Raw genomic sequence first — 72,089 nt, 5'->3', positions numbered from 1 at the left:
ATGATGCACTGTTCAATATCATACCAATTTGCTATGGCGCTCGCTTACCAATGTGACCAATGAGCATGGCGGCACGACGATAACATGACGCCGACGCAGGGACAATCAGATGACGAAGAGGAATGATAGCATTGCGAAGAGAAAAGCTGTTTAACAACGACGGTATGAAGATAATGACCTGTCCATACTTAAATTATGACGATGGTGGAACGACAAGTGTGAAAATAGAGACATGTAGACAATGAGACAATGATGACGACGTGACGACGAGTTCGGGACGGCGCGAACATTGCGAACTTGGGCTGGATTTTGTGGCAACGCCCATGCCCATGGAGTCACACAACGCAAGGAGTCACATCCGAGCATAAAGATTCAAAGGCGTTTCAATGGCAAGCGGCTAATTGCGGCATCTTGCGTCGGCCGCAGAATCTGCGGAGCGCATGTCTTTCAATTCCGAAACCTAATGGGTATGGAGTTACGATAAACTTTTGACGCGAACAAAGCACTGACGTTTCCAAAGTCATGTTCTAGATTTCCAGTTCCGGAACGTTAAGGGTTTAATGTTCTTATAAACTTTTGACGACAAACATGCATTGAGTTTTGTAAAGCTGCACATCGGCCATACAATAAGGCAAGCCAAATCAGCCCACTATCAGGGAAATTCACAAAGCAGGCAGCTAGGTCCGATGAGACGAAGCATTGTGACAATTAATTTGTACTGTCATGTCAACGAAAAGAATATAAAGATTTTCTTTCGCCTGAGCCAAAGCGTCCAGGTCCAAACACTAAAGCCAGCAAACCTAACTACGATCTTATGTATTTTTTCTACTTTGACTTTCATTCGCAAGGACACATTGAGCCTCTTCGATTTTCTCGTTCTCTATGCTGGCAGGCTGCCAGAGCCAGCCAGAGCGCATGCGTGTTTTTCTTGTTGCTTAGACGACCGCGCGGCGCACTTTGGTGCGTGTTCGTTTTTCGCTGGTTGTACGGATTTCGCCCGGGAAGCGTTTTAGACGCTTTCCGGCTAGCAGACGAGAAAAATAGACAATGGTCGAACGCCACCATCACTGTGGGGACTCGAGAAATTGCAACGCATTTGCTGAGGGCACCACTTTCACTTAGATGTTATCGCAACCTATCCGGAAACACTTTTGTCTCCACAGTGTAGGACACCGAGCAGTATGCGTATGATTCTTTGTGGGATAAGCGTCTCACTTGTTGTTCGACATTCCTTCTGTAGCCAGATTAGGCGCCCAAGGTAGGCTTTCGGTTTTGGCCAACAAGCTTTCCTTTGCGTTTTCTTTTTGTTTTCGTTCCTCTGCCCAACAAAAGAGAAAAAAAGAAACATTGTTTCACCGCAGCGAATTGCCGGATGGTGAAAGTTTGAGATTTTTATTTTATTTTTGCGGGAAGTAATGCGCCACGGGAATCTTCAAATGTCGGATACTCTTACTATAATATTTTGTTAGCAATTATATGGACAATCTAGGCCCATTCATGCCATTGCCGTCACCGTCATGTTCCGTTTAAAGTCGAAGGCCAATAAACGCGCCGTATGCTGTATTTGCGAGTGAAAACGTATGGGGGGGGGGGGGGGAAGCTGACGATGGCGCCTCAATATTGTGTGCGCAAGGGAGCAAAACAGGGAGGAAATGCGCCGCCTTCCTTCGCGTGCGAGGCACCGGGGGAAGTGGGAGGAGAAAGAGGGGGCGGGCTGCGTATGGCACGGCCGCCGCGCGGGCCCTATGCCATGGAGACACAGGAGACACAGTGCGTATTGTGCTGTTCTCCTTGCTGTCCGTTTTGTTCTCCTTGAAGCAAGTGGCAGCACGAAGATAGCTGCTGCTACCGTTCTTGCTCACGTCAGCGTTTTCACAGCGAGTGTCCGAGGTCACCGACTGACGTGTGTTTGTGTTTGTGCGTGCGTGACTCCGTGCTCGTTGATTAAGTTTTCCAGTGCGTTGCTATTGCATTCATTGCTTCGCTCTTTCAGGGACTCTGCGATTTATTTTCTGAACATGCCCCACAACTCTTCAAGCCACATCATGGCCACTAAGTCATTTATTCAAAAGGTAGGCCCGTTATGGTTAAGGGCAAGATTTCGAAATAAAGAAATAAGGTAGGCAAATATTATCAGGCAGCTGCTTGGTTATAATACAAAAATTACTGACAGTTTCACAAATCGAATTTATAGTCATCACTGACTGAAAATTTTCGGTCATGTATCTTAGTGTTCGAATAACCGGCGTTTTAAAAAGCAACATGGTTTGCGATAGAGTACATACACATTTTGTAAATCTTGCACTAAGTTTGAGTAATACGTTTATTGTACGAAAGATTTGTGAAACTCACCACGGAAACAATTACTTGCCTACGGCGACAGACCAGCCCTGAAGGTGATACTGGGCAGGAAGATATCACGCAAGTCGGGCTCCTTCAAGGGGATGAGGAACCTACTCCTGGTACTTTACCAACTCTGTTCTCGATAGCGTTCTTAATTCTTAGATGGTGAAGCTCCCTAATGAGGTAGCACACCTGTGTACACCACTACTGACTGAATAGTGCAAAAGGTAAGACCAGGCCAATTAATTACGTTCTGTTGTTAAGTATCTCTCGGGTAGGGTAGAGACAAAGATGCACCGCGATAAGAGCGCTGCTACATTTACAGAGACGGCAATATGAACCTTGGCAACGTAGTAAATCAGCCGCCTTAGTTTTGTCACTCATTACACATATTCCCACAATAAAATATCACGGAAAATCTCACGCTACCTGTGTTGCCGGCACTCAGGCGTAACAACATTACAGTAAAACTAAACGCGGGTGGTTTCCGCCAGTTTGTTTCCAGTCATGTCACGAAACTACGGACCAGCGCCTAACGTTACGAGTATGTAGGACGGGCCTTGCTCATGGAGGCAAAAGCACTTTCACATGGTATACTGCTGCTATTCACGCCGTTTCGAGACTAACGAAACAAAACAACACAGATGGCTTCTTGGACGGCTGGCAGCATAGCTTTTCCGCCGACCATAGAAACCCCCTTGGTTCAAGGAAAACAGCGACCACTCACAGCCGCTGCCTAATATTTCCCCTTCCGATTCGATAATTTTTACCACACACTTCTGCCTTTGATCCCCCCGCTACCCCTTGGGTGCCCTGGAGATCCTGCGCCGCCTGCTTTCATATAACCCCAGGTGCTATCCTAAGGCCTCCGTTTGCCGGCCACATGTGCCCTCCTGGAGCAGTGCTGGTAAAAAAAAATATAATTTATCGTTGCGACGAAAAAAAACGACCCGCGACTTATACAACACCAGTCAGAACCTTGCCCCTTCAGACACAGCGATCACAAAATGGGGCGTCCGTGCCCACTGCCTCACCGTGTGAGCAGCCAGCGGCGGAGCGTAAACAAACTCGACCACACTCCGTAATGCCGCCATGTCTTGGGCCCAAACGCATACAAGACGCGCTAAGAAACGTCCTACTTAGTGCCTAGGCAGAGTCAGATATTCGAGGAGCAAAAGCCCCCAGATTTTCTCTCTCGCGCCCGCTCTTACTCGCGCCAGCGCAGAAACGGCGGGAGGAGGAGGAGGAAATCAACTTTATTCAGGTCCTGCAGGCCACGAGAGCTTTGGGCTCTCATGGAGTGGGCGTCTCCCACGACGGAACCGGGAGGTTGAGTTTCCTGGCGGCGTCGTGGACCTGCTGGACGGCCCAGAGTTGGGGAGCGAGTTCTTCGCTCCGGATTGCCTCTTCAAACTTGCGCTTGTCCTGTTCGTAGTTTACGTGAGCTTGCGAGCACGGCCAGAGTAAATGATAAACGTTAAGAGATGTATTGCAATTGGTGCAATAAGACTTGTCGTAGAGCTCAGGCATGTAATGGTGTAATCTGTTTTGAGTGGGGTATGTGTCTGTTTGTAGCATTCTGAGTGTAACCGCTTGAGCTCGAGTGAGCGTGCGGTGTGGCGTGCTATATTGTCTGCGTTGTAGGTAGTAGTGTTTAGTGACTTCGTTGTATGTAGTGGGCGCGTCCTTATTCTCCGAGTGGTCGGGTGAAGCCGCGCGGTCTGTAAGCGCGCGCGCAGCCTCGTGTGCCGCCTCGTTAAGGTTGGGGACGTCGCCGAGCTTTGGTCCTAAGTGTGCCGGGAACCAGTATATGAAGTGTTTCTTAATCTCTTTCTTTGAAACAATTTTGAGAGCCTGTGCGCAGACCGTGCCCTTCTGGAAAGCTCTGATAGCGGCTATGGAGTCGCTGTAGATATGGGAAAGATTGTCGTCGGTGAGCGCAACAGCGATCGCAACCTGTTCGGCCTGTTCAGGCTTCCTTGCAATTACCGTGGCTGCATATCTTGTGGATCCGCGGCCGTCCACAACCGCCACTGCGAAAGCTTTGTTTCCCGTGTATGCCGCCGCGTCCACAAAAGCTGAGCGTTCACGGTTCGCCAAGGCTTGTTTAAGAAGGAATTGTCCTCTCGCTTGTCGTCTGCCCCTGTTGTTTTCGGGGTGTACGTTTCTGGGTATAGGGCGGACCGTGATCCTGGCGCGTATGTCCCGTGGGAGGTCCGCAAAGTCTTTTTCTATGTGTCCTTGTGCAAAGCCTAGCTTCTCTAGGATCGTGCGCCCCGGAGGCGTCGTCGAAAGCCTAGCAAGCTGTGCGCGCTGCTGGGCTTCAGCAATTTCTTCCAGGGTGTTGTGCATGCCCAGGTGCCCCAGCTTCTCGTTGCTGGTGCTGGTTGGAATGCCGAGGGCTTGCTTGGTGACCTTTCTGATTTGGGCATTCAGTCTGTCTCTTTCGGATCGTGTCCAATTGAGCATTGCCGCAACGTATGCGAAGTGACAGGTGACGAACGCGTGTATGAGTTTGATGAGATTATGTTCCTTGAGGCCCCTGTGTCTATTGGCAATTCTTCTGATGAGCCCAATAGCGTTGTTGGTTTTGGTGATGAGCTTCTGAACCGTAGAGGCATTGACGTCTTTAGTCTCTACGATCATACCCAGGACTCTGATTTTGTCGACGCACGGTATGGCGTGTCCCGAAGTGGTTCGTACGATAATTTCTTGATTATAGTCGAAGTCTGACGAGTATGGCCTGCGGCCTTTCTGCGTGGGTCTGCGTACGAGCAGCTCCGACTTGGTAGGCGAGCATCTGAGTCCTGTGGGAATGAGAAATTCTTCTATGGCGTTCACTGCTTCTTGCAAGATGTCCTGCACCATGCCCGGGGTTCCTTTGGACACCCACATGGTGATGTCATCTGCGTATATGGTATGCTCGAGCCCGTGGATCTGCCCTAGTTTCTCAGCAAGTCCCGCCATGGCAAGGTTGAAAAGCATAGGGGAGATGACCGAGCCTTGGGGGGTGCCCCTGCTCCCCAGCGAGAGTGTCTCCGTGGAGAGGTCGGCAAATCGGAGCGTAGCCGTCCTGTTATACAAGAATGACTTGACGTACGAGTGGAACCTAGCTCCGAGGTTGAGTTCGGAAATGGTGTCCACAATGTATTGGTGAGAGAGGTTATCGAACGCTTTCTCTAGATCCAACCCAAGAATGGCCTTGGCGTTTCTAATGGGGTCATCAATGATTTGGTGCTTGATTAAAATCATGGTGTCTTGAGTTGATAGACCGGGTCTAAATCCGATGAGGGTGTGTGGTAACAGTCCCTTGGTTTCGAGGAATCTGGAGATTCTGTTTTGAATGGCGTGTTCCGCCGCCTTACCCACGCACGACGTCAGTGATATGGGTCTGAGGTTCTCGACGCCCGAGGGCTTGTTGGGCTTTGGAATGAGAACCGTGGTGGCGTTCTTCGATTCCGGTGGGACCCTGCCGGAAGCCCAGACCTGATTGATTTGATCCGCTAGGAACTGGACGGAGTCTTCGTCCAAGTTACGAAGGGCCTTGTTACTAATACCGTCCGGACCTGGGGCCGATGTGCCATTCAAGTTTTGAAGGACGGTCCTGATTTCTTCCAGGGCGATCCCTCAGATGAACGTGTCGTGGGAAACGGCGGGCGCGAGGCGAGCAAAATCGCGACCACGCCTTTTAACTCCTTCGGAGTGAGCGAACGCTTGTGCATGGCTTGAGCCTTACGCCGCATCTACTTCTTCATGCATGTAAAATCGCGCTTTAAAGGTCTCGTATGATGAACCTACAGTGGCCCAATCGGTTAGCGTGGTGGTCTCGCCAAGCGGAGGTCGGTGGTTTCAATCCGCAGCCTCGCAAGCAAATGTTATTATTGCGCGCCTTGGGCTTTTTTCGTATGGTAACAGTAACACTGACGCCGAAACAAGTGAGGCAATACATGTTTCACTTGAAAAAGAGAAAAAATATTACGGCTTATTACTGAGGCACTTACATTCTGCGGGCTACAAGGACGGGCTCTTAGCTATACTGACAGTGGTCATATTGATTTAAGCAAGGCCCCCGCTGAACGTACTGGTATTTTCTGAGCGTGTCTTCGCATGCGAGTTTATTGTGAAGATACAGATCGGAAGAACCACAGTTTTCCCACGAAAGTATTATATTTAAGCCCAGATGTACAAAAGCAAATTGTACACACTTATTGGTGAAATTATCAAAAAGAAACGTACTCGCAAAAGTGAACTGTGCAGGCTCCTTCTCCCTACTCGCTGACGAAATGACGGATAATGCTAGAATCGAGCAGCTGACGGTTTCTACAAGGTATCATACAACGATGCCAACGACATCGAAAAAGTGTTTTTAGGTTTTGTGCCAATGCACGACCGAAGCGGCAGGCCTTCACCGACGCCATTATGAAGTTTCTGCAAGACCTTCGAATTAACATGCGTCATCTTGGTGGCCAAGGTTATGACGGTGCCAAATCGATCGCTGTTAAAACGAATGGTGAGCAAGCTGCCGTTCGCGAGAAATATTAAACCTCACTATACACACCCCAACGCGCGAGCCATTCCCTCAATCTAGTTCTCTGCGTGGCGTGCTCCATTAAAGATACACGAAACTGTTTTTAAGTGCTAAACACAACGACGAACTTTTTCCGGAAATATCCTAACCGTTCACATGTTTTGTGAGAAATAGTTTTGATGCGTCCTGAGTTCTCTAGACAGAGACCTTTTAGATTATGCGAAACGGAGTGGGTGGAAACGCAGAATACGGTTCGTTCATTTCTGAATCTGTTTGAACCGGTGACTGCGGCACTAGAGGAGATAAAATTAAACGGCAATGGCAAAAGTACAGTTGCTGCAAATAGTCTAACCGCCGTGGTTGCTCAGTGGCTATGGTGTACGGCTGCTGAGCACGAGGTCGCGGGATCGAATACCGGCCACGGCGGCCGCATTTCGATGGTGGCGAAATGTGAAAACACCCGTGTACTTAGGTATAGGTGCACGTTAAAGAACCTCAGGTGGTCGAAATTTCCGGAGCCTCCACTACGGCGTGCCTCATAATCAGAAAGTGGTTTTGGCACGTAAAACCCCATAATTCCATTCATATAGTCTAGAGTTGGCACTTTTGTCACCAGCATTCCTTGTGAGCCTGCATGTGGCGGAGAATGTGTTAGCGGTGACTCTGCCTTTATGAAAGAATCTGCAGATCAGGAACAATACATAAGCACTGCCATTGACGACACAGACGTGGTACAGCAGGCGATCAAAAAGGACCGCAGGAATAAAAACGGCTTCATTCTCAAAAATATTTGCACAATTACAGGAACTGGCGAAAAAGAAACTGGATTTGGAAATCACCAGCCTACGAGCCGGCGTCCGACAACAGGATCATAGCAGCGTTGCATCAGAAAATTCTGACAAATGTTTCCGGAGAACTGTGTTCATTACATTCATGAACCACGTATTAGCAGGGCTACACTGACGGTTGGCAAAGCACAGGACAATCTTAAAGGACTTCTCTGTAATTGTACCATCCGAAATACCACCTAGGCAACTTGATAGTGCGAAAGGAAAAGAAAATTCCCAGGCCATTTTTGCGCAGGACCTGGATGCGAGGGTTTCTCTGGGAAAACTGCGACTATGATGAACAAGGTGGGCGAACAAAGCAGCATACCAGTGTCTCAGCACAGGAACAGATGCCCTTTCCTTTTGCGACTGCAGGATCTATCCAATTGTGCACAAACTGCTGCAGATGCTAGTCACCCTTCCAGTGACCACTGCCAGCACAGAGATAACATTTTCAAGCATTAGATTACTAAAAACCTAATGCGCTCTACAATGTCTCAAGAGCGCATGGTTGCGCTGGCGCTTCTATACACCCACAGAGACGTAGACATCAAAGTGTCCGACGTCACAGAGCAATTCGCTAAACTTCCCTGCCAAGAGAAGTTTGTCCTTGTGACATCGAAGCAGCTTGAATCAACGCAAATAAGAAGCTTTGTCCCTTCAGGTACATAAACATGTAAATATGAAAACGTAAGACTGTTCATGAGCTTTTAAAACTGCAGATATTTTTGCCGTTTATTGTAACAGTTAGCAACATGATCAAAATTAGCATGCGAATACAACAATTACCACGATATCAATAACCAATTTTGACCGACCTTGTTTGTTGAACACCCGGCCCATGCGGCGTTTCGCCACCAAACTCACTCGGATATTGGGTACTTCAACGTGGCGCATCATCTGCGGCTTTCATTTTCGTTTTCTTTCCTTTTTAGCTTCATTTTACTTCTTTCTTGAACGAAAGCAATATGCTTCTTTAACTGTGGGTGCAGAATAATTGTTGTCGCAGTGCAGACCTATTAAAATACAAATTTTAGTTTTCATTTCTGTATTCTTCCTCTAATATTATACCCTTATGGTGCTGTCGGGACCGCAGCATAGCCCACGTATATATCACAATTTCTGCGATCATATGTTCGCGCTTGGATCACCTGTGTTTCTATGCCTAAAGTTTACTATCTGTGATTGCAGAACATATTTATTCGTGTTATTTGACGCATTATATAGAGTGACTTTTGCTTAGATACGTAGATTTGTTGGAGACGTATACTTATATTTAAATATGTAGTTGAGATATTTTTGTATACCTGTAGTGAACTTTGTTTCCAGTGACACTTTTTGCCCTTCATCCAGGTGTTTCTTCGCACTCGTATATTCCACTGTATCTTCGCATTTCTTATCTATATTTTGCAGATCTTGTGCTTTTTATGTGTGCTCTCTGTTGCAACTATAATTTCGGTGCAATTACAATACACAATTGGTGGCACGATTGCGCTCCTGCGCAAGCATTGGAACGAAGGACAGCTTCATTTAGATTCTTCCCTGTCTGTTGCATGGAGCTTTGCTATCCAGAGCTCAGAACTTTCGCACCAAACTTGGGCTGTCTAGAGAGCCCACGATGCGGCGGTTAGGCTCGGCCTACCAGTCCACACGTGGGGGCGGTCCGTAGCTCAGCCCTAAGGCAAAGCTTTTCAGGACCTTGTAAGGATATCTGTATTTTTTAATGCTTCCAGGCTTATTGGCTCTCATTTCTATTTATTCACCCCGTGTTATAGGCATAACTGAATAATAGCTGCATAGTACCCGCTATGGTTGCTTAGAGGATATGGTGATGGGCTGCTAAGCACAAGGTGGCATGATCGTATCTCGGCCACGACTGCCACATTTCGATGGGGCGAAATGCGAAAACACCCATGTACTCAGACTTAAGTGCATGATGAAGAACCCCTGCTGGCTTAAATTATTTTGAAGTCTCACACTATGGCCATCTTAATAATCAAATCGTGGTTTCTGCAACCGAAGCCCCACATTGTAATTTTATTTTAATGGCTACATAGTAACATTCGTAATTCCCAGTTTACTCCACCCGTTTGCGTTGCCTAGCGCGAAGACAGGATTTATGGCACTGACGGTGGCATCGCATTGGTTATCCATTCGGATTCTGTTTCCGCAATTTTGTCTTCGCCCTCGAAGACAGAATCCCTGTGGTGTTAAATTAGTTCGCAAGAGGTCGTGAAGACTTGCATGACAAAGAGGGTATGGCGAGGCCGCTAAGTAGCTGAGTACTGTAGAATCATTTCAGATTTACTGCTGCGATGGCACAAATGTCTGAACCCGCTTGCGGACTATGTGGAAATATAGTGTAAGGTACACGTATTTGTATTTAGATGTGTGTACCGGCTGTATTATATGTATGTATTAATCTTTTCTCGAAATTGGTATTATCCTGTAAAGTCATTTCGAATACATACGTCTTGAAAGGCCACTAGCTGCAGTTACTAAATTGCAACATCTGCTGTAAAGTAATTATTGAAGTAGTTATTTAGAGAATTTTCATTAATTAGTTGAATTAGAATAAGACTATATAAATAAACGAGCGATCCAATACCCCTCGGCAAATTTCACAAGGCACTAAATTAACTTAATCTTAAGTTGCAGACGGCCAAATATTTTATTTTACGTTCACCTAACCCACGTAAAGTTTAGTATATTGTTTAACCTCATGGTGCTTCACCCAGTTAATTCGAAATTGATATGGACATTATCAGGGATCCGCATATCAGATGCTTTTAAGAAGTATTTTCCGTCCTTGCTTGTTCCTCATAACAACTTTATACCTTCCGCCTCAATATAATGTGTTCTGAAGTAAACAGTGACATTGAAAATAACAATGAAGTTATGTTTATCCTTATAATAAATTTGGATATCAAGAAATGTCCTGCTGGTGGGGCGGGATGCACACTGCATTTTTGGATGACTATTCCTTGAGGTCCTTATGTCGGGTTTATCAGATCTGATGTCATTGTCTTGTCTATTTGACCCTGGTTGTTTTTCGGCCTCGGTGGGTTCTAATCACGATAGGCTACGGTCAAAGTCAAGAAGGGTTCATAATGTGCCACTTTTCCGCAGTCATGCGAGTTAGCTAAAGTGCTCCCTGTTCAAAAAAGTGATCTCCTAGCCCCGCTGTGACGGTGGCTGGACAGCCAAGCTGTGAACGACAGCTAGAACAAGTACCCATTGCGACGTAGGTTGAAATTGTTCACGTGGCCACATTCACGGGTACTTCACCTAATTATTACCCCAATAGCTTTTGACAGCCTGCGATTTACTTGCGCCGCTCCTTTGGGCACCTACAAAGAGTGGGCTTGAGAGAAGGGAAATTCGGGGCGTCTCTCAAGTATGCACGCTGCCCTACAGGTGTCCTAATTATACGTGGCCTTCCCATAGCACTGCCGCAACAGAAACACAACACAGCACATTTGCTAGGCGGGTTCATCTCCTTACGCACGAAAGTGTAGTTACGTAACTCCATGCTTCCTATGCTGCAGTCAAGCCGTCATCGCCGCGGCTGCTTGCGCAGCAGTAATCTTTGCTGGGAAACGTATGTGGGGGCACTACGTGGTTGAAATTGCACGAAGGCGCAGGAGGGCCTCATCATCTGTTATGTGACTCGGGTGCTTGTTCAGAGCTTTTTTTTTTATTGAAACGTAGGCTGTTTTGTGTGTTGTACGCATAATTGTAAATATTGTATGCACTGTTCGCTTCCATTTGCTGAATGCTTGTAGCCTCTGTGCTATGGGGGTGTGAGTCATCGCATCGGGGAGAATGAGCTATGGATGATGATGGTTTTCTGTCGACGTTACATCACCAAGAAATTCAGGGATTCTAACCAAACACAGCTTCGCTGCAAAACTCCGGTGATAAAAAGACGTTGTCGAACGACACAGCTATTTTGTTCATATCACAGTCATGAAAAAATATTAGTCATATCATAGGAAGCCAAGAAACACTCACCCCAAGGACAACATAAGAGAAATTACTTGTGCTTAGTAAATGGAATAAAGAAACGATAAATTAATGAAAATGAAAGTGAATGAAAAACCAAATTTCCGCAGCTGGGGAACGATCCCACAATCTTCGCATTTCGCGTGGGATGCTCTACGAATTGAGCTACCGCGGCGCCGTTTCCCCATCCACGGCAGTATTGGTGACTAGCTGAATGTATATACGAGAGATGATCACGCTGTGGTGTACATGCAACCATGGAAATAAATGTTTTGTAAGTTGCTATGTGTTCAAGAACACATCAAAGGAGGTATATAAGCGCGCATGAGCCAATGAGCCCAATGACTACAGATGCCTCTCATGTGTAATCTGGCTGTAGCATACATTACCATGCGCACTAATCCCATCTTAAAATATGACCTGGTAAAGTTGCACGTACCTGCCTATTTTGCTGCAGCAGCAGCTGGTGGAAGTTGGCGGCCTCCAAGTTAGCAGCCTCAGCCAGCTTTCCCTGCCACGCATACTCATCGGCTGCCCTGCAGGCCGCATCTTCCAGTGGCTGTTGCCGAGGTGGCCTGCGGGGCTGCTGCCGAGTCGATGGTCCTTAGAAATAAAATCAGTACACAGTATAAAAAGTTTTGCTTAGTCCTGCGTGACATTTTACTGGTTCATTATCAGGTGGAACCCCAGAAAAGTAATTCCAGCAGCAAATCGTTCACAAAAGGAACAGTAAATTTGCATAAACAAAAAGGCACTACAGCATCATAAAATGCTACACTGATAGTAATTTCAGCTTGTACGTTGCAGAAGCTGCGTTACAAATGGTGTTAATTGTCGAACAGAATATTGTTCCATTTTTCAGTGACATTTAGGCAGGCACTTTTGTTTGCCAAGTAAATAATAGAAATACATCATATCTGTTCAAGACATCTTAACAGACATTGCTTTGTTGCCTTGAGTGATGTGTTCGTATTGCAATAGTTGCTGAAGTGCATTAGGTGCAGTGCCACTTGTGCCCGGCTCGGTGCCAATCGACACGTTGGCATCTGCTGGTGGGGCAGGGCGCACGGGATCAGCGGGAGGACGCTCTTCGTCACTGGATCTGTCCTGCTGGAGCAATAAGGTACAGTAGACATAATGTGACTAAATTCCATCAACTATTTACCATGTCTATTTCACTTACAGTTTTTCAATTTCAACAGAAAATTCTTAATGCGGCATGGGACACACTAGTGACTTAGAGCTTTGACAACTCGTTACTAATGCTTTACGGATTAACGAGCCATGGAATCCATCACAAGGTGTTTCTTAACATCGTTGCTTTACCAGCAGTAGGGCAACATTTACATTTCTGCAAAGTACGGATATCAGGCGCTGGCATGTATGGTGAATTGTAAGAAAACACAATTCCGCGGGCTCACCTCTTCTCGGTGCCTACCTGCGCCGCGATCCTCCGGCAGTCATAACACAGGCGCGCCCAATACAGGCGCCAGCACCGGGCTGTTTTGACTGCTGGACCTATCGCGTTGAGCACCGCAGCGATTTCCTCGCAGATTGCTTTTTTCCGAGCAGCACTCATACTTGGCGAGAGGCTTGTGGCACCTCTAGATAAGTATGGGTGCTGCTCAATAAACTCAATGAGCATGGTGGCCGGCGCCGCCAAAACTCGCGTGCTTTTCGGTGCAGCCGCCATTTTTTCTTCTTGCTCTGGATTTTCGCCGGACCGCAACGAATTAATACCAGCAAATCGTGCCGTTTCAGATATCACTATGTCGTTAACACAAACCGGTTACATTTATTTAATGTGTTGTTATTTTATCACGACATAAGTGTTACGTTAAACTTAACACAATTGAGTAACCAAAAAAAAAAGCTTTTCTCGTGCAAGTTACATCCAGCAGAAGTATCTGTACCGCCCGCAGGGTGAATCTATCAATGCGCAGCAATGTGTGGCAGAAAAAAAGCGAGCCTCTGTTACATACCACCTTCGATTTAAACCAGGACCTACATTCGGAGATAGTTACGATCGTTGACACAAAACGCTTACTTACCAGCTATCTGTTGAGATGTACTGCCTTGCGACCTTCATCGATTCTTCCGTACCCTATGTGAATAAAAGCAAAAGTGAACACCATGCGATCACCGCAGATGTTCAGATGCTACTGCTTAGTCATTAAGCACAAGATAGAAGCATGTGTTTACTCACCGAGCACTAGGCTTTCACAGTCTCCATGAAGTTCACAGCTTCCAAAAATCTTCTCGGGCGAAAGTACATCTCGCATGCCGAGATTTCATCAAATCAGGCAGCGTTACGGGCCTGATTCTTGTTTGCGCCTTTTTGCTTAAAAAATGGCGCTCAGCAGCTACCGGGAAATGGGTGTGGTTTTGTTGCGCTCAGGTAGTGTTGTGGTTCTGTGGTTTGGACAAGTTGCGTAAACTGTCGTGATTTCTGTTTCCATCATGCAACACCCCCTAGCCGACCTGCCCAATGTGGCCGCAGCGTGGCATATGAGACATTTAAACTTTAATATTCCTTATGCGATCTTGACATTTGGTGTTGTAAAACATTATTCAGAACGCAAAAGGGAGGCAGTAGCTGTCATAAATGCTTCTTATTTTTCATGCTCAATGAGTCATTTTAAAGGCTCGGGTCTCAGTTTATTGAACTCTGGCGCGAAAACTTATTCGACAGTTTTGTCAAAAGCGAAATGACACACTGGCATTTATGAGCTTTAGGCAATAGCCTACTTTTCTTTATCTACATTTTGAGTGCTGCTATTTGGGGCGCATGTCTGCTGTGAAATAAGCGGGGCACATGTGGCGTCTTCTTAGCGACGGCATTGTTAGTTGACGTCGTGGATGCTTCATTGGTTAATTTTCACCCAACCGCCTGATTCCAGGGCCCATTCCCTATTTTGCGCAAGTGCGATCTATGCACCTTAATCATTACTGTCATGTGTGGTTCCCTGAGCCGTCGACGCTGTTTTCAGAAGCAACACAATCGGGAATTGCAGATAGCCTACAACCATCTTATCAAAATGAATTTCTCTATGCCGAAATTGGCATTCTCAACGAGAACACTATTGCTTATTTAAGACACCGAAATGCATGCAGCGACGTCACCTGTCTGAAAGTTTTTTGTGGAACACAAAGCGCCACCGTTATTAACCCGGCTTGTGGTTTGTTTAGTGCAGCTTATTAGGCTTTGTTCGCCTGCAATAAAATAAAGAAGTAGAATTCGGCGTCAGTGCTCAGCGCGCCGAACTCAGAAATGCACACTAAGTTACTAGCATGGTTTAATGAAATGAGCACTGACATGGGTTCAAAGCCCAGTTGTGGTGGTTAGGGACAAACGAGGTTTCTTTTCCCCATTTGAACTCGTGAAACTTGAGTTTTCGAGGTGCCCTAGCGAAAAAAATGGTCATTAAGCACGGCCAGGGACGACAATGGCGCCATCAGCGCAACGGAGCGGTCGTTCCCACAGCCTGATAACTTAAGGTAGGCTGCTGCTGTCGCACTAAAATGCTGATTACATCCTTGATTCCTGTAATTCAGACGGGTGGGAGATTGGCATATTCGCTGTTCCATAATGTAGTATGAATGCATAGAGAAAATCAATAGAAGCAGGGGGACATAGGGCAGGTACGTGCAATTCGATTTATTGCATATTACTTTGCATCATAAAACGTTCCCAAATAAACTCAGGAGTGCTCATTTTTCTTTTCACGGATGGCAACGTGAGCTGTATATACTGTATTTTCTTTTGCCACAGCGGCTTTCATACGCTTTTTGACACTGGGGCACGATGAGTTTAGTATGATCCTCCCAGATGTGCATCTCACACTCCACTTTTCCTAAAAAAGAAACAAACAAGACATAGTTCTCTATAAACCCACACACATAACGGCGCTCAAAAGCCTCAGGATGCAGGAGCCGACATCGGCATGACGTTTACAGCATGGACTTCTGACAACGACGAGCAACAACCAAAGCCCTCCAAGCAAAAGACCGACAAACTGATTCCGTCAAAAAAATTAATGTGTGATGTGAAACTACATCTTGAACGGTCGTGGTAGCCCGACTGCAGATTAAACACAGCTTGAGAAACGGGCGTAGGTTTTGTCGTACTCATTGCAGTTTTTTTTTTTTTTTGCAGAGCCGTGGAAACGCCTCTTTAAAAGCAGGCTAATATAGCGACAAAAGCAGCACCACATTGTGAAATGGAAATTACGTAATCCTGAACTTACGTAACTCCTGTAATCAATGCGCCATTGCAGCTCTGTACAATAAATTTGATAGTGAGCGTGAAAGCTCATGTCTTCAATTCTACCCCTACACATCGAATACAGAAGGACGAAAGTGGGCACTCTAGCAATACCTCGCCACTTGTGTCTCATTGTTATCTTTATACTGTATACTCCCACAGGAAGTTACTATAGAAAGCATGAATGCTACTATACAAGATATACTATAGAAACTAGTGTAAAATTGCACCCATTTCGTGGGTAAATTATAGTGCAGCTCTCCACCGCTCACGTCCTGTCTCATTGATAACTTCTCGATGAAGCCGTGTTTTGTTTTTTTCGAACTTACCTAGTGTGTTTGAGTATTCTGCAACTCCTTGTTCTTCACAACATCTTAAAATAAATTGTGGGGTTATGCGTGTCGGGACCGCGATCTCACAATGAGGCACGCCATAAGGAGGGGGGGGGGGCGGTATTCCAGAATGAGTTTGAGCTCCAGGAATATCTTAGCGTGCACCTGTTCTTAAGTAAACAAAAATTCTTGCATTTTGCCTCGCATCCAAATGCGGCTGCCGTGGCAGGGGCTCAACCTGCCATTTAGAGCTCAGCAGGACATGGCCGCAGCTATTTCGATTGTTTCTTTGCGGCTTGTTTTGTTCTTCTAAAACAATCTGCCTAGGCATGGTCAAACTGGACCGTCACGACACCGACTTCGGTTGACGGGCTTTCCATGACTGTAGTCTCCATAGCGGTCGCATTCCGGCCAAATTGCGCCAATGGCAACAGTCGGCAAACAGTGCGTCGACAGCCCTATTGGTGGTGAATCGCTGAGGGCAGACTCGTCGGCAGTCAGACGAACTTGTTTTCGCACTGCAATTCCACGATGGCGCTATGAGCGCGCTTAATAGTAAGCTGTGATTTTTTTCGCTATGTTCTACAGCTGTTTCTCGCTGCACATTCGCTGCACAAAATTATGAAACACAAGTTTTCAAGCTTTAATACCAAACTACACGTAAGGCGAATTTGTTTCCTCTCAAACGTATGGAAACCACGCAGCAGCGACAAAAATTATTGTGTGATATTTGCATATTATACGATGTAAGACGTATGGCTAGAGTCACATTCCACCTACACCAGCCTAATTGACGTCTGGGTTCCTCGGCAAATGGCGACGGGAACACCGTAGCGCAACAGGTATGTTACCGATAAGTTGCATAGTTCTTTCTCATCTTTAATGAATCCCAGCGCTTTAAAGAGCTCCCGGTGGTCGAAATTTCCGGAGTCCTGTACTACGGCGTGCGTCATCATTAGTCATGAATTTGGCACGTCAGACTACGTAACTGATTTCTCTATGAAACATGTTTCTGCTGTTTAACAAGCCACGGGTTTGTTCACGCTGCAATATCGAAGAAGGCGCCATTTATTGGCATTTCGGCATACTAGGTAAGCATCACATGTCTAGATTTATGTAACTGGTCGCCAAAAAGCTATACACAGATACAGCACTCTACGTAGTCGCGTTTCGTTTGTGAAAATGCCAACGAGTGCAAACCACAGTCTGCAATCTAGAATAGGGGCCCTATAACGTAAAAATATTCCAATATGTTTCTATTCCAATTTCCTGATGTCAAATTTGCGTAACCACCGACGCAAGCACCGGGCGGTCACCCGCATTTTTGTCTGAACAGACCAATCAAACACTCTCCTCGTTCATAGGAGGTGACTTTTGTTTGCTTGAAAAACAAATAACATTGCCTAGACTGAGCGGCTTGCCGTATCTAATTGGCTGACAAGAGGCGAGGAGCACGGTCAAGTGGAGAGGGATTCACTGGGGCAGAGCCAGTGCACTGAAAATCGATAACCGGATGAAGAGGGTGGTGCCGGCGTCTGCGATTGGTTGGCTTTCCCTCACTTAGCTTGCGGTGGCTGGTCGAAAATCACGGCGGCATGCAACGGAAGCTTAAGAATGACGCTAAAACTGACCCTCAGGAAAGAAGAGTTGGCCGAATGGGGTGGTAAACATGCCGAAAGTGCTCGAAAACCTTACACGGCCACGCAAGAAGTTTTATTCGCAAATACACCCATGCTCTCCGGCAGGTGTGAGTAACCAGCGTCTCAGCGATGGGCGGCAGCCATCTTTTATTCCTTTCGGAACGGGGCAACCTGCGGCTATTCCGAAGAAAATTCAGTTTTGTTCGGCATATTAATGCATCTTTATCGCGTACAGTCACTTTGACGCGGTGAGTTTGTGCGGTTTTGTGACGTCGCGTGACAGGCAGGTGAAGTGGGTGCAGCCCGAAAACTTTTTACCGATAGCCGAGGGCTAATGGCGAAAAGGGGTCGAATAAGAAATAACTCCTTTTCTTTTTTCTGTCAAATCATGCATATCAGTGTGTACACATCATATCAGATGGGGAACTATCGCGGTTTTCGTGACGTCGCGTGACAGACAGGTGAAGTGGGGGTGGTCGAAAAAAGTTTTTCACCAATCGTGGAGGGCTGATAGCAGAATTGGAATAGAAAAGTTTGGAATAGTTTTACATTAAAGCGCCATAGGCCCGTACCTGTGTTGGCACTGCATTGTATCGTCGATGCTTGTACGAAATAAGAGTGTTTCTGTTTTTTGCATCGCTCCTGAACAAAACTGAAGTACAGAAGCAGTTTCATCGTTGCTGAATGCATATCTTTGTTTACGTTCAAAGAGAAGTGGGCGCGCCATCTCTTCGGCTTTACCACGCCTAACCCCCGTTAAACAGATTGGCGATGGTTTGAGCACTGCGTAGAAAGCTGGCGATGAAGAAAGATGGTGCATTTCTGCTTCGGAGCGCCTTTCAATTAACTTTCAGAGCGAATAATTTACACATACTAGTTTCATGGCTGCGTTGATCACGTTGCCGCAGTCATGTTCTGGCTACGCGGAAAATTACAGGAAAGCCGCCCGGGGGGAACACAGGTCATCGGACTTGTTTTGTTGGTCCGTCGGCTCAAGTGCCGGTCACAGTACAACGTCTATGAGATAATTCGTCAGAGAAACTCTTGAGTGCCACTTGTAGGGAAAAAAAAAATATTACGTTTTGACTCTTCTTTTCATGTTTCGTAGAAATCAGTTGTTTTGCTCGAACAAAGTTTGCTTCAATAGTTGCGCATGGACCCCATAATTTAAACGTCTCGTATTTCAATTATTCTATGTTCTTGTGTGACTGCTGCTGCCAAGGGTGGCGAGGCCCAGTCAGGCACGTTCAGTGCCTTTTGTCGCGTCCCCCAAGGCATTTCTGTAAGGAATGTCTTGAATAAATGAATAAATAAGAGAAAGAAAGAAGAATATCCGGACATCCAATTTGCGTAATCAATGACGCAAGCATCGGGTGGTGACGGGCAGCCGAAGCTTGAAAAACACAAATGCTCTCCTCACTTATAGGAGGTCACTTTTATTTGCTTTAAAAAGCAAATGGAACTGTCTACTTTGACAGATTCTTATCAATTGCCTCCAAACACGTTAGGCATGCGCAGAACTGAAGTGGGTTTCGATAAGGCCGAGCTATCGCACTGAAAACAGATAACCGGTTTAGGATAGTGGTGGCACGATCAGTGATTAGTCCGCTTCCCCTTGCTTTGCTCGTAATGGCTGCTGGAAAGTCACAGAAACGTGCTACGGAAGGCTAAAAACACTAATAAGATCTATCGTCAGCGGAAAAGAGTTGCCATAAATAAGTTGCACACGTCCTGGAAGTACTCGTCAAAGTTATACTGCCACGTAAAAATCGTGACTTTACGCAACTAAATTCGATTTCTCTGGCAGCTACAAGTAGCCAGTGACAGAGCGATCGGCGGGCTACAATCTTGAACTAGGTAAAGACAGCGCGCAGAAGACCAGGACTTAGGCAGAAGAACACAAACGAGAAGACGGGCGCCACTCACAACTAAGTTTATTTTCGCAACAAGCCTGCCTTATGTAGGTCATTCACGCCGAGTCACGCACAAAATTTTAGAAGTAAAAAACAGCAATCTATGGACCATTCAGGAATGTTATCTGCACAGCTATCGAAAGAGCAAACAAGAACCACACGTGGATCAGCACAGGCGGCAACTTATCTAGTACAGCCTTTTTCCAAGCCAACGGAGACAAAAAAAACAGACATAAAAAGTACCGTCTACACTTCACTACCAACCAATCTATCCACAACATAACACACTTCAAACGCCTAAGGCCCAGTCAGTGATAAAACCCGCACGACTATGGGAATAATGACCAACGAATAACACGGGAATAACATGAAAAATGCGTCTAAGTACAGTGTCTGCGTCAAAACTAAAATCACTCACCAAAAATTGATAAAACGTGTAACCGCGCGAAATAAGAACCACGCGACAAACAATGAAATGGACAGAACTGATGAACGATAAAGGTCTAAGAACAGCGTCTGCGTCAAAAAAAAAATCAACAAAAGCCTAAGAGCCACTAGAAAATCGTCAGCAAAATAAAAACTAGTTAAATAAGAGGAAGACAGACGGTAAAACAAATGAAATCACTCTAACAAGAGGCCTAAATGAAACCTTCTAAAAAAGTCGTCTCCTTGTCACTAAGCATAATGGACGGCCTGCTGACGCATGCGTTCCCCTCTTTATTTGATGAAAAAGGCTTCCACAATTTCCCGCTCATACCTGTATTTTCCATACTTCAAAAATTTAGTTTTGTCAAACAGAGGGCGGCAATTAGAGCAGTCTCTGCAATGCTCTGCAAGGAAGCTTCCTTCCTTGTTGCGCAGATTGCGACAATGTTCCATTGCACGCTCATTGAAACATCGACATGTTTGTCCGATATAGCTGCGACCACAGCTTAGGGGTATTTGGTAGACTACACGTGTCCTGCATTCAGTGAACTTCTTCTGATGCTGGATTGGACAAGCCGGGCGTTTCTCTCCGTTCATGGCACAAAGCTTAGACAGCTTGCAAGGCGCCGAGAAAACAACCTGAACGTTATGCCTACTTGCCACTTTCTTAATGTTGTGCGATACCTTATGAAAGTACGGAACTACCGCAACAGAACTGCATGAAATTGGCTCCCTGATAAGAGGCGGGTGCTTTAGTTTTTGGAGCATCGTTTCGCAGACAGCTGAAATCAGACATGGCGGGAAGCCTGCCTGTTGTAGTCGTTGCACTTGAGTGCTAAAGCTACTTGACACCAAATGGATGCAAGACTTAGTTAAAGCCGTTTGCAGAGAATTTGAAGCAATTGCACGCTTTACAATCTTGGAATGGGCGCTCTCAAACGGAAGCAGGCCTTTCAAAGAACGCGGATTGTACATCCAACAAAGGCCTTCCTTTGGAAACACTAGCCTGATATCCAAGAACTGGAGTTGACCGCAGCTCGGAACTTCCTTGGTAAACCTGAGACCCTGACTGTGGTTCGAGAAGATATTCATGGTTCTCTCAACGGTAGAAACTAATTCGTGCTCAGGGACGTCCTTCAAAATGACCAAGAAATCATCAACATATCTGTAAATAGACACTACATGAGGATCACAAAGATTATTACTGATGTCAGTTCCTACAACAGATAGGAAGATATCGCAAAGGACAGGAGCTACAGAAGAACCGATGCATATCCCTTTCTTCTGCACATAAAACTTGCCTTCAAACAAAATGGCGGTTCAGTTCAGGTAGAACTCTAATAAGGAAAGGAAATTGTCCACGCTTACACCTGCCGCATTCTGGAAGCGGACTTCACCATTTGATTGGATCTTGTCCCTGACCGCCGCTAAGAGACCTTGGTGAGGGACCGAATAGAAGAGATCTTCAATGTCTATGGAGAACGCATTGTATTGACGAGGCGGCAAGTTGTCCAGATCCTTCAGCACCTCCAGAGAACTACGCACCAGGAAAGGGTCGTCGCTCACCACGTTTCCCAGATGTGTCTGAAGGTACCGGCTAACCAGGCGTTGCCATGTTCCCCTTTCTGAAACAATGGTGCGCAGCGGACATTCAGGCTTGTGTGTCTTCACAGTGAAGAAGATCTCAAGAAACCTCCCTTTTTCCTCCTTTGCCATCTTGTGCAGGTTTTCCAAATTCATTTCTCCCAAAAGTTGAAGAGCCTGACCTTTTTGCTTCCGAACCTTGAACGCCACTTGTTTGAAGTTCTTCTTTATAGCAACCAAGGCCTTCTCACGAAAAACACCAGTCGGCATAACAGCAAAGCCACCCTCCTTATCGGCCTGTAGCACAACAAGGTCGTTGTCCTTCAGAACCTGCGAAATCCTCTGGAGGTGAGGCTTTCTCGGCAGAATGGATCCACCACTCGCCATCAGGCAGGAAACACCGTCACTTACAATTCTTTCTTTTTCTTCTTGGTTCTTTCCGTGGCTAGCCACTCTTCTCACCATGGCAAGCACTTCTTGGCGCTGGGATCCTTGTGCGAGGCTGAACTTCGGTCCTTTTTTTCAAAAAGCGCTCTACTTGTCTAGGCAGAGCTACGTCTCCTAGCACGGTGACCTGGCCGGTGCTTGCATCGTGAGACTTTTTTGACCGGGATATTAGGCTCACGAACGCCCGATGCCAAAGAAACTCAGTGGACGTTGCTGCCAGACGCTTCATCTGCTGCAACCGCCTGTTTTCGCTTTCTGGTTCTTTCCCGAGAGCACCAAGCACACGCAGCCAATCTTGAAACAATATAACTTGCCTCCAATACTCGGACTTGAGTATTTTGCATACGCGCCTGACGTGCCCAGAAGACGGTTCCGAGACGCCGAAGATAGACTGTACTTCCAAAGGCACCAGCTTTTTTCTCAAGCAATACGACACCACTCGAGACTGGCAAGCTGGAACGGCGATCAAGTTGACGCACAATATGGCAGGATCGGTGCGAAAGCTTTGATGAAAGAAAGGTCCCACTGTAGAAGAAATATGCTCAAGTAAAACTCTTGCTTGGGCTAGTTGGTTCATGCTTGAAGTAGGCAAAGGCAAGGCGCAGAAGACCAGGACTTAGGAAGAAGAACACAAACGACAAGACGGGCGCCACTCACAACTAAGTTTATTTTCGCAACAAGCCTGGCTTTTGTAGGTCATTCACGCCGGCGTGACTAATTTTGGAGGGCCAGTGGCCGAAATGAAATAGAAGCAAATTAGAACAGCTTTACATTATAGTGTCCCAAGTATACACTCTGCAGCCCTAAAAGTTTATTGCCAGCTTTAGTTATTGTTTACATAATATAACAAGAAGTGCGCTTACGTTTGGAAAACTCGTTCTATTTATGTCACCCTGTGCGTTGCATGAAAAGTATGATTTACCAACGTTATGAGTCAACTTACCCGGCGATAACTCGTTATTTTCGTATTCAAATACATGTAAACACAGAAGTGCTTTTGCGAGAAAACCGCTGCACCAACCTAAATGATTTTTTTCTTTGCACTTGAGGGCAAAGGCAAAACTCTAGTGACTGCAAAATTCCCCCATTCAGGCGGAATTTCGATTTAGTGTTCGGAATTTAAAAAAAAAATTGCTACGAAAAAGAATTAGGACGCCGTTTACAAGTGTGTAAACCAAACCAAAAAACTATTATCGCAGTTAAGTGACGCGTACTTTTGGAGGTGTTAAAGTGGGCAAATTTAATGCATAAAGTTCTATCTTCCTTAAAACTATTACATGTTCTGAATGGTTTTGCAAACGTTTATTGACCGACTAGTGTTTGAATTTAAAGCAGTTCGTGGAGAACCAGTTTTTCTTATGTTAGATGCATTATCAGATAAGTTCACAGAATTGTGGTATCGATTTTTGATGCTTATTACAGAGATTGAAACTTGATATTTTTCTTATTTTGCAATTTTACATTTTTTGTTGAAGGAATATATGGTCTAAGAAATATACCTAATATACAACTTGATTTTGATACTTTCGTTTCAATGCAGAAAAGTTCATCAAATTACGTGCATTGGTTGCCGTCAGAAATGATGCCTCTTTTGCCATGTATTTAGATAAATGCCGTCAGCTAAAGCTTCCTCTTAAAACAACTTCTATGCAACAATGCTGCATACGTGAGATGGCGCTTTGCCGCGTTGCCTTTCTTGACTGACGAATGCTTACAAATAAGCGACTGCAATTATTTATTACAATTGCACATTTCTTAAAGACAACTATGTCGATATCTTTTGCTTATTGAAAGATACACCAGGAAAATAATCTCACCTGCTAATATGAGAAGCAAAACGGCGCATCGCTCTCGAGGCGTCCAGTGATAGAGGATGTAGTCAGACGTTCCTTTTGCTAAAAAAAAAAAGAAAGAGTACAAGATCTTTCGAAACAATTCACCCAGCATTTCTTTCCACTTAGGCAACCTAATTAGGCTGTGACAATGATTTTCTTACCCATGGGCACCGTTTTGCTTGTAACAGCGACTTACACTGAGCTTTACGCTCGCTCATGTCAACTTGCCTAAAGATTCGCGTCTGTAAAATATCTAGAGATTCGCGAAAACACGATAAGTGCAGGAAGAAAGAGAATTCGCAAGAACGTGAACCACTACATCGCGCGCAATCACAAGAATTCGCCGAGGGTATGCTCAATGGGGCCACAAAATTAGACGATGTAGGGTCCCCGTACACGGTCAGCAATAACTGACCGTGTACGACGCTCAGCAATAACTGACCTTCTCCCAGTGGTCAATAGCGTAGCCGCAGGACTGAACAGTTTTCTTGGTGATTGTCTAATTGGCGGGCTGCTCTGAAAAAAAAAAAAAGAAAGACGCGCACGCGCATGCATTTTCTAGCACTACTTGTCCGTGTCGCCGATGAAGTTGTGAAAAACATTATGCCCTAGTTATCATTGCAACATACCGCCTAGTTTTGAGCTTTTCGAGTTCATTTCACAATCATAAGTTCAAAAGTGTGCGTTACGCGCGAATGAAGGACACGCATATTCTCCATCGCAACTCGCATATAGAAAAAAAAAAAAGCTTTTGAACCACGTCCATACGTTTCTACCACCGGGGTAAGTCTGGCTTCGCGCATGAGGAGTGACATTAACGCATAGCTTTAGATCAATATGCGCTCCCTCTGGAAGCCCATACAGGGAGACTAGCACGACCAGCAGCAAACAAAGAAGATTCAACGGCGTACATATACTATCGGAGTCCTGCTATTGCAAATATCTCAAAACGCACTAATTGAACAAGGCAGGAGCATGCGCGCCCTCGAGCCAAATTTTGGGCACGAACCGTGAACAGAGGTTTTTTTTTAAGCATGACATTAATTTAGATACCGTTTTCGGCGACCTTCAAGTGGCCTTTAGCCAAAAGCCAGAGCGGTGTTTCGGGTACTCAAACGAGAACATACGGGCAAGTTGCGAGCACGAGACGAGATCATCCGGGCTACCAGTCGAAGCTTAAGAAAATGTAGTCTCTGGCTCCCAACTCTTTGTACAGGACCGCATTACATGCGCTAGTTACTGCCTAAACGAGTTACAAAAAATACAGGTTCTGAGTTCTTCCTAATGTGACTCAAGCTTCAACTTCTAGTAAGTTGAAATTTTATTTGCCATTTCCAATAGGGGGCCACGTTCGAAAGACGGATACAGAGCACCATATAATTTATCGTGATCTTTTGACGCTAAGACAGATTTGCCTGTGCTCTTCTGAACGCCAATGGTCTCTTAGTTCCGCGGCAAAGGTCTTGCGTCGCCTCGAGTGATGGCGCCATGTGGTGTGGCGCGCCTTCACGCAGTTCTCATCTTCTAATTGGACAGTCTGCTCTGATTCCCTGGCATCTTTCGCTGCTTGTGGTGCTGCTGTGTTTTCTTCTAGCTGGGCAGCCTCCATATGGACCAGCGCACAGTAGGGTGTGGTGCGGTGGGCTGCCGTGTGGCGCAGTGGCGTGTGCCGTTGTGAAAATGCACTACACCCATGTTAAGATTACCAATCTGCTTTGTCGGTTGCCATTTCATGTTTACACCGACTCTCGATTACGGGAGAGCCAGCATTATTCTTTTTCTTCCACGCAGCATGGTAAGGGGCTCCATGTCGGAGAGCTCACGTGCGCTTGTTCGACCGATGTAATGTATTGCAACAATTTGGCATCGCCGCCGCTTTGCCAGAAGAAATTGTGATTTGACGAGCACATATTCTATGGCACAAAATGTTTCTCCCAACTGTGCATCGGTGGCACCACGGGCGAGGTGGACTTGATCTCGCCATTGTAAATATTTGCGGCTGCAGTTTTATGGAAAAGTAATGGTGTTGTAATGCTCGATATTTTGAATACAAACATGATTGCCCTTGCTATTCACTTCGCATTCGATTCGAGAATTCAATACTGAAGATTGTCGAATATTTCTTTTCTCTTCGAATGGTAGGAATAACGACACGTCTTGAAGTGTCCGGGGAGAAAGACTGTTGCAACGTGTAACTGTTCCGAATGATACTGCGGCCACAAGAGGGCCGCTAATGAAGCCGAGTGGCACCCTTTGCTTTTCTGGCAACGCATGGTTCAACTAGTTTGTTCTCAATTACTCACCTTTTTCAAGCTTTTTCATCTGGCACCGTTCATTTTTGCGCCTTTGGTGTTGCCCGATTCAATTAAAACTGTCTTCTCCAACAATAGGATTATCCATGCCTAATGTACAGACAACTACAAAAGTTTATGGAAGACATAATTTCATGAATCGCTGAACTTCAAAACGGCCTTAAACGCAGCCAGCAAAACCGTAAATTACAACATTGTTCGCCCATACGAGTACGGAGAATGGAAATGCGAAAACCACGTTATGTGGCGGGGCTGACAAAATATGCAGCTCTTCTGCAGATCTCGTGGTATGTCAACGTCTGCGCTCAACTGCACACATCCCTCAGGGCAAGATAGGCGCAAAATTTTTGTTTACAATATATATTTTTGCAATAGAAAAAAGATGAACTATGCCTCTTTATTTATATTGGCGATATTGAATTGAATGAATTATTAACAGGCTCCTGCGGTTAATTAACAATAACTGTTATTTCATGTGTGACGTCAGAGTTAAGGGCCGACCTTGCGATTACACGCACGATGAAGAAGAAGGGCACATACATGATGATGATGACAATACACAGAAGATGAAGAAGTGCACAATAAATGCCCACACTAACTATTCCCTCAGGGATCAGTACTCTCACCAGTATTATCTAATATTTTACTGAACAGAATCCCCGTTCACCCAGGTGTCAGTACCTACATTTATGCTGATGACAATGCCTCTTTTTTCTATGGCTAGTGACATATACTCTCTTTACGAAATTTCGCAGTCGTATTTAAGGGAACTGGAACGCTGCCTGGATAGCTTACACTTAAACCTAAATGCTAATAAGTGTGCTATAGTTGTTTTTTCCGTTAAAGACACAGTATACGTATCGCTTAACTATCATCTCGAAGATATCCCACAATTAGAGTCACTAAAGTACGTTGGAGTTATTTACAACGGAAATCTTGACTGGCGGCCGCATATTGAATATATTGCGACAAAACGAGCTCGTACAATGGGCATTTTGCGCAAGTAAAGCAATCGAAGAACACGTATGCGAAGAAAATCCCTCTTAATGGTATATAAAATGTACGTTCGTCCGGTGTTAGAATTTGGGTGTGTTTTATTCTCAGGTGTTCCATCATACAAGCTTCGGCCGCTAGTTTTGTTAGAACGAGAGGCACTACGTCTGTACTTAGGCCTTCCAAAATACGTTGCAAATGCCGTATTATACCTGGAAGCTAGAATCCCACCCATATTATGCCGATTTCACCTTCTGAGCGTTCAGACCTTCTTAAGGTTATATGAATCACCATTAAACCGTCCTCAAATTATTTTTATCTCCGATCCAGAATTATTTTTTCCTGTTCATTGGCCCAGGTTTCATAGACCACAGATTACATTTGAGCAAACATTACTTGAACCACTAAATGTGCAAATACGCGATGTGCTTCCTAATATTACGCATTCAAATTATCCAGAGATCAGGTTCGATGACATTTTCCCCAACCACGCGAAACTACCGTCTTGCGGCATCTTAAACGCCATGTTGCAAGACCACCTAAGCACCCTAGAAACAAACATTATCATTGCAACCGATGCCTCACAGTGAGAGGAAAAAGCTGGCATTGGAATATATTGTCCTGCACTCGACTGGACTTTTTCTTTAAGATTGCCTGATTTTGTGCCTATTTTCCTGGCTGAGTTGTTACCAGTTATTCTAGCTTTACGTAAATTAGACCAAATGATTACAACGGCTGCTATTCTTACTGACTCCATTTCTGTATGCTCTTGCCTTACCGCTACTAATGAGTCACCCATGCTAAAACTCTTCCACTTACTAGTTCCTGCCCATGTGCAATGTGTTCATTTGATTTGCGTGCCTAGTCATAAAGGTTTGTTTTTTAATGAAACTGCCGATTCAATGGCAAATGCAACACTATCCGGCCCTGTTCTTCCTATTCTACCAGTGACAGCACAGATTACGGCGGCAAGATTTCGGATGCGATCAATTAGATTAGCCTTATCAAACCCACATTTGACTGCTTCTCCAGAGTATAAGCACCTGGCAGTTCCCTGGCATAGCGAATCCTGTTACAGAAAGATGCTTGAGGTCTGTCTCACCAAATTACCCAGCCGCATTCCCTCCCTAAATTTCTATTTACACAGGTCGGCTTTGGTTCCCTCCCCCCTTTGTTCTTTTTGTGATGAGGTGGTGACGATACAGCACTTTCTTCTATCTTGTCGCCACTTTACTACGTTAAGAAAAAGATTGTTGAAGATACCTTTTCGAATAATTGGCCTGGACTTGACAGAACCTGCAATTCTTTCCTTCGGGGCGTCCACTTTGGGATTCCGCTACAGGGATGCGCGCTTCACTGTCCAAACATTCCTTACAGAATCTAAACGAATGCCCTGCTAAATTCTTTTTTCTTGTTTTTACTTTTCAATTAATTATTGCTCATTCAACATGACCTTCCTGATTTTATTTTAACAGGTAATTCTACACTATTCAATGCTATTCCCATAGATATTAGGAAATTTATGCTCCACAATAATTTGGAATAATTCACCCATTTCTTGGTCAATCCCCCATCGTGGGTAGGAGCCACACATGTCACAGGCTACAACAACCACAACAACAACAACTTCCCCGCACGAGAGTGGCAATCCTAGCCGCAGCCTCAAGCTACGGGGAAAGCCGCGTCAAGGGCTTCATACGAGAAACGTGAACCACTTCGGTAGAGCGGCAACGGTGGTCAGTTGAGGGAACCACAGGGGGCACACGATAATTAACGGGAGAAGTCATTTCCAGGCAAAAAAGAGGTGAGACGTGCAGACAGGACACAAGAGTAGAGAAGTGGTAGGAAGTGTTGTCCACTTCTCTACTCTTGTGTCCTGTCTGCATGCCTCACCTCTTTTTTGCATAATGAATCCTTACCAACTAACTCAGCTTTCTGTCGTTCTAAGCTTCATTTCCAGGACAGTGTATGGGCCAATAAAGCGCGATTAAAACTTCTCACACAACCCAGGAATGTGAATTGGTGTTCAGAGCAGGACTTCATCGCCGCACTGGTAGAAAACTACGCAATGAGATGCGTCGTAATCATCCTTGCGGTCCTGTTTCCGGCTTCGGTGTTGAAGCGGGCACGCTGGCGACAATGGTGAAGGCGGGAAACATATTCTTCGCAGGAAGATGGAGATGGACTAACAGGGGCAGAGAAGAAAGAGACGTTTGAGAAAGGAACTGGGCGAACGGCCATAAACAAGGTAGAATGGCGAGTAAGCGATTGTGCGTGGAACGGTGGTGTTATATGCGCAGGTGACGAAGGGCAAAACTGCGTCCCAATTTCTGTGATCTGGTTGAATATAGGCGGCTATCATGTCACAGAGCGTACGATGAAACCGCTCAGTCAGGCTATTGGTCTGAGGATGGTAACCTGAAGTAGTCTTGTGAGTTGTGCCAAGAGGCTCTGAGCACTTTGCCTACCAGTTCTGAACGAAATGTCTTTCCGCGGTCGCTCAGAAGGACACGAGGGACGCCATGACGCAGGATTATGGCTTGAAGAATGAAGATAGCAACTTTGGAAGCAGATGCAGAACTCACACAAGCTGCTTCGGCATAGCGTGTGAGGTGGTCGACGGCTGTAACTATCCATCGAGTACCGGCGGGAGTCATGGGAAGTGGCTCATAGCGATCAATGCCAACAACCTCGAACTGTTCCGCAGGACACGAGACCGGCAGTAGCTGCCCGGCAGGAGCAGATTTTGACCGCTTTCGATTCTGACAAATGACGCGCCACACTGGTAGACAAGCCAGGCCAGTAGAAGCGGCTTCTTATACGGTCATAAGTTTTCTTGATGCCAAGGTGGCCAGCGGTCAAATCGTCATGAAAGGCCTGAAGGACACGAGCACGAAGGCAGAGAGGCAGTAGGGCACCCAGCGTTGTCCGTCAGGATGATGGATATGGCGGTAAAGCACGGAATTTTGTAGCTTGAATTGTGTCAGCTGTCGACGGAGCCTGGCGTAAGGCAGGCGCGAAGCTCCAAGAAGGCGGTCTATAATACGTCGACAGTACGAATCGGCGAGTTGTTGGGACGAAAATGATTCATGGTCGTCCGAAGTGAGATGGTCAAGAGTGCCGAAGGAGAAAATCGCCGTAAGAGACGTCAGAGATTGCGTCCCTGGAGGTGGTTGCGGAGTCATTGATAAGTGCGGCTGTAGGAAGCGGGCAGGGAGAAAGGGCGTCTTCGCCTTGGCGCTTTTTACCAGACTTGTAGGTGATCTCAAAGTCATTTTATTGTAGAAGAAGAATCAAGCGACCAAGACGTCCTGACAAGTTCTTGAGTGTTGAGAGCCAACATAAGGCGTGATGGTCCGTAACGGTGGGAAATAGGCGGCCGTGGAGATAAGGGCAAATATTCTGGACGAACCAAACGAAACCTAGGCATTCCTGCTCAGTGATGGTATAGTTTTTCTCTGCAGGTTTGAGTATGCGGCTTGCATATGCAACGACTCTTTCACGCAAAGAGGTGTCTCGCTGGAGGAGAACAGCACCAATTCCATGGCCGCTAGCGTCCGTGTGCAAGATTGTGGGTGCAGTCTCACCAAAGTCACACAGGACAGGTACAGATGTGAGGGCGCCCTTCAGCTGGTCAAAGGCAGATTCACATTCCGGTGACCGCACGAAGGGAGCACGAGAACGAATTAGGTTCTGTAAAGGAGCAGCTATAGAGGCGTATTCTTGTATAAATAGGCGAAAATAGGAAGCAATATCAAGGAAACTGAGTAGTTCTTTTGTCTTTTCTCGTCTAGGAAAGCAAACCACCGCCGAAATATTGTCGGGATGAGGTCTAATACCATCCTTGCTTACAATGTGACCTAACGTCTTGATCGCCTTGCTTGCAAAACGGCACTTTTTGGTGTTTAGCTGAAGACAAGCGTTAGCAACGTTTGTGAGAACCTCGTCCAGACGTTGCAGGTGCTGGGCAAATGTCGATGAGAAAATAATGATATCGTCCAGATAGCACAAGCATGTTTTCCTCTTCAGGCTGCGCAGAATAGCGTCAATCATGTGCTCAAAAGTTGAAGGAGCATGGCAGAGGCCCAAGGGCATAATGTTGACTCATAAAGGCCATCTGGGGTTGCAAACGCTGTCTTTTCTTTAACGTCTTCGTGCATCGGAATTTGCCAGTAACCTGAACGCACATCAAGACTGGAGACGTACTCGGCCCCTTGCAGAAAATCGAGGGCATCGTCAATGAAAGCCATAGGGTATACATCCTTGCGCCTATTCTTGTTGAGCGCTCGGTAATTGACACAAAATCGCACGGAGCCATCTTTTTTGTTCCTAAAACGTTGGGAGATGACCAAGAGCCAGCAGAGGGCCGGATGATCTCACGTTGCAGCATGTCGGCGACGTTTTCCTCAATAATCTGGCGCTCGGCTAGAGACACAGATACGGCCGGCGGTGACTAGCCGGAGCAGTGACGAGGAGCTGCGGAAGGGCGAAGGTGAGCGGCGTCTCCATTCGGTGCCTCTGTTGTTGTGGGCGGAGATGTGGAACGGCGCGGAGGGGACGCGTAATGCCGGTTTTGAGAAGGTACCCCAGCAGAATACGCATCACGTTGACTGATGTCGTACCCGCGACGCTCATCTTCGTGAAATGTGGCCGCGAAAAAGCGTGAAATGTGGCCGCGATAACCACAGTAATAGCATATAGGACGAGAACGTCGCCAAGGCGGGTAGTAGAGGCCGCTCGATACGCTTGGATATAGTGCGCTCTGATGGGGCGATGAAGGCTCAACTGGTATTGAGAGGACATTAGCCGGAGGAGCGGCACCAACCTGCGCGTGTGTGGGTAGAGACAACGTTGAGCGGATGCCGGTTGGAGGCGCGGTAGCAACCTGGGCGTATGTTGGCTGGGGGCGAGGAGCAGCAGGGTCAACATGCGCAGAGCAAATGATGGACGCGAGCTCCTCCTTGATGACATCGCGCAACGCTACACCTGAAGGCTGAGGAGCAAAAAACCAATGGAGATGAAAAGCCAAGGAGTTGAAGTTCCTGGCGGATAATCGCCCGAATCATTACACGCAGGTCAGAGTCAGCCGTAGAACGGTGTTCGCAGTCCGGCTGCAAGCTTACGGACGCTCCTCGAGAAAACCGTGCCAAGGGACGTCGCCGCGTTGACCCTCTTGAAAAATCACGCAACTTTTCATTGCACGGCTCGATCAGCCTCTCAGATTTGCCATCTGCTCTCTCAACCTACGTTATATGGCTCCACAGAGGCTTGACGTCATGCAGCACTACGTATTAATGCGAGTGTCTCCACTCTACTTCTCCGAGACTTGCGGTCGTCGACGTGGCATCACTGGCAACGCGGGTCTGTCGTGTCAGCGAGTGGAACTGCTCACTGGGCATCGGGTTTGGCAATATATGAATGAGGAATTGAGCGTGTACCATTCAAACTCGTAGGAGCACCCGCCGTAGACTTTTCCGACGTGTGTGCAGTGCGTAGCTCCGAGGGTATTGTGGTTGCCTCTGTGTATGTATCGCCAAGTGCTCAAGGTGCGAAGATTGCGGACTCCTTGGCACATACCTTCGTTCCTCAGCTCGGTATGCCTGTAACTTTTAGGAGTGATTTCAACGTAAACACGAAGGATCCGCACAAGGCCTCGTTCGCAAGTGCGTACGACAAGACCTCAACATGGAATTTGTGTCAAATACACAATGCAGCTCTTCGCGCACAGATACTTGTTTGCACTTTTTATTTGCAACCATTAAAGTGCCCGAATTGTCCCACTGCATCTCCATATCAACCTAGTTTTCCGAACATAAGTGGCAACTGAGTTTTTTTCAAGAAATGTTTGCAAATTAAAACACACCTTATAATACACATGCGCGCAGTTACCGTCTTGAATCAGCTTACAGTGGCCTCCAACTGAAGCTGTGACTGTGCTGTGCGTGCCGCGCAGGCCTGTGGCTTTCTTATGCTCCCCACGAGAATTTTAGATTCTGTTTAGACGTGAATGCCGGTTCGCTACATTACTCTATTTTATTAAAATAAGAAGTTATCTTCCTTTTATATAACAATAAAGATGGAGTCACTCGATTATGACTCGCACTCGGAGGCGTTTGCGACGCTTTCTATGAGCCGCAACATTACTGCAACTTATTTCGATAGTTTTGGACACCCTCACCGCGCCCTGATTTGTGACGCAGTAAGCAAAAAGCGACTCTGTCTTGGTTAAAGTTCGGCGTGTGCTGATACTTACTGAGACAAGCTTGTGATGCTGTTTAAGGCCCCGCAACTTCTTTCGGTGCTCACGCTTGTCAAAAACGCGACGAGCGATTGCCACAAGTGATAACACCGCGGTGTGTCGCTTGCGCCGACCAAGCGCGCAAAAGATAACGCCGAGCAAGCTGAAAAACCAAGCACTCAAAAATTATCTCTTCTGAACGAATGAAAACAGGCTTCGCGCACGCGCATTCGTCTTAAGCGCGACTATAAGGCATTCTGCGAACGTCTAGCATGATTTGGCTGTGAGCCTGTGATTTGGCCATCTCTGTATATGTAGCGTACTCTCGCGCCTGCTGAGACGAAGTTCCTTTAGAAACACGCTTCCGCCCGTGTATTTGTGCCTTTGAAGCGCGCGAATTAATGCCCGGGAATGGGAGGCCGCTTGCAAATCACATGCTTTCTTCATATTTTATGGTATTGTTTGATTTGAGTCGGGTATTTTCTGCGACATGTATGTAAAAGCGAATTGCTTTTGTTTGTAATGCCACCCATTCAGCACTTTCGCATGTACACGCATCATTATATAAGGTGCCAACACCAAAATGGCACGTGCTTGTAATTTACTTTTCTTTCAGCTGGTGCCGTCCGGTGGAGCTTCGTACTGGAACTAGTGCTGCTTATCCGGTGCCACAGCGTTGGATGGATGCACAAAATGCCCGGAGCGAGCATTTATAAAGACCGAAATAAACATTTCCTCATTTACAAAGTGTTTGCTGTCTACGAACCTGCACGCGACACAGATTCGATGCAGGCTTGTAAAGATCGTTCGCAATCATTTTACTAAATAAATCGAGTCGGCAGTGAGATCGGGCACGGTTGAGCAGCCGCAGGAAAAAAAGAAGAAAAAAACCAATGCCGCGCCGCTTACCGCAGCCGGCGTAACGCGTTCCGGCTAGCGTTCAAAACACGCGCGACGAAAACCGATACCGAACTGTGATAACCCCATCCGCTTGGTGCGCTACAGTCAATTCGACCGCTGCGCTTTATGAGATTGTCAGCTCTCTCTGGATGTCTTTCTGTATGGTGCAACCGTAACGTAGGTGTAACGGCGCAGGATGCACCTGGTCATGTTCAAGGCAAAACAACAACAACAAAGAACCAGCAGATTTGACAGTCGTTGACAGCCGCCTCAAGCCACGTCACAGATCGCATTGCCGGTTACTGCCTTCTTGTAGACACGAGATCGGAAGTCAGTCGACATGTCGCAATTCAGGCGACACATTTCTCCGCTCCAAGTCGTCAATAATTCTTCGATGCCCAAACGCGACCAGCCCTCTACTTTGGTCTACGCCACAACTTTGACTGGCTTTTCTTAATTGCTGTCATAAAAGAAGCAATCAACCATGTTCACTTTATTTCCTATAAAAATGTGCCATATGGACGTTAATGTGGCGCTTATTGATATTACCAGGCACATTTAACTTGTATTTAATATCCTCGAACGGTAGCCCATGGCGACGTGTGCCAGCGGCATCTGCCTCATGTAGATGCGAGCGTCTGCGTAATTTCAATGCGACCGTGCCGCTGCTGTTGCTGCTATAAACTCAATGGGGCGCTCTCTTCTATCGCATCAAAAGAAATTAGGGAATATTGTAGGATTTGCAGGCTTGATTATATCCTCAAGAATTTCCTCCAATTACAAGGCCCTGCACTAGGGAATCGCGGTAACGCACATCATAACCCCATGACATTGTTATCACCGGTCCTCCTGTTTCTTCATGTCCTTGACATTTAACAACAGGACACCGCGCCATCGCTCGTCGCGAACTCAAATACATGCTCACATTAGGTGATTATTGTACGCCTTTATTCGAGTAACTTCGCCTCACCTCTTGATATCTTCCCAATGAAGTGTCCTGGTGACTGCAGGTACTGGAGCAACTCTCGAGTATTGAATGCTAAGAACCTCCCTGATCAATTATCCTTATCCGCATAAGAAACACTCTACATCCAATTTCTCCGATTGGGCCATGTTGTTTTTTTCAAATAGAGACATCGCAAATGCTCAATACGACAGTCCTGTAGATCTTGCTAATATGCCGAACACGTCCATTCCAGCACCGGTCCGCCTATTCGAGTATGTTAGGATGCCTTTCGTCTTGAGACAAGCCGACATGACTCAGTGGAGAATTAGTGAGGTTGCCAGATGTTTGGACTTTGTTTTCGCTTACCCTGTGGAGCTTGTTGCCAACGCATGTCCAAAGTAACCTTGCAGAGAACTTGCGCGCTCTATTCGTTTGCCTTGGTGAATCATCACTAATCCCAGAACGCCATCTATCCACAAACGTGTATTTCAGGCTTCTCAAGTGTTGACTTTCCGTGCCACCTTGCCACACCACAGGCAATCAAACCCCTTCACACAAAAGTATTTCCGCGGCGCTTCTTTCTTTAAAGGGCCCCTCATCAGGTCTAGCCATCTTGAGCTGACAAGCACAGAGCGTGGATTGAGCGATAACGATCGGGTGTGCAAAGTATTGCATCGCTACGCGCCGCGGAAGAATGTGAAAATTCAAACCGAACGCCGTTTTTCCTTCTCCTCGCGGCCGCCGCGCTCCAGGCCCGAGGATGACGTACTCGTTTCCCTGCGCCTACGTACTCGAGTCCGCAGTGTGAAGTCGCTCGTGGTGACACGTCATTTCAAGAATTATTCAAGACAGCATCTGTTATCTGTGCGATCTGTTGCTTTAATTGACGAACTGAAGTTGAGAGAAATAATAAAACACACAAACAGTATGTCTGCGTGTTTTTTTCTTTTACTTCGCACCGAAGCAAGAGAGATGTACTTCCGCTTTGCCTGCTTGTTCCCACGGTCGAGCGGTAACATGCATAAGTTCCGAAACTATGCCATTTTCTACCTTGCTCCCTCGCGGGATCATGCTCTGCAATCCGCTTGTTGTGCCTCAGTATTCGTGTAGCAATGAAATATACCGCTAGTCATGTTTCCTTGTGCACAGCGCGCAAAATCGTGCGGTGCGCGAACGAGACAACAGATCGCGTGTGGTGCCGTTAGCGGAAGTGCGTAGCGCCGAAAAAAAAAGCGAGGTGAAAAAAGAATTAAAAAAGGTTGCGTGACGTATGCGTCACACAACCTCGAGGTCTAGTACGGGAGAACGCAAGGAATTTCGCTTGCGAAGGCTAGACGGGGAGAGTGGAGAGAGCGTCTTGTTTGGCAGTGGAGCCTGCCTGCTGAAATCATGGGTTCGCGGCACTGAAATATTTTTATCTCGGCTATTAATGAGCCGATTTGAAACATTTTTTGCGGCAGAACGCTCCCTAGAGGACACGTAACAACTTCCGGCTTATTACCAACATTTGCTATGGGGCCTGGTGAGGGGCCCTTTAATGATTCTTTGATTGTTACCATGCGCATAGAAAAGTATGAATGCGAATAAACAGAGGCAGAAACAATCAGGCGGATCGCTCCAAGGTGCGTCAGCAGGGCGTCAATCGACTTGCTTGATAAAGCGACGACCTTTTTGGAAAAAGGAGTACGAGGTTTTTACGAGCAGAGGCGATGTTGTCGATGATGTATAAATGCTTGAAATTTCCACACAAAGTGCATTTAATGCATCGATGCGTCCAGCTCTCGCTTTCGTCCTTGTCCGCCGGCGCTGTAATTTTTTGCTAGCTAACTCGGGAGCAGCATCGTCAAACTCTATTGTACTGCGAAAGGTTTGCGTAGAAGCGCTTCACGTTGGGTCTACATACTCTGAACATAAACGGCATTCCTCGCATGACGAAAGCGTGTAAATTACTGCTTTTTGTTAGAAACAAAACGAGTAAATTAGGTTAGTTCTTTGTTCTAGCTCCTGTTTCATCGTATTTAAGAACTTGTACATTATTCCCAATACGAACCCGGTCGCTCTATCAAAATCATTTTTTTTTACTATAACGGTGCAAGCTTCTGCATGAATAAGCGGCCTGACGCTCTACCTGTCAGCCATAAACGTTACGTGTGGTATATGAGATTTTAATCAGTGCAGTGTCAAAACAAAAATTGAGACATTGTTTCTCACACGCTTGGTTTGAGTCAAGCGGTTTCAGCAACTCTGTCAACCGTGTCTTTCTGACCGCTGCTGCTGGGTCCGTAATGAAATTCGGCAGGATACGTTCCAACTAGTCCAGATGTGCGTGGGTTGCCCATATAAAGGTATACTTTAGCAAGTGCAGGATGTCTTTCAATAAAAAAAAAACGGGTTTTGCAGTTTCACTTCTCTTTGCTCTTCTCGTGTCATGCCACTATGAACTAGAGTCAAGACGGAGCATCCCAGAGAGAAAAAATGTGGAATTCGTAGTGCCGTTCAGCGTTATCGGTACGTACAGGATAACGGCTTATGTAAGTGCGCTGCTGGGTTTTATAAAGGCTGACAGAGTCGGAGCAAGGTAGGCAAAGTAATCCTGAAATATTATTCCTTGCGAACTAGGTCTTCCCTATCGTGAAGGCTGCAGTACGTATGCACGCGCGTGGCCGTAAAGCGTGATAATATCCTTATTCGAATTGAAATGAAAGCTATAAGGACTGCTGCCAGTCAACGAACCCACCACCGGACGGTGTTTTCAAGTTAAAACAGCATGACAGTCATAGGCCGTGAATCATGTTGCAGTTCACTGTTGCGCACCTTTCTGCCATTATTCGTCCTGCCATGGACCAACTGAACATCTTTCAAGAAATACAACTGTAACTTATTAACTATTAGTACGCGCTGCGTTGGCAGGAACAGCTGCAGGCGGTGGCTTTGTTTATCCATTCATGCTCGGCGCGCACTTTATTATAAACCCAGCTTTTTTTATCACCACCAGATATTAAAAAACTCGATAGTAGAACAGCTTCCGATTTCAATATTCAATGGAGCCTTTGTGGTGGGAGAGCGAGCTCCAATAAGACACGTTTTGATTTCCGCCCGGCTCAGCAGCGGAACGCCTTCCACATTTCGCTACCGCGGCATGAGTTTGATCTCCTAAAAAGAAAGAATGCAAAACCTCGCCCGAAACGACTATACCTTTCGTGGTTTTCTGAAATGGGTTAAACCTGTGCGGTGCCAAATTCAGTAACATAAGCCCATGGCGTATCGAGAAAGTGGGTATGACTTGTTGCAGTCACTAACTCTGCCCAAGATTATTTGTTTGCGTAGGGCCCCTAACAAAATCTGGCCTGCGTACTAAAAGGGCGCTCGCCGTCAAGAGAAGGGAACAATACATATGCGCAAATACGAATCTATGAAGCCTAGCCGCGGTGCGGAGACAGGGAATGCAATAACCACTCGGAGGCACCGATTTACTGGTAGCGAATACTGGTGTATAATTACTAAGGCCATAACTATTCCTATCTGACCTTGTTTACTTGACAGTAAACGCGCTTTACCTACTTGAGGGTAAACCGCGCGCATCAACATATTCTCGTTAGGGCCCCTTATTGCTCGAAAAACCAGTTCTGCAACCCGTCAAAACCTTTGGCAGTACGGATGATATTAGACGTAAGGCTTGAATCGGATATTGTTGGCAATGTAGCATCCTTGAAAGAAACAGTCTAAAACACGTCACATTAAAAACGGGTCACCTGTTTTTACGAAAATAAATTGTGGGGCAGCGTTCGATGTGCCTCTTAACAACTCGCCGTGTCCCGCATTTTCCTTCGGTTTGTTCAAATATATTCTTGGATGAGTAAAGGCAAGCTCAAAAGACCAGGACTGAAGAAGGACACAAACGACAGAACCAGCGCAAGCTTGAAGCATGAATCAACTAGCCCAAGCAAGAGTTTTACTTCAGCATATTGTTGGAATTCTTCGTTATGAAAAACCGTCGATAAGGATAAGTCATTCGCTGGTTGCTGTTCGTTGAAGGGACTTTTTGAGGGCCCTTTTGTGAAATGTAACAAATGTCCCAAAGCAAAGCATGGTCTGTGAGGCCCCAAAGTAAAGAATCTGGGGTTCTTTACCGTTCATCTAAATATACATGTGCGAGAGTTGCATTTCCCCGCCTTGAAATGCAGGCCTGGTTAGCTAAGCACCAGCAAGGGTTAAACACTGATCCATAACGGCGGTGTAAGCGCGTTTCAGAATGAACAAACAACAAATAGATCCCATGAAGAGGGAGAGAGGAAACGGCATGGTGCAGGACGATGTTTTTTAAGAATTCCAGTGGTTCGTGCGCATTGTCGAAGCTCTATGAATTCAATAATCAACGCTTACCGTCTCTCATAAAGCGCGGTTTTGTTGTAGCTTACCGAGATCCGGGCCAACTCGCATTACGGGACCACGTTTTGAAACAAATATCTTGGCGTAACTTCGTTGGCTCCTCCTGAGAGAAAAAAAAAATTTCAGACGGCTTCAGCAATTTCTCAGGCTCACAACCTATTAATACGACCGCTGCAACCACCCAAAGGGAAGAAAAACATTTTATTTTAGCTTTCATGTTTTATTTTTCTTTAATAAATCAGATCATGCACCAGGAAAGACAAGTTAAGCCAGTAGTTAGAGGCCACCAGGTAGGGGGAGGGGCAGTCGTAGGAAAATATCGTAACTTCAATTTAAAGTTTGAAAAGATTTATTGAAGTTTATACAACTTTATTTCTGATGGCGCTCTTTGGCCATAACTGGCCCTGTCGCCGACAAACGGCACACATCATCAACTTCATTTCTGTATGGCATAGTAATTCATTTTGTGAGTTGCAAACGGACATGGAGAGAGTTTAGGACTCTCAGGTGCCCCTGTGTAAGTAGGCTATATTATTCATGCAAAATCTCCAATGTACTATTGTGCGAAAAAGCCAGCTTTTGTAGCAGGGAAGCGGCACCTGAATTCCGATCAGTTGTGACGCCATGTCGCGTGTCCACCTCGAAGGAGCAGAGAACGCGAAGAGGAACACCTGCTATCGTGATTGCACGCCATATGTTGCGTGAGGGGAGAAGAAATCGCCGTGAGGTCAAGTCACCCTCGCTCTCGCAAGCGTGTGTTATCCGCGCGTTTCTTGGCTGCACAAGCTCCAGCCTGCTTTCCAACTTCGCCTCGGTAATCGTTATAAAGAAATTACTCTACAGAACAGAATAGTTTGGAGAGAAAACACGCTGCGGCAGTGCGTTTTCTACCTTGAAACTATGTTAAAACAGTGTGAGCAGCGTATACAGTGCCTGTTTTAAAAGATACGCTAAATATATATTCCAAGGTACGACAAACTTTCCACTCATTAATTCAACAAGCAATACTGTGTTTCGATCTTTGTTCTTTATTTGGCAAATATCTCGATGGAGCGACTGTCATATTTCTTACTCGGTAAATTTCCTTGGTGCGGTCACTATCTGATTATTTCTGGCTAATCGCCCGCAGGCGTGCTCAGTTCCGATCGGTTTGTTATTGCTGTGCGTAAGGCTTAAAACGTAGCCGTTTAGTAGATTGTAATACATTGTAGCAAAGATGTATTATCGCTAGTAACCCGCTTACTCTTGTGGACCATCAAGGAATATTTAGCTTTGACCATTCGTGCTCTATCGGTGTAGTCCATAATTTCTAGTGCGTATATGGTGCACATATATTCAAGTGCGATCCCATTCACTTATTCACACGTTGGCTATAGATTGGGCGTAAGATTCCATGCCAGTAAGGGTATACGTGTGTAGATATTACGCGCGAAACGTACTATCACAGGAAGCGGCGCTGATCCCTTTGTCAATGTGTAACGAGCGGCACTCACTCTTGCCGACGTTCCGGGGCTGAATCACTTTCTTTGAAGGTTGGCGTTACAACACTGGCGGATAAGCGAATTTCCGTATCCTTGAAAAAAGCCGTACATCTCTAAGTACCGGTAACAGGTACGGATAGTTGTAGCAAGGTTCCGCAAACTTGGCCTTACATATTCATTCCATGTCAGTCACTACACAATAATATGCCAGTCACTATTTTTGCAACCAACTACTGCACACGTCTTCAATCCACATGATTCAATGACGCATGATTGGAGCACAGTGCGTTAGCAAAAGCTCAGTTGCGTTGCCGACAACTGATCGCCCACAAGCAAGGTATAGTAGCGGCAACGGTTTCCTATTCGCGCGCTCTCGCTGAGGTGACGTGCGGCGCGGCGCCGAAAGAGCCGTCTCGTTTCTCTAGAACAAACTGCTCCGCGAAAGGGGTCAATGTTCGAATCGATCGAGCATAATTACTTGCCCACTTGACCGCACTCAAGTTCAATTATTATAGTGGTGTTTTTCATTGCTAATTTCATGGAAGAAAACAACGATTCGCGCATACCTCAATTGTTGAGGTAATGTTGCCGAAATAATGGTTGATATGCATGCACCTATTAGAATCACAGTGCGCAAACAATATGTGATTGTCAGTGGATGCAAATATAGTCGATTGCAATCTTCACGTGCACCCCCCTCCCCAATGGAGCAGCTTAAATGAAAATTCCTTACCAAATCTCATCAGTCTCGTAGTGGAGGTCAAATATGTAGTACGCGCGTTTTGTTAAACGCGCTTCAAAATATATGCACTTGTGTTTATCACCATGGCCTTCTGGATGATAGCTTCTTGTAATAGTCCAAATTCTCTGATGCGTATCCAGCGCCTACGGATGGGTAAAACATGTAGTCTTGTTATTATCGAATAGTCAGAAACGTTTACGGCGGAATATGATACGCGCATTTATTTCTGAAAGGCGCAAAGGCTACGCGCAATTGCACACACATACATGCCCTCTAAACTCTTCGTTCCGTCTCGCTATGCGTATATCCTCAAATAAGCTTGCAGTACCTTCGCAGAGCGCATGGCGCACGCAAGTCTTTTCTATGGGCCCAGAATGTGACGCCAGCACTTCTAATGCGAAGTTCAGCGATTTTTTTTCTGTCAAGTAAAGAAAAAAAATCTGTCCCATAAAGCATGTTTCAAACCTTTAGGATCTTTACACTCGAAGAAATAGAACCTAAGGAGTTCAGTAAATTTTTAACTTAAGGCGTCTACGCTGGGGTTCAGTTACATGTGGCGAATGAAATGCTTTCCTTGTCTATTGACGCTTTGCCGCACGTCCAGTTCGAAAAAAAGAAAAGTGTTAATGCGTCTGCAGTGAACACTCACTTCGCACCACCCAGAGTGCTGCGAACAACAAACTGTGGCGGATAGCGCACTCACCACGTCTACTGGAAAAATTCTGTCGCGCTGCCGTGTGACTCCAGAAGAGGTGATCGGTGTTGTATATTACTTTGCGTGCATTTGCGTAATAGAGTAATTTCGCCGCGATTCGGACAGTAGCCTGCTCTAATAAGTGACGGCGTAGTAAGCTCTACTTTGACGTTGGGCCGAAACAGCGCCTATTCTGTAACCAGTTGCGTCAGTGCGGCCTTCGGTTTGGGCTGATCGATGTGGAAGGCGTTCTTAGGAGCATGGTTGACTCTAAAAAAAGCAGAGGAATATGTAGTACCCCAGGCAAAAGGGGCGTCTTGTTTCAGAATATCTGAGGGGTGTCACAATCACTGCAAAGTTCATCACAAGCTGACAAATTTAGGTGTAGAGTCCCGCAAAGCTGCAAATGTGTTTGGCAGATTTGCGCACAGGGAAGTCTTTCAAGGCACAAATTTTCTGTGGGTATGGGTTTGCGCCGGCAGCGTCCAAAATATGGCCAAGGATCGCAATGCGGTGACAGCCAAAACGGCACTTCGATGAATTCAGCTGAATGGCGGCACGGTGGAACACGTCAGGAATAGCTGAGACGCAATCGCAGTGCGCATAAAACGTAGGCTAAAACAGAATTACCTGTCTTAATAACACAATCACGTATACCACTTGAATACATGAAGTAGAGAGTTTATCATTCACTCGAACATGGCTGGGGCATTATTCGCTGGGACCGTGGCTGGCCCTGCGAATCCAGTTTCTTGGAAGTAGGCATTGGAAAGGAAAAGGAACGAAAAGCGGAATTTGTTCTTCTTTGCCAGCTGGCTGGAGAGATGGTAGCTCACCTTGCGCTCCAGCGACTTTCAGGGCCAAAAAAAAAAATGCCTCTGTGAAGCGCAACGAAGCGTAGTTGTGCCGTACTTGCACCCTGATAGCGGATGAAAACGGGTGCGCGAGTTACCACTATCATGTGGCACAACATTAGGATGATGATGATGAAGATGATGCTGGCAGCATATGAAAGCCCAGTAGATGCATGCGGTTGCTGGTGCATGTGTCTGATCATCTCACCTTGCATTTACAAAGGCCACCACGAATGGACATATACATTGGCAATTCACAAGCGTGAAACGTGTTTACTTAGTTCGGTCTAAGCTCTGGGCCTGCTGTTCACAGTCCGGCCGCGGCGTCCGGCACGTGGTGGCGCGACGCTCGTGTTCGCCTGAAGGCTCCGACATCCGGTGGCCTGGGATACAGGTCTCAGAACTCTACTTACCGGTGGCGGCGTCTCGCTGGTCCGCCTTGGCTCAGGATCCCATCGGTCGTTGGATTCACAACTCAAATATTTTTGTTTTGTTGTTCCTTCCTTGTTTTCTTGCTCTTTTAAGCTGTTTTTCTTTGTTTCGTTTTTTTTCTTTATTTTCTCCTCTTGCGTGAGCTGAGTGCGGGTGAAACGGGGGAAGGCTGAAGTTGCTGATATTGGTGCGCGCTCACATTAACTGAACCTGTAATTAGTTTTCTTTTTCTTCTCTTGCTGCCACGACTGCCAATCCCACTCCATTTTTACCTGTGTCTGTTTACTTTGTTCCATTTGGGATCTTTTAGCATATGCCAAATTGTTCAATTCCTATCTTGGTAGGAATTTCTACTCAGGCAATGACCGTCTCATTGGTACAGAAATTGCAATCTGGCAGCCATTGTCAAGTGTTATGTAATCCATGATGGAAGTTGTTTCGGACGTCTTTTCTGGAAGTGGCACCATCGGAAGGCGGGATGACTCGGATCCAAGGACTGTACTACTACCGCCTTCATAACAGCGACACTTGGATCCTGGCACATCACTGCACTTTTCATACACATTCAACTTCATTAAACGCTCTACGAGAGGACCTGTAAGCGAGGAGACTAGGAGTTACTGTGACCCCATATTATTTTTCTAATTCGTTGGTATCTGAAAATAAGCGCTTCGGGTTAATTTTAACAACTCCTTATTCATTTAATATCAGTTGGCTCTAAACCCATTATTACATACCAGTTCGAACGGGTTTCCCCACTTTTATTTAATTTATTCTACAGCAACTGGGCACCATAGACAAAATAGGCGCATTGCCCTTTCCGAAACGCATGGCCTTGAACTGGTAAACCCAATAAGGAGCTACAAAAGCTGTTATCGCTCGGGCCATGGGGTCCAAAACAATCTGCTAATTTCCATTTTGAAGCTCCATAGAAGAGAAGTAAGCGGCAGCATACAGATAATCAAGGGCGTCATCAATGCATCATCAACAGAACCTAGAGCTATGCGGGTAAATATGAACAAAATATGCTTACATCCTTAAGATCATGAAGAGTTGCTCCATTAATGACGATAGGTAGGCAATATATGAACGCTATCCTTACGGTGTCCATTACCTATCGAGAAGTGCTGCTGTATATGAACTGCTAACGTTATAGGCTTGCTTGCCGTGTAGGTATTTGCAGATATATTCTGGATACTTCTCTATGCCTTAACTTTGCATAGCGTACTATTGTGAATTGTGAGATTGAGTCAGTGACACGGCAAATGGTTCACACGCACAGCTCCGGATTCAAACGTGGGTGTGACGCACACTGTCTGACATTTTTCTGTTTAACAATAGCTCAGTGAGAAAGGTATTGTAGGCATTTTTTTTCTTTTTCGCGCGCCGCGTGGCATCTCCGATGAAAAGCTGCAGGAGCTCACAAACGATTAGAAACACATCTTGCAATGCGGTTGCTACAATACAAGCAGGTGTTCAACGGCCAGTGGCTGCTTTTTCTGAAAAAAAAAACCGTCTTTGAATTTTTCTACGAAGTGTAACCGCTGGACGCTCACGCAAAATGACCAATCAGTGTCGTTTTCGTCGTGTCATCGTTACACCTATCACAAGAATGATTCCAAGAGGGCTCAGACTCAGCAGCAGTTCCCCAGATGTTTTCATAAATTCAAAATAAGAACCCTCACCGGCATGAAAAATTAAGAACTAGGTTTTGGCAAGCTGTGCCAAATAATAGGCGCTACCAGATCATGAAAGAAAGAGGTGCAAACTGCTCGTTCATTCCGTGCTCTGCCGGAGTGGAGGTTGACGTTCGTGAATTTACCCAAATAAAATTTTGCAGGTACAACATCCACTGCACAACTCCCTGTAAAATGCAAATGTGTTGTATACTATTTAGTGCTCTGGTGTTGGGCATCCAATGTATCCGGTTATTTCTAGTAACTGACGGTTATGTCAGTCAGCGGCAATGCACAAGAGCATGAATTTCCAAATATGTAAAACAGACTGTGACTGTGCATTTCGGGAGGGACGTGTGCTGGGTGTTCGAGGTAATATGTACCAAGTCACAAGGGAAGGACGACATATTTTCCCAGAACAAAGCTACGCGCACATTATTAAGGGTATTATAATGAAACCGCCACAAACTATTACTCTTTATGATTCAATCACCGTGAAGAAACGAAACCGAGGGCCCTATCTCTATTATAATCGCGGTCAAATTTTGTTGGCTATGAAGCGAAAGCTACGGGTGTGGAGCTTCTGCGCATGAGCGTATTTGTACGCAATGTAGTCCGAGCGCGCTCGGCATCGGTTTCGGTTTCGCCAATCTCGCACAGCCTCTTTAGTGAAGGCAGATACAATTAACTCGACGTGAATCAATGAAAAATGTGTATTCACATCCGATATGTACCAAGTTATGTACAGCGAGCCTTGAAGCCTGCGTCGGAGCTCCGAAGCAGCCGTATGGCGTCGGTTATGTCTTGGACGCGCAACCGACGCTGGCGTCCGAAGAGCCGGCGCTGCAGTCAGCTCACTGGCTCACTTGTTTGTACCTGCCGAAGGTTGCGATGTCCACATGGGTTCGTTTGGTTTCCGCGCAGACGCTGCAAACACTTGTTTGTGTGTGAATCAACAGCCTCTTGCTGGTCAAGGTGGTCGACGGCCTATCAAGGGCCGTCGACCACCTTGGCCGGACAGCAAGCTTGCTGTCCCGACCACATTAGCCGGACAGCAAGCGATGAACACTCACCAGTATAGTGTACTAGAATAATGTCCTAGTGGCGCGAGCAAGATGGAGAGGCAATGGGCCGGTTGAAGCAAACGCCAGTAGCCGCCGCCGGTGGCGCTGCTGCGCCTTTTTATAGCTGCCGGTGCGCGGTCGGGCTGGCTTAGACGCGCTCTGCGGCTGTTTGCTCCGTGTGTTTTCCGAGCTGTGTTACGTTCAGCGTGACCATTCTGGTGAAAAACAGTGGATGTTTTGAAGAAGAAGGCGTCTCTCTGCATGTACTGCACCACAGGAGGCACGATGCTAAAAAGAAAGACAGACTCCCATTGCTACGCTACGGGTTGCCACAGTGGTTATCCGGGCGCTCCGAAAGCGTCATTGTTCTCCGCACCAACGGAAGAAGAACTTCTGAAGAAGTGGGGCGCAATCTGCGAAGATCAGACAAGCCTCTCACTGAATCTTCAGTTGTATGTGAGCACCACTTTGAGCCTCGATATATTTTAAGGGATTACGTCCACATTAGGAATGGCACCGAAGTGCGACTTCCACGTGGGAAGCCGTCGCTGGCGCCTGGTGCGGTGCCTAGCTTTTTCGCGACTGTTCGTCCTACCTTTCTGTCGCACCTGTCAAAGAGAGGCCGGAAAGGAAGAAAGAAGCCAGCCGCAACAAGTGCACCGGCGGTAAGCACCAAGCGACGCAAGAGTGCACGGACTGCACAAAATGAAGAACGAGCGGTAGACGGTCAGCTCCGCCAACCACTTCACGAGATCCAGGCCGAGAGTGCACAAGACGAAAACGAACATTTCACGGAGAATGAAACGTTCGCAATTAGGTCGCTCCAAGCAGTGAAATCCTCGGAGCTCTGGTGCCATTTTAACTGCGGCAGTGACTCAAGCGTAGTTTTCGCGACAACGTCGCTACGAAAGCAAGTAAGGCTCGAGATTTTGCACGAAAAAGTTCTGCATTTCAGTGGGCATGGACACGAAGTGTCTGCTCAAGTGTACTTTAGAGGTGTGCTGTGCAAAGACATAGTTGTACGCTCCCTTGACGCTGCGAACCATTTGCTACAAGACTCTGACAGCAGCATGATCTGCCAAGGAATAATGCCTTAAAGTGACTTTCATGACCTGTCACATATTTTGACCCCGAGGTTGCAGTCTGCTGCTGTGGTATTTGGGGGCGCTGCCTCCAGCACTAAGTGCCTAGGAAATGTTTCTTCACAAGGTAATTTATCTCCTTTAACATGTATTGCTTTGCACATTGGTGTACCATAATTTCAAATGTTATTCTCAAGTGTGCAATGCTTTTTTTCTCTATTTCCAGGTGCTGTTGGTGCGGAATGCAAGGCAACACGAAAGCTGCTTCTGACGAGGAAGTCGCGTGCTTCACGTAGTGCGGTACAGCTATGAGTCAAGCCCTAGCTCAACGATTAAAGCTAATAAAGCAAAAGGCAGTGCGTCTCAGCAACCGCACCGCAAGCTTAAAACCAAAATTTCTGCTATGGTGGCCAAGAATGCAAGTACTCGTAAAAATGAGTTTATAGCGAAAATAGCAGACCTTCCACGAAAACAGCATCAGGCAGTTCATCACATGTTTAAAGCATCTTCACGTCAGAGCGCTAAGGGGATGAAATACTCGAATGAGTAGGTGCTAGAATGCTTGATGATGAAGATGAAGAGCCCAAAGCTTTATGAGCACCTCCACAAGGAATCCATACTTATGATACCATGCAAAACTTCACTGCGAAAATACCTGAAGTCTTATAAGACGGGCTATGGTTTCAGCACAAAAGTTATCGATGTGCTCAGTGAAGACAAAATCAATGAACTTATTCCAATGCCATGGAGGTCTTATTGTTGATGAGATGAAGTTGTCCAAGTACCTTTCCGTCACGCCCCCTGGCCACACAGAAGGCTTTGTTGACCTTGGTCCGTTTACAGCAGAAGGTGACAAGCACACTGTCTGTGATCACGGCATGGTCATAATGCTCGTCCCATTTGTTGACAAGTGGACGCAAGTAGTTGCAGTATTTGCCAAAAAAGGAAACATTAAAGGAAGTCTCTTAACGAAGATTATGCTGGAAGCAGTGATCTTGGTGGAAAAGGCCGGCCTGAAGGTTGTCTTTATCACGTCTGATGGAGCACCGTGGAATCGAAGAATGTGGACAATACTTGGTGTAGGGGCATCTGCGACTAGCACACAGTGCAGTGCGCGACATCCCGTAGATCTTGAGCGGCAACTTTATTTTTTACCCAGTTTCCCCCATTTGATAAAGTTCTTCAGCAAAGGACTACTTGAATCTGGCTACCTGCTGCCAGATGGTCGCGCAAGTCTTTCATGTGGACATAATCGCAACCATTGCAACCCTATTCATAGTACACTTGGTAAACATGGTAACACTACTTATTTTTTATTGCTGCAGGTGACACTTCAACCAGTACGCACAGGTATTGCCAGGGATGGCAACAACGTGGCATTGCAGGCCCTGCACGGCATCATCACGTCAAGCCACACTAACCCGAATAGTTTTGAAGTTCGGAGAGTGTCGCTAGCCTTCCAGCTGTTCAGCGACAAAGTGACTCAAGGACTGCGGCTGCACAGGGCGGCAATGAGGATACCTGTGGCGTCATTTCTGCGACACTGCATTTCTTTGAGTGAGTAGCAGAACTTCTTTCTTAGCGTGCGTGTTACAAACATGGTATGACTTTGACAACAGCCTGGATATGGGTTTTGTGCGACATGTGCTCAAGAACTCTTTCCTGTTTCAGGACAATTCGCGGCCTCATCGAAGTGATATGACTACTCGCTTTGCTGCCAAAGCTCTGCGCCCAAGATCGACATCCGTCAACAAGCTGCATTTTTTTTGGAACTACTGACAAGTTGGGAGCTCCATACCAAATGAAAGCAGGGCTTCTTAAGTCAATCAACAAGTACAGGGCTGCGGGTGACTTTTTCAAGTGTGCTGTCATTTTTGGACTACCTAAAAGAAAGTGTTGGCTTTAAGTACCTCATGACGAGTTGACTAAGCCAGGATCCCGTTGAGCACCTGTTTGGGATCGTGCGTCAGTCCTCTGGCTGCAATTCTCATCCCACACCTCAGCAGTTCGTCGTTACTATAAACGGCCTTTCTTTCAGTAACCTCGCCCACTCTTTCTCCAAGGGAAATTGTGAACCCAGTGTCCTTAGTTCCTTGTTAGATGCAGATGCCAGCCGGCAAGCCTCTCTAAGTGGAAGGCAGGAAATCGTGAACAAGTTCTTGGATGCTGGCAACATTCATGCAGCAGAAGCAGTGATTCTGAAAACACTGCCAGACCACTCTCCTTGCACGATAGCATCCAGTGACAGCCGCCAAATTTTCAATGTCGCTGGTTATGTGGCGAGAAAGTGCATTTTAAAGACAGGCTGCGAAGCCTGCCTGAACATGCTACTGATCACCAAGGAGGCAGCAGGAAATTTGAGGCTTGCAGAGTTTACCCATATGAAAGACAACGATGGTTTGTTAGATTCTGCCTCCCCTCTGTACCAGCTTGTGGTGAACTTGCAGAAAGACTTCACAACTTGTTTTAGTCTTCTGAGTTACACGCAGACAGTGTTTTAGATGCTTCAGATGTTGTTAAAGCAAGGCGGCAACATCAACTTGGCTGCCCTGATCACTTCGAATCTATGACAGCAGAACTCACTGCCTTTTACATAACAACCAGGCTACATTTCTTCACGAAGAGCGTGAATAAGTAATGAAAAGGCGCCAGGCATCGAAATATATTAAGCTCAATCGATGTACCTAGAACTCCATGCTACAAGGTGTTTTTGGTTGTGTTTTCACAGTAATAGTTACTTATACTCTGATTAGATGCTCTGTGTCTAGGGAAGGTGCACTTTAGGGTTCCTTTATAGCTGTGTCATATTCATTGTGATTAAAAAAAAGCACTAACCTGGCTTTCTTCAAGAGTCGCTCTGACAGTATGTGCTTATGATTCGGCGGAGGGCACATCTCCAGCTCAAATTTCGGGGAACATTTTGAGTTTGTATGTGCGCAATTGTAAGTCAAAAATAAATTCCTAGGTTTAATGCCCAAATCAATCTACAATCTAATTATTACCCATGCAGTAAAGGGGGAGGGGCACTTGAATAATTCTGACCACGTGGGGTTTTATAACCGGCAACAACACGGATATCTTTGCATTTTGTCACCATGAAAATGCAGCCAATGAGACCGGTATTTAATTCAACGCCCTCGTGCTTAGCAGCGCAATGCTGAAGTCGCTACGCACATTCTTGTCATTCGTGATGAGCATGCGACTTAAATGGAGTTAGTACAGCTGCATAGAAGGAAAGCAGGCTCAGATATACTTGCTTTCAAGTAGTAGATGAGCAAAAATAAGCTCGGTGAATTGCCAGCTGGCACAGGCGATTCCACGAGCGTAATCGAAGCGCCGGACTTCGCTAGCAGATGAAGTTGTCAATGCTACAGTATCGATGTGGCCTTCAAAAACTTCCTATGCACAATACTTTGTTAAATACAATCCTTGTCTCCCATAATGAAAGAATCATGTCCATAAGAAACGCTTTGAAACACGGACCGCCTCAACAGTTGCGATTATGAGAGCAACCGGTTTGCTAGAAAAGATCGCAGTGGCGACACCTGGTGGCGTTAACGGAAAGCGGCACGCGCGCTCCTTCTCGGTCGCGTCAATAGGACATTATTCTAGCACACTATGCTCACCAGACGACACGGGCGCCATGTAGCGCTTCATGAATGAGGAAAACGTGGGATGGTTTCAGGTGTGCGAAAACTTGACAGAGGAAACTAAAAATAAATAAAATACCAATAGCTGACTGGCGAATCGTACGTATCGTATCAAATGAGGTGCTATAAAAAAAACAGAAGAATCTTGTTTTCTATTTCCCACGTAAGAAAACGTGAACAAGACTGCGGGAGTGCTTCCACCAGCGGCGAGATGCGCGCTTAGTTTTTGTAGCCTTCGCTTCATAGCGAATAAAAGTTGTCCACGAATATAGTCATACCATAAGAAGTCAACAAACAGAGAGACCAAGGACAGCATAGGGGAAATACATGTACCTAATAATTGAATTAAGGAACTTAAAGCAATAATGTAAATGAAAGTGAATAAGGAATCAACTGGCCGCAGGGGGGAAACGATCCCACGTCTCCGAATTATGCGTGCGATGCTCTCCCAATTGAGCTACCAGGGCGCCGTACTCCCTTACTTTATTCTCATCACGCGTATCCATGGTACTGGAGGCCTGCAGAAAAAGCTGTTATAATGTAGGCTTGACAAGGCCGCAGTCCCCCGCACAGGCAACTTCAGAAAATCATGGAAATTTTAAGATAGAAATCCAATAACGTAAACATATGTGCATATAAAAGAAAAAGAATACATTCCACTTTGAGGGCATCGAGTTTCACTGTCCAGGGGTGGTATTCTATAGGAGTCCACCTAGAAAACTGTATTTCAGCCGCTGCTGACTGGCTGGGGCCGCTCGTCTCCTCCTGCTCTTGTACAGCTGCACCCAATCAGCGGCGGCCGAAATGGTGGACTCTTACAGAATACCACCCCAGTAGTGCGAACCGCAAACAATGAAATTTCACGACATAATACTTCAAAGAAAGATTTTTAATTCCCAAGAAACGAACAGTAGTTACTGCATACAACAAAGTTTGAATCCGCCATCACTTAAACAAACAGAAGTTTCTACATTAACAAGGATAAATCCACACAAATGCTTAGCTCAAAACAGAGAGCGTAACTCGGACAATAGATTGTCCCCGCAAATATGAAGAATAAGAACAGCAGTGAAACTAAAGCAAATGGAAGAATAGCGAAGCGATTGCTTGTGTTTTTTTTTCTAGTTAAGTGGTCGCCAAGTTTTTTGAAAGTAATGGTCTCAGTTGGAATCGTTTTCTTATGCAATGTCTTTAACAATCTTGGTAGCCGATTTTGTAGCATCTGTAAACCATTTGTCGTCCTACATATGTCAATTTCCCGTATCTGAAAAGTTTGTGTGTTATTTGTGGCAGAGTGTTTTTCTTTACGTTTGCAAGTGGCGCGAGAAACAAGTATTATTCTTTATCTCTTTTTTATATTCTTTGCACAGACGATAATCATAAGTCTTTGTAGCAGGCAATACATTATACGTGAGAAATAAAGTTGAAGAGGGATAGTCCACGGGGACATTTGCCACAGCACGAAGAAACCTTTTTTTTGTCGAACATGAATATTTATGCAGATTGCTTTGTGTCGCAGAAGCCCCAACTAACTAGCAATAATTAGGCCTAGAACAAAGTAAGGAGCCCTGTGCCCACAAAACCAGGCTATGTGCCTACAAAAACAGGCTATGCTCAAAGACTGGCGACAGCAGCGAAAACAGTCGGCGATCGTCGAAATATGATGAGCGGGTCAAACGCGTCAGCTTTTATACATGAACCATCGAACGTTCCAGAGTATTCGCTGGTGCCCGCGTGTCTTCCACAAAGTTGTACGCCATTCACGTCGCGCATACATGCAATCAGGTTACACAAGGTTCGGCGTGAGTGTCAATTCCCCCCTCTGAAAACGCATCGTCCCGATGCTACAAATATAACAGGAGAGTGAAACACAAAAGAGCACTTATTAAACAAAGGAATAAAACAACAAAGTCGAAGGTGACACAGTGCAAAAAATGTCCAAGTACAGCTACGCGAAGTGCCCAAAGTTCATTAGCGCTGGTGGAACGGCTGAAGTCGCGCAACATGAACTACTTCAAGTCGTGAGCGGCGCTCCTGTGATAGCGAAATGCCGTCTGGCACGACCTCATAGTAGAGTGCGCCAATGCATCAGATGATCTTGTAGGGTCAGAAATAGCGGCGTAAAGGCTTCTCGATAAGACTTCGTTGGCATATAGGGGTGCAAACCCAAACACGGTCGCCGGGCTGGTACTCGACGTAGCGTCGTCGAGGGTTGTGTCGGCCATCGGTCCTCTGCTGGTCCTTGATCCGCAGGTGGGCGAGCTGTCAGGCTTCGTCGGCGCGCTGGAGATAGGTGGCGACGTCAAGATTCTCTTCGTCGCAGACGTGCGGCAGTAGGGCGTCGAGAGTAGTCGTCGGATTCCTGCCGTAAACCAGTTTGAACGGCGTGATCGGTGTTGTTTCTTGCATCGCTGTGTTGTAAGCGAAGGTTACGTACGGCAGCAAGGCATCGCAGGCCTTGTGTTCGACGTCGACGTACATTGCTAGCATGTCGGCGAGGGTTTTATTCAGGCGCTCCGTGAGACCATTCGTCAGCGGGTGGTAGGCAGTTGTCCTCCTGTGGTATATACTGCAGAATGGCTCTACTGCAGAATGACTATACTGCAGAATGGCTTGGATTAGCTCTGCTGTAAAGGCCGTTCCTCTGACGGTGATGAGGACTGCTGGGGCACCACGTCGCAGCAGGATGTTCTCGACGAAAAATTTCGCCACTTTGACTGCGCTGCCTTTCGGCATATCTTTAGTTTCAACGAAGCGGGTGAGTTAGTCGGTCGCCACGACGATTCACTTATCCATCCGATCTGCTGAAGTCCATCCCGATCTGCTGAAAAGGTCGACAAGGAGGCTTCATCGGCTGTAGAATTCACGCTGGTCTTGTCGGTCGTGTCTTGCGTCGCTGACAGTCTCGGCATATCTTGTCGTAACGGGCTATGTTGGCGGTCAGACGTGGCTAGTAATACTTTCCCTGTATCATCGATAGGGTCTGTGAGAATCCGAGTGCTTGGATCGTCATGTAAGGCGTGCAAAATTTCGGGACGCAGAGCCGACGAAACAACAAGAAGGTAGTTGGCGCGGACTAGTGAGAATTTCTTCTTCACGAGTAGTTTGTTTTTAATCGTGAACGAGGATAATCCGCGCCTAAATGACCTAGGAACAACGTCGGTATTCCCTTCTAAAGACTCTACGAGGCCTTTTAGCTCCGGCTCTGCTAGTTGTTCAGCCAAGTCTTCCGCGCTTATTATTGCAGGGAAGGCGTCGTCGTCCTCGCCGTGTTGTGGCAGCGGGTCAAAGGGGACGCGTGATAGGCAATCGGCATCAGAGTATTTTCGTCCGGACTTGTTGGTTACACCGATGTCATATTCTTGCAGTATGAGGCTCCACCGCGCCAACCGCCCTGAAGGGTCCTTTAAGTTAGCTAGCCAACACAACGTGTGATGGTGGCTGACGACTTGGGATGGCTTGCCATATAGGTAAGGGAGGAATTTTGCTGTAGCCCAAGTGATGGCGAGGCATTCCTTTTCAGTCGTGGCATAATTGCCTTCCGCTGTTGACAGCGACCGGCTAGCGTAAGCTATCACCCGTTCAAATCCATCTTTCCTATGCACTTGGCCGGCACCGAGGCCTCGGCTACTGGCGTCAATGTGGATTTCGGTATCGGCGTCCTCGTCGAAGTGCGCAAGTACCGGCGACGACTGCATGCGTCTTTCAGTTCTTGAAATGCGTCGGCCTGCGGCGTTTTCCACTTGAATTCGGCATCACATTTTGTTAGATGTGCTAGGGGGTCAGCGACACGTGAAAAGTCCTTGACAAAGTGCCTGTAATAGGCACACATGTCAAGGAATCTACGCACTGCCTTCTTGATGGGTTGCGACAGTACGCGGCAGGAAACCTGAATTTTGATATATTTGTCCAACCACTTGCGATATTGTTTCTGTCAATTAGTTTATATTGCGCAACCCAAGACATGGTCTCGTGAAATAAAACGCCCAATGTTTTAATACACGGGACGATATCAACTGCGGTTGATTTCAGCAGGATATTTTCATTTGTTGCTATGTTTTTATTTCTAGCATGAAATAACACTGCCTTTAGTTTTTTGTATAATTATTTTTAGGTTTTCCTCGGTCTATTTTTGTAGCTTAACCAGAATTTTGTTCGCATCGCGAGTAACTTGGTCTGTTTCGTTTCCTGACAAAAATTTACTTCTATCCTGCGCGTAAATGACGAATTGTATTGCTAGAACTATACTAATGATATAATTTCTGCAGTGATTAAAAAGAAAAGCCCGCAAAATACTGCCATGTCGCACGCCACAAGAAACAGCTAATGTATCCGAGTAAAGGCCTTCTATATCTAGAATTTGCTTCCTATTTGGAAATATGAGCGCATTGGCGGTACAGCCATACCCCGGAAATAATACTTTTCTAGCTTTCTGATGAGCAGGTCATGATAAATAAGGTCAAATGCCCTTGAGAAATCTATGAGTATGCTTAGTATCACATGTTCTTTTTCGGTATGGTCTAAAACGTACTCTTTGCGTGCAAGAAGTGCTGACTCAGTGCTAACGCCTTTACAAAAATCATACTGGCAATCAACTATGATGTTATGCTTTTCTTCAAATTTAGAAATCACCGGAGAATGATTTTTTTTATATGTCTTTGAGCGGACGGGTAATATGGAAACGGGTCGATAATTCCCCATATCGTTCTTGTCATCTGTCTTATGGAATACCTTTACACGAGTAACTTGCATTTGCTGTCGAAATAAGGATTATTCAAGACAAGCATTAAATAGGTAACTTATGCATGTTGCAAGGAAAGAAATTACATGTTCCAAAGGCTTTACTTCCACTCCATCAATATCAAGAGCCCTGCTGTTACTTAGGCGTTTTATTACCTCTGTCACTTCGGCTGCACTGACAGGATTAAGAAAAAAAAACTGAGCTTCTATTGTAGTAGACGTTATCTACATCCTTATGTAACGTGACTGGGTCAGTGGTCTTCAATATATGGGTATCAAAGGCACTGGCTGAAGATTTACCTGACTACTCGACGCCATTATTTTTTATTTCACGAACTGAATCATTCTTAATGTAATAGTGTAACACTGAGTGTAAATTCTTCCATAGTGTATTTGTAAATACAGAAATGGAGGTAAATAAATTATTAAAGTACTCTTTTCAGGCTTTTTGAGGTTTTGTCTAAACGATTTCGGTAAGTTCTAAATATGTTCAAGGCGTTTGGACCTTTTCTCTTACCAAACTGTAAAATATTGTATTTTTCTCCGGTATCTTCGCAGCTAGGTCGGGGTTATTCATAGCTTACGGATTATGGTGTTTTGTTTGAACCGCACAAAAGGAAAAGACTCTGCACACGTGGGCTTAATGATGTTATGTTTTTTTTTTCTCAAAGGCTGCACAAACATCTTTTTTATCATACACACTACCCCATGATGCTATAGAATTTCTTTCTCGAAATGAGGAAAGGTTTTGCGGTGTCAGACGCTGTATTGAACTTACAGGCGAATGTTTCTTAGTGTTGGCCTTGCTTCAGCACAGCACGATAGGTAAGTCATCCCTAAGCTAAGCCATATTAAACCCTGCTCTGAGTCTTTCCGGCGTTGTTTGTAACAAAAATGTCGATTAACATTGACGTCGTCAGTGTCACTTTTGTTGGATGATTAATGACATTTGCAAGGCCATTCACCCTCAGCGGAAGATCGAGTTTAACTTTCGAAGAATCATGGCTCAACATATTTATTGACGTCACCACCACTACCACCATTCCCTTCCGGCGTCGATAACGAACCACAAGTACAGTGTGTTGCAGCTTCAGCGACAGAAGTTTTGTCACTTGTGTTTATACAGAAATTTTCTAGTAGCTCACACGTGAACATAATTTTTAGCAAGAGGCATATTTCACTACCATGACCACTCGCCCTATTGACATAAAGCTTCTGGTAGGAAGGCAAACGAAAAACATTTGCGTTATCTCTGCTCGATGTTTCTATGAGCATTATCACGTCAAATATGTTATCAAGGTGCTGAAAAAAGAGACGCAGTTCAGGTCCTTTTTGCTTTACTGACCCTATGTATAGGTGAAAGCACATGAGTGCTTGTCCCAGGTGACTTTCAAGGTTGTGTGGCAGTACATAACGGTCACCATTGGCACCTGCCATAATTTCAGTTAGTTATCTGAGAAACTGCCGTGTTGCTGAGCGTATCCAAGACGCAAGAAATTGAGTAACTATCGCCTTCCCTCCTTCAGCTTTGCGCACGGGAACTCGCCATTGTCGTGCCACACACACTTGAAGGCGTTTACCTTCGCCCAGTTTTTCACTTCATAAATAACTGCTCGAGTTCGCTTTGTTACATTATCCTGCAACAACACTATTGTCAGCACTGCTGAGTTTTTCTGTATTGCCACCACTCATCTGGCTTGAGCTGTTTCGCAAAGCGACAAATTCTGCCCGGCGTTTTTTTCTTTCTTTGCTAGTGATTGGTGGATCGCCACAATATCATCTTGCAGCAGTTCTGGAAGTTCGGCCTTTGCAGCTTGCGCGGTTATCTTTTTCAATAAATGTTCCTTCAGTGTGTGGCTAATTCCGTGGCATTCCAGGTTTAACTTACGGCTTCAACATTCCAAATTATCAACCTCCGCCTTTAGCTGCGCAACCTCATCCCGTGCCTGAAGCTTTCCTAGTCTGCTTTTCATTTCTGCGAAATCCTGCTCTTTTTTTTTTTGTACGTGACAGAGCCTGATCGTACTGCTCGCTCATGAAGTGAACCGCATCTTCGAAGCTTTCAACTATTCCTTTCAGGCGTTGTAATAGGTGCAGCTTATCATTATTGGCTTTCAATCATACCAGTACGTCTTCCGGCGCCTCAGGCTTCTTTACTACTTTTTCTGACTGTGAACGCTGCTTACAGCGCCGGCATGTCGCATACAGCCATGCTTGTTTATACACTTCAGCCTTTGATTTTAGTGGGGTGTCAGGAATGCCAGCACACTTTCCAGTACGGCATCTGCAACCACATTCATTGCATGTCGTTGATTTTCCGAAATCAGTGCATTCTTCGTCACACACCATTTTTGTACGGGAGACATATTCCACAGTGGCAGCAGCAACAGCAGCAAAGGCAGAATTTGCGCAATAATGATATAAATACTAACTCATAACAGTACATATGAACGGGCTGAGAGCAGTGAACTGCGTGCCGCTGCCGCTGCTGCCAATATGGTTGGTGCACTACCGATGATCAGTCTTATGGCTTCCAGATGGACAAGAAGGACGGTGGCAGCTTCATGCGGCGAAGCTGAATTAAAGATAGGCGCTCTGAGCTCGTCGGTGGCTTGAAAATCACGGCGTAGAGCTGTCGAACTCACACCAACGTGCCACCTGCAAGACTACAGATGTGCGGGCTCAGAGAATTTACCTGCGTGCCGCTGCCGCTACTGCCAATATGGTGGGCGCACTTTCGATTATCAGTCTTGTGGCTTGCAGATGGACAAGGATGCCGGTGGCAGCTTCATGTGGCGAAGGTGAATTGAAGATAGGCGCTGTGAGCTTGTCGGTGGCTTGAAAATCACGGCGTAGAGCTGTCGACATCACACCAGTGTGCCACCCGCAACAGTACAGAAGTGTGGGCTGAGAGCATTGAACTGTGTGCTACTGCCGCTGCCACCAATGCCAACTGGAACTAGCCCTCGAAGTGTTAGTCAGCGCCACCACTCACAAGCCTTGGTGTCAGCGCCACCACTCATATCTCTTGTCTGCCGGAGGTGTCACGAGCACGTGATGTTTATTAGTGCAGGCAACTGGTCAATAAATCCACGCATGCTACCTGAAGCCGTCAATGTTGTCGGATTTGAAACCCTCGTTATGCACTGAAAGACAAGAAAGGGGTTAACCGAGAGGAGCGATATTTATTATTCATGTCATAAAACGCTAATAAACAATGACACCAAGGTAAACACAGGAGAAATTATTTGTGCTTACTAACTGAATTAAAGAAATTATCAATTAATTGAAATGAAAGTGCATGAAAAAAAAAGGTTGCCGCAGGTGGGGAACGATCCCACGTTGTGTGCGTCTAGCCCGTACTAAGCAACAGACATCTGTGTCGGGAGTTTTTGATATTGCTCTAGAATTTTCTCCTTGCCACCTTTAATATAATTACGATGGTTCAGTTGATTAAATAATTTAGACTAATTATGCAATTAGGCGGAACGCCAAAACCAATTATTTTAGTATCTGCAAGCGACGGCAAACAATAATAAGTTGTTTCTATGCAGATACCTGGCATTTGTATACTTGTAAAGTTTGGCTCAAGTTACATGGACAGCCTTTGTGCTCGTTTGGGTGGGGATCCTGTACGGCTTCCTTGCGAGGTGCAATCGACCAGATAATATACCAACGGCGCTTGTTTTCTTATCTTCCGATGGAAGCGACTATCTATCGGTGGGAAGACAAAGCTCCAATACCTAAAAATCGCAATCTTTCCTTGCCATATCAAACACCTCTTCGTGGGCAAGTCAAAATGGTTGAGCCATTCGGTGTAAGTAGGTCACTGGAGCAGTGAGAAAGGCGCCCACGTTGGCCGAAGGAGCTGCCTTCTCTCACTGATTTCGTATTTCCCGCGAAGCGCCGCTTGATATAGCAAAGGGATATAAAACATTTTCCAACTTGAAGTTGCGTCGTCTCGCCGAAAGATGCTCGCTCCCGCAAGAGGACAGACGGCAGCGAATACCCGACAGACAGTTGGTACTTTATTTGGTCGATCGGGCCTTGCGAGGGTCATCCCCTAAACATTGTATGTCGCCCACCGTGGTGCGGGGACATTCTGGCAGCGACTATGGCCCAGGAAACACGTCCTTCATGTAGTGATTTTCTGCTTTCCGAATGGCAATTTTATTTTGACCTGATGATTTTTTCCAGGTGTTATTCCGCTGTCGTTCATGCCAACTTATTCAGGTGTTACATCGTTACACTATAGGCCAAAGTATTCGAGGCTGTTGGACATCACATACAGCGCAACACGAAGTAAGAAGCTATTGTCTGCACTAAGTGCGCTTCGCATTTCAGTGCACTGGCATCACAAAGGAATTGTTCAACGCTAACGGTCTAAAACGTATTCGAAATGCAACGCTTTTAAGCCACGTGGCTATACTGGTAGCACTGGGACAATCCAAAAAGATAATGCAGAATTGATGGTAGTAATTTTAGACATAGACTGCGAGTTTCCACGCATCAATATATAAGAAAGTTGACGGCATGCAGAAATACAATAAGATTCTCGCAAATCACATCGATGGAATACGAAAGGGCTGTTATGCTGCTCCTTGTGAACGTATTCACCCAGTGCTCTGCTTTTACAGATTGTTTCGGTGGTAGAAGCGTAGCGTCATCTGCATGGCGCCGTTGATTTCAAAGGGCGCAGGTAAAGTCGAAGCCCGCATTCTGAAATTTCTTTCCTACTGGTATTCTCAGTGCCCATAATGTGCACCATCAAAACAGCTGACACTTTCTCTGGCCCAGTCACTACCAAGTAGCCAAAGCTTTAAAAATATAACCCTGTTGTTGAAAGTGGTTCCCACAGAAATTACTGGTTAATTGGCAACGAGAAAAATAAAAACAACGGTACGTAAACACACTTTGAGATTTATGTTTGAAAGGCACTGCAAATTCAGTCAGATTAAGGCTTACGGATTCTTCAAAATATTGTCATATTCGATTTCATCTCTCTCACCATCACCCACGCATATATTGCAGCTCTGCCACATTCATCCGCGCTGTCGGAATTCAGAATTTCAACAACAACCACAAGATGTGCTGGCAAAGAGCGGCTGTTCATTTTCTTACGGCACGGCAGCAACGAAGCAAACAACAATTGGAATTATGCAGCCCAATAACTGCACAGGCTCAGCCACACTAGCAACAAAAGGCGTGCATATCTTCACAGAAGTTACTAGTGATACGCTTCAGCTGCACTTATAAACCATTACCTCACGAGTTTTGTACATGCGCAGTGAGCCCGCGGAAACGCTCAATATAACGGAAACGATCATATTCACAGGTAAAGTGCCAGGCTACGACAGGAAGTGCACGGCCACGACAGTAACTACAATGACAGTCCCAGTGTCGGCAACCGCAATCGTGCTGCAGCAGCCCAGGGAGCCCCCTACATTGCGCGGATCAACATTTTAGGAACCGGAAAGCTGGCTGGAGACGTATGAGAGTGTCGCTGCATTTAACAGCTGGAAAAGCTACGACCATCTGCGCCATGACTTTTTCGCACAGGAAGACGCCAACAGGAGAAGCCACCTTAACGACGTGGGAGCTGTTCCGAAGCGGCTTCGTGCAGACGTTTACAAGCGTCGTGCGAAAAGAGTGAGCCCAAGCTCTGCTAGACACCTGAGCGCAAGTGCCCAATGAGACGATCGCGATCTTCACGGAGGAAATGGACTGTCTATTCCGCAACGCCGACCCGGAAATATCCTAGGACAAGAAATTCCACTTAGCCATGCGTGGTGTGAAAGAGGAACTTTTCTTCGGAATGATGCGAAGCCAACCGAAGACCATCGACGAGTTTCTTCGCGAGGCCACGAGCATCGAGAAGACATTGGAAATGGGGAACTGGCAATTCAACCGCCGCACGAACTCAACCAACTACGCCGGAGTTCAGTCACTGGTGTTAGGTATCGCACCGCTGGCACGAGTTGTTGCAAACTCAGCGCTGACACCCGTTGTTGCAATCGGGTCGCAAGCCCCAAGGGTAGCGTTGGCCTGGCGGCCTGGGGCACTGGAAGCATCCGAAGGTCTCGGCAAAGCATGAGTCGACTGGTAACAGAACAACTGGTTTATTCTAACATCGCAAAAGAGCGGGCGGTCAGGTCGACCGAAGTGAGAGACGGGAGAGCACGTAACTCGACAGAAGAAATCGGAGCCTCTCTCCCGGCGTCCGGGGGCAGCTGCTTTTATAGTCTCGGAGTCGAGGGCAAGAGGGAACGCCTCGATAGAGGCGCACGTGACGGGGCACGGACACGCTGAGAGACATGTTGAGACGAGTGTAGTGACGCATCCGCCAGTGGGGCGCCGATCAGACCTCCTCGCTTCACACTTGGGGAGCTCCTCTCCCCGGCTGCCGCGCTTTGACAAGCGTGGGCACACACACACACACGCACACACGAAGACACGTGGCACTGAAACACGCCTGGACGCGCTTGGCGGGGAGACTGCGGGAGCTCCGAACGGGCCAAAATGTCCGCCGCTTTTAACGAAGCTCCGGCGTCCGTTGCATCCGCGCCGGCTATACCGCGCGTTGTAGGCGAAACGTAACAGACCGCCCCGCCGGGGGAAGGAGATCCCGATGGTCAGGGGACTGCATCCGCTGTCCGGAGGGATGTCGCTTGATGATGCTCATAACCGAAGTCGGTCGTCCTTCGGCGTTTCTTGAGCGCAGCGCAGAGAAGGCCTCGTTCTCTCGTTCAGGTTCACACAGGACACTGCAAAGTGACTTCGGGAGAGTTGACATTTTTGTTCTCGTTCCCGGCAAGCGTTAGAACTACGCCGAAAGTCAACCGCTCAGTCAGCAAGCACGGCACAACCCTCACTAAGCCCTGCCAGGCTCTTTCCCCTTTTATACTACTGCCTAGTTCCTTACAGTAGTTTAGCAGCACTCAGAACGCGTCCACAAATCGGGAAATTGCACTAGAAAGCACATCATCACTTTGAAACACTACACAAAAGCAATATGTTAAAAAAATCCTGCCTCAGGAAGAAAAACATCAGTAACAAACAATTTTGAGGCTGATTCCTACGTTAGGGGCTTCGACTTAAGCCATCGGCGTTACCGTTGAGACTCCCCTTTTTGTAACGCACCTCAAAGGAATGTTGTTGCAAAGCGAGGCTCCAGTGCAGGAGGCGGCCATTTGTGGAAGAGATGGTCTGCATCCATTGAAGAGGGCAGTGATCTGTTTCGAAGCATGCGAAGCGGAGAACGCAGCGAGCGACCGTGCACTAGCTCAGCTGGCGAAAACCCCGTAGCCGCATGCGGCGCGGTCTTTAATGCCAACGTCACCCCAGGCAGACACAGATCCCAGTCAGTTTGTTGTGCAAACCACAATGCTCTCAACACGCGCTTCATGACGGAGTGGAGCTTCTCAACGGAATTCGACTGGGGGTGGTGCACTGAGCTGTGTAACAGCTTTACCCCGCACCTTTCGAGAAAGGCTGTCGTCAAAGCGCTAGTAAACACTGTGCCCTGATCTGATTGGATTTCCGCAGGAAAACCAACTCGCCCAAATATGGACAGTAGTGCATTGACTATCTCAACTGAGCTGAGTTCCTTAAGCGGTACTGCTTCAGGGAACTTTGTCGCTGGGCAGATCACAGTCAAAATGTGTCTGTACCCCGTGGTTGTTACCGGCAGAGGTCCCACTGTATCAATAACGAGCCGTCTGAAAGGCTCCGTAATGATAGGTACCAACTTCAACGGCGCCCTCGATTTGTCCCCTGGTTTGCCCACCCGCTGACAGGTGTCGCATGTCTTCACAAAGTGGTCTGCGTCCCGAAAACACCCTGGCCAATAGTACTCTTGCAAGAGACGGTCCTTAGTTTTCTTAACTCCTAGGTGTCCGGACCACGAACCCCCATGCGACAAGCGCAACAGATCCTGACGATAGCACTGAGGCACGATCAGCTGATCGAACTCCACTCCCCTGCGGTCTAGATACTTCCGGTACAGGACCCCACCTCTTTCCACAAAGCGAGCATTTTTCTTGGCGATACCTTCCTTGACAATGCAGCGTATGTTTTCTAGGCTGCCATCCTTCTTTTGCTCGGCTGTCAAAGCCGACCGGCTGACTTTTAGCAACCTATTAAGTCCGTCTGACGTAGGCGCGATGAGCAAATCTGCAGATAGCTCTTCTAACTTTCCCGTGTCGGGCATTTCCTCTCCAGTATCTGCTGCCTTTAACGCTACAGGCGCAATTTTATTCAGTTCGGGCGTGCTCTGAATATCAGCTTGCTGCACCTCTGACCCTTTCTCATTGTTTGACAACGTCGGTCCCGCAACTACCGCCTTTGCAGCGAGCTCCCGAACCTTCGATCTGGTTAAGGCCTGAACGCTAGCCTCACCAAACAAAAGCCCCTTCTCGCGCAGGAGGTGATCGGACCTGTTCGAAAATAGGTACGGGTACTGGGGGGGCAGCATAGATGACACTGCCGCCTCCGTCTCAAGCGCTCCGAAAGGTCCTTCAATCAGCACTTTTGCTACGGGCAGACACACGCTGTGAGCTTCCACGGCTTGCTTGATCCATGCGCACTCGCCCGTGAACATATCGGGTTCTACGTAGGAGGGGTGAACTACATCCATCGTAGCTGCTGAATCGCGAAGCACTCGGCACTCTTTCCCGTTCACGAGGAGGTCTCGCATGTAAGGCTCGAGAAGCTTCATGTTCTCGTCGGTGCTGCATAAGGACAAAAACACGACTTTTGTTTTTGTTTCTGGACACTGCGCCGAAAAGTGACCCGGCTTCTGGCACGTATAACACAGGCGCGCTTGCCTCGCCTCGAACCGCTTTCTGCGTTCGGCTTCGGTTGCCGCCGTCTCCTTACGTTCGGTCGGACTGCTTTCACTCGCATCCGAACTACGTGTGTCCCCCTTTGCTCTCATGGGCGTGAACTTTGGCCTCTCAAACTTGGAGCCAAATTCACCCTTTTGACCGTCCTTAGCTCCGCGAGCCCGACGCGTCACAAACTCCTCGGCTAACTCAGCGGCTCTAGCCACCGTAGTAACGTCTGGCCTATCCAAGACCCAGTACCGCACGTTCTCAGGTAACCGACTATAAAACTGTTCCAGCCCGAAACACTGCAGAACTTTCTCGTGGTCACCAAACGCTTTCTCTTCTTTGAGCCACTCCTGCATGTTTGACATTAGCCTGTAGGCAAACTCTGTATATGACTCACTTCTGCCTTTCTCATTTTCCCGAAACTTCCTACGGAACGCCTCCGCTGACAGCCTGTACTTTTTTAGCAGACTCGATTTCACTTGGTCGAAATCCTCTGCCTCCTCTCTCTTCAAGCGAGCGACTACGTCGGCCGCCTCGCCGGGTAACAAAGTGAGCAAGCGCTGTGGCCACGTTTCCCGAGAGAACCCCTGCTTCTCGCACGTTCGCTCAAAGTTAACCAGGAACAAACCAATGTCCTCTCCAAGCTTAAACGGCCGCATCAGGTCAGTCATTTTGAACAATACTCGTTCTCCTGCACCGTGTGCCTGACTTCCATTACGAGCGCGTTCCATCTCTACCTCGAGACGCTTCATTTCCAAAGCGTGTTGACGGTCGCGCTCTTTTTCTTGTTGCTCTCGCTCTATCTGTTCTTTACGTTCACGCTCTTCTATTTCTTTCTGTTCTTTAAGTTCACGCTCCTGTCGTTTTGCCCGCTCCTCAATGGTCTCAAGGCATTCCGACAGCTCGTCATCCTCAGCTTCTAACTCAAGAATAGCCCTTAGCAGTTCTGGTTTTCTGAGTTTGTCTGAGACATCCAGACCCAACTCTCTTGCAAGCTCCAGCAATTTCGGTTTGCGCAACGACTTCAAATCCATGGCTGCTCTGAATGCTGCTTTCTCTACTGCCTACTATTGTCTTGCCGCAAACTAACCCGGCAGCAACGACAACCACAATTACCAGCTCTGTTTCTGACACTAACAAAAGCCTGGCAAAACTCAGAAGAAGAAAGTCCCGCACTCACCAAACCTCGCAGCCAAGAATTCAGCGCAGTCGTTCCGCTGCAGGCAACCAGTCATCACACAGGGCTCGTTGCACTGCTCCCGGATGGTCGTTGTGCTGCTCAGCATACAGTCAACCGCATCTCTTCGCTGCTGGCCTCCGTTGTCGCGATCTCACCGCTGGCAACCAGCTGTTAGGTATCGCACCGCTGGCACGAGTTGTTGCAAACTCAGCGCTGACACCCGTTGTTGCAATCGGGTCGCAAGCCCCAAGGGTAGCGTTGGCCTGGCGGCCTGGGGCACTGGAAGCATCCGAAGGTCTCGGCAAAGCATGAGTCGACTGGTAACAGAACAACTGGTTTATTCTAACATCGCAAAAGAGCGGGCGGTCAGGTCGACCGAAGTGAGAGACGGGAGAGCACGTAACTCGACAGAAGAAATCGGAGCCTCTCTCCCGGCGTCCGGGGGCAGCTGCTTTTATAGTCTCGGAGTCGAGGGCAAGAGGGAACGCCTCGATAGAGGCGCACGTGACGGGGCACGGACACGCTGAGAGACATGTTGAGACGAGTGTAGTGACGCATCCGCCAGTGGGGCGCCGATCAGACCTCCTCGCTTCACACTTGGGGAGCTCCTCTCCCCGGCTGCCGCGCTTTGACAAGCGTGGGCACACACACACACACGCACACACGAAGACACGTGGCACTGAAACACGCCTGGACGCGCTTGGCGGGGAGACTGCGGGAGCTCCGAACGGGCCAAAATGTCCGCCGCTTTTAACGAAGCTCCGGCGTCCGTTGCATCCGCGCCGGCTATACCGCGCGTTGTAGGCGAAACGTAACACTGGCCACCGACAACCTGCGCAAGACTATCAGAGTGGTCGTGCGGGAGGAGCTTCAGATGCTGTTCCCTTCATCGCAGCCCCAAGTCACTTCAATTGCTGACGTCGTACGCGAGATGCTGTAGTTCACACGTAATCACTCGGAGTACGATGTCCTTAACAAATTGATTGTTAGGTTTCCCAACTCTCCGTTATTTATTTTGGGGGACTTTAATTTTCCAGATATAGTATGGGATACTGACTGTGTTAATTTTAAACGTACTTCAGCCGAGTCCATTGAATTCTTAAATTTGTGCTTTGACTTCAACTTAACACAGCTGGTCCACAGACCAACCCGAGTAACTCCAACATCTTCTAACACACTTGACCTAGTGCTGACTACTACCCCCGACTTAGTTTCCTCCTTAACTTATCTTCCTGGGATAAGTGATCATTCATTGCTGCAGTTTGATTTAAAAACACGCTTTTCTTACACAAAGAAGGTTAAGACAATTCGCGATTATTCCAAAGCTGATATTCCCGCAATTACGCAAGAAATGGAGCATTTTATGGATGCAGTGATGCCCGATTTCGACCAACGAACACTTGAAGAAAACTGGACCCTTTATAAATGCAAAATGTTATTCCTAATTCGAAAATATGTTCCGCAACGAAAAGTACACTGTAATCCCCAGTCGCCTTGGTTTACGGCCGCCTTGCGCCGTCTTCGGAACAAGAAAAAACGGTTATTTCGTTCCGCAAAAAACTCTAACAACCCGATTCGTTGGTCCGAATATCACCGCATCAACGATGAATATTGTAGCGCTATTTCCCAAGCTAAGCAAACATTTTTCAACATTACATTACCATCATACTTACATGTCAACCCACGTAAATTCTGGAATGTTGTTCGTGGTAATACACCAGCCGCAATACAATTGTCCCAGTCTAACACCCCTGTTCAAAGTGATCAGTGTTGCACAATTTTTAATAATATCTTTGCTTCCTTTTTTCATGACGCTGCACCTATGCTTTTGCCGCCTCCAACGACAGTTTATGATACCCCTATGGATTCAATTCTTATAGACTGGGTGGGCATTAGAAAACTAATCGGTAATTTGAAAATATCTTCGTCGGCGGGTTCAGATGAAATTAATTCAAAAATACTAAAGTGTACTGAACTGTATTCATCAATTATTCTTTCTAGGATATTCCAACAATCATTACACTGCTCATCACTACCAAGCGACTGGAAGGTGGGGAAGGTGGTTCCTGTTCACAAATCAGGTAACACACATTGTCCCGAAAACTACCGTCCCATATCACTAACCAGCATTCCCTGTAAGATTCTGGAGCACATCATATATTCCCACCAAGTTGATTTTCTTGAGACGAACTCCTTTTTTAACAACAGTCAGCATGGCTTTAGGAAATCCTTCTCCTGCGAAACGCAACTAGCTTGCTTTACTAACGACCTCTTTTCTAACACCGACTTAGGATTTGACGCCGATTGCATCTTTATCGATTTTGCTAAAGCCTTCGATACCGTATCCCATAACCTACTAATCTATAAACTTAGTCTTCTTAACATTGACCCGCTAGTACTGGACTGGATTAAAAACTTTCTTGCTGATAGAACACAATACGTAATCGCTAACAATTCGTCGTCTGCGCCCCTCGCGGTAACGTCAGGCGTGCCGCAAGGGTCGGTTCTCGGTCCTCTACTTTTTCTAATCTATATTAATGATCTTGCTTCCTCTGTGAAATTTTCAACTATTAGACTTTTTGCTGATGACTGCGTTATATATCATAAAATTACTGACCTCAATGATTCTCGTAAACTCCAAGACGACATTAATAACGTTCTGCTATGGTGTAACAAGTGGTCTATGAAGCTTAACTTAAGCAAATGTAAATGCATGCGGGTATCACAGCGTACTAATACTACTAATCTGCATACATATTTCCTGAATAATAGCCCTCTCTCAGTTGTCTCGTCGTACAAATACCTTGGACTAAACATCACCAGCAACCTTTCCTGGCACATGCATGTCGACATTATATGTAGCAATGCCAATCGCATGTTGGGCTATTTGCGCCGAAACTTCTCATTCGCACCATCGTCACTGAAACTAACTCTCTACAAAACATTAGTTCGCTCCAAACTAGAATACGCATGCGCCATTTGGGACCCGGCTAACATTACACTCATAAACAGCATAGAAGCCATTCAAAATCGTGCAGCGCGTTTCATCTTATCAAACTACTCCCGACATGCTAGCGTTACCTCAATGAAGACAACACTTAACTTGCCAGAACTTTCTTTCCGTCGTAGATGCTTCCGCCTTTCGCTATTCCATAAAATCTACCACCACAACCCTTTGTTGAAAGAACAGCTTATCACCCAACCGTCATACATATCATCTCGCTCTGACCATAGTTTCAAAGTTGGTGTGCCGTCTTCACGTACTAAACTTTGTAGTAATGCATTCATCCCTAGCACAAGCAAAGATTGGAACCACCTTCCCGCCACCGTTGCAGCCATCCTGGATACCGACACCTTCAAAACCAGCATTCATGAAACGCCACGTTGAATCTGTCTTTGTATATTGCACAAATGTTTTGTTATGTTCACCCACTCCTTTCTGTAATGCCTTCGGGCCCTGAAAGTATCTTAAATAAATAAATGAATAAATCGCCACAGCCTCAGCCAGAAGCGATGTGTTCGCCGCCGTAGCCCGCCGTCACGTTCCCCCTCCGACCCTGCGCCAGGGCGCCGTAACGACGCTGTTCCGCCGTCCGTCTCCGCCGCCAGCTCACCCGCCCGTCGCCCAGCGCACCCACACGAGGAAGACGGACATTTGGAGCGCCCCCGATCACCGCCCACTCTGCTATCACTGCGGGGAAGCCTGACATATCTACCGCTGATGCCCATTCCGCATAATGGGACTACGAGGGTTCGCCGTCAACGCTCCGCGCCCGCAGCAACGTGAACGTCCTCGCCATATCGACGATTACCTACCTGGCCGCTACTCAGTGGAGCCCTTGTCGACCGTCAAGTTCACCGTCGCCAAGCCGTTACCTGTCGCAGCGGCACCGTCCATACACTGGCCAGGCTTGGGGCCGCTCTCTGAGCCCATATCCGGAAAACTAAAATGAGCAACGGATGCAGGTTCAGTTGCTGTTCGTCAAACTGAGGAACATTCTCCACCGCCGACGAAGAGGCCGAAGAAACTATCTCGACTACATAACAACGACACGCAGCCATACCGAAGAAGCCTGTAAGCAAAGAATCCACCTGCCAAAGACCTGACAACGCGATGTACCAGCGACACGTCATCATGACGCAGCTGTGATCCGACGCCAAGACCTAACTGCAACGCAAGGCAAAAACAACCGACCTCGACGTGCTTCTCGACGGCCACGCAGTCACAGCATTAGTGGACTAAGGAGCCGACTGTCACATCATCAGTGAATTAATGGCCGCCAAACTGAAGGAAGTCAACACGGCATAGGACGACCCTCAAATTCGGACATCTGGATGACACCACATAACGCTGACGGGAATCTGCACGGCAAGAATTACAGTTCAGGACCAGCGTACCCTACACCGCTCGTTGTTATCGAACAGTGCTCCCGAGACGTAATGCTCGGTATGTGCTTCCTGAACTAACACGGCACTATCATCGACCTGAGGTCGAAGTCGATAACGCTGTCCACAGACAAAGCGATACCAGCGGAGAGGCCTTCCAGTCAGTGTGCCTTGAGTGTACTTGAGGACTAAGTCAGCATCTCGCTTCGCTCTTACATTGTCATTTCCTTCGGCAGCGAAACACCTGCAAACGTAGAAGGCGTCATCGAGGGCCACCAACATCTACCACTCGACTATGAAATTTCCGCCGCAAGAAGGATCGCTCGACTGCACGGAGGAAACACGAAAATGATGCTAGCAAACTTCAGCCATGAGTTCAAGCACATCAACAATGGCACGACGATCGCATACGTCGAGGAAATTGTAGAAATCAGCCATGCGTTTGTCCTCTCGGATTCTGCCGCATCTGCCCCGACGACTATAGTACTCGAATCAGACTTCAACATAAATCGATGTCTCCCGCTGAGTAAACAGCACCAGCTCAGAAGTCGTCGTTTCCGAAGATAAAAAGGCTGCTTTTCGACGTCATCGAAGATTCGAAAAATACCAGTTGCAAAGCATCGCGTAATAACTGAAGAGTGCGCTCGAGCACTCCGCCAGGGCCCTTATCGAGTTTCGACGCGAGAGCGTGAAGCTATTAGGCGACAGGTCGACGAAATGCTGCACCACAACATCATCCAGCCGTCGAAAAGCCCGTGGGTGTCTCCTGTAGTCTTGGTGAAGAAAAAGAACGGAACCCTACGTTCGTGCGTCGATAATTGTCGACTCAACAAGATCACGAAGAAGGACGTATACCCCCTCCCACGGATAGACAACGCATTGGATTGGCTCTGCAACGCTAAATACTTCTCGTCGATGTACCTCAAGTCTGGCTACTTGCAAATAGAAGTCGACTAAAGAGATCGCGAAAAGACCGCCTTCATCGCAGCAGACCGCCTCTATGAATTCAAGGTAGCGCCATTCGGACTGGGCTCAGCGCCTGTAACGTTGCAGCGTGTGATGGGTGGACATGGTGTTAGCACGATTGAAGTGGTGGAACTGTCTTGCTTTCTTGGATGACGTCGTCGCCTTCGCCAGCAATTTCGACGATCGCCTTTGGCGGCTTGCGACAGTACTAGAGGCCACCAAGTAATCAGGGCTCATTCTGAAGCCGGAAAAGTGCCGCTTCGCTTACTGTAAGCTTCTGTTCCTAGGCCACGGCATCGGCAAATCAAGAGCCCCCCAGCCCCCCCACCTGCAGAAGGTAGCTGCCATCTCAATGTTCCCGCAGCCATTCGATAAGAACGCAGTGCGAA

General features: G+C 46.7%; 1 long non-coding RNA gene across 1 annotated transcript; it reads right to left on the bottom strand.

Annotated features, from left to right (window-relative positions):
* Nucleotides 1-15,227: 15,227 nt before the first annotated feature.
* On the bottom strand, nt 15,228-42,760 carry LOC129385760 (uncharacterized). The gene is made up of 4 exons (XR_008613307.1): nt 42,137-42,760; nt 39,952-40,025; nt 24,127-24,204; nt 15,228-15,557 (listed from the first exon to the last, which is right to left on the bottom strand). It is a non-coding gene; the product is annotated as an uncharacterized lncRNA (long non-coding RNA).
* Between the last annotated feature and the right edge of the window lie 29,329 nt (nt 42,761-72,089).

This window comes from Dermacentor andersoni, chromosome 7, assembly GCF_023375885.2.
Source record: "Dermacentor andersoni chromosome 7, qqDerAnde1_hic_scaffold, whole genome shotgun sequence".
Classification (NCBI taxonomy): domain Eukaryota; kingdom Metazoa; phylum Arthropoda; class Arachnida; order Ixodida; family Ixodidae; genus Dermacentor; species Dermacentor andersoni.
This window is presented reverse-complemented; position numbering and strand designations above follow the sequence as displayed.